This window comes from Cupressus sempervirens, chromosome 7 (assembly GCF_028749045.1).
Source record: "Cupressus sempervirens isolate cs-2001-9-10 chromosome 7, ASM2874904v1, whole genome shotgun sequence".
In the NCBI taxonomy this organism is placed as follows: domain Eukaryota; kingdom Viridiplantae; phylum Streptophyta; class Pinopsida; order Cupressales; family Cupressaceae; genus Cupressus; species Cupressus sempervirens.
The window spans coordinates 676,121,247-676,193,335 of NC_143124.1; the positions used below are offsets into that span (position 1 = coordinate 676,121,247).

Here is a 72,089-nt window from a genome sequence, read left to right on the forward strand (position 1 = left end):
AATTCCCTCACAAAACCAAAAAGACTCCTTATATAGACACAGAGGTTAAGAACTACCTCTTTGTGGTTAATAACTACCTCCAAAATACGTAATTTTGGAGAGGTTAATTAACCTCACTAAAATTAACCTATACAAGGAAAAGTTCCAAAAACAAAACTTTAGCTAGAATTACTAAGAATGTATACATATCCAGTCACTGGTCTTCTAGCTATGAACTCTATCTATCTGGACATGATTGACTTATCCCGAAAAGTCCTATAAGCATTGAGGATGATCATCATTGAATCATAATTAGGAATGAACATGTTCTCCATCCTGAGTTTGGCTATAAAGTATTTATCCTAGATCTCTTCCAACTCTTGTTGATAGGTTGAAATGTTGCAATCTTTCAGAGTAACTATGACCAGACTGAGCTTCATCATAGTTTTGGCATCTGATACTCGATTCTCTATTTCTGAGTGAATTTGGATACTGAAAGAATCAAGAAGAAATTGGTAATCAATAGGTTGAAGATCATTGACTACTGCCCCACCTGTGATAGTAGAGACTAGTTCATCAACTTTCATTTTCAATTGTTCCCATGAAGCTATTAGTTTACTGATATTTATCATCTTCCAATTAATACTTTTACTCTAGATACGTGTCTAATTCTCACTTGGATCAGCAAAATTTTTCTTCAGAACCACGGTCTTTGTATCTAACTTGGCCATTTCTTGTAATTCATCAACTACTTTTTGCCAGGTGACTTTTTGCTCTTTGTTGTTTTCTAACTCTTTAGACATTTCTTGTATTTGTTCGATGGCTTTCTTATATACTTCCTTCACTCCAGTTATGAGTTTTGAAGCATCTCCTATCATTTTATTTATCCAAGCTTTGATCATCATACTATGTGACTTGTGTTTGTTCACTCTTTCAACAACATGATCAAGAATACCATTAGGGCTCGCTAAAGCTGGTGAAGTAACTACTGCCTTTGCATTAGAGGAATCACTAATCGAATTGATGTAAGACACCAACATTTGAACTTGCTCTTTGAGTTGCTCCTTGGATCTTTTCTCTTTCTTCACTCTTTGTAACATTTGGGCAATAGTCACTTCAAAATTCTGAAAATCTCTTTTTGCAGTGGATGGACCAAGACCAACCTTGTCTAGAATGAAATCTAACTCAGATGCTTCATCAAAATTCTTTTCTATGCATAGATTGCCTAAAGTTTTATCAATGGCCAACCTAGACATCACTTTAGGAGGCTTCTGAAGGAAACTAGAGATTACATCAAATGGAGGCGGGATCGTTTGAACAACTTTCTTCTTCTTTTGGAGACTGGTCTGAAGCCATGAATGTGTAGTAGCTGGAAGTGAAACTTGCATGTCGTCTGATGTATTTTCAACAATCATCATTAAATCTTTTGAATTAGATAATTGATTATCTAACTGGATGATGTCTATTAATGATATTTCAGGAGGGGAGAGGCTCAAAGGAGGAGTCATTATGTCATGAGAGGATGTACTGGGACATGTTGTTTAACAATTCGAGGAGTTCTTTGATCTTTCTCATTAGGTTCATTTCCTTCCTGATTCACTCTACTAGATTTTCCTTTTAGTTTTGTCCTTCTTTTGACTGGTAGCTGACTGATTTAGATTTTCATCTTTATCTAGATCACTGGTATCTAATTGTTGCATTTTCTCATTAGAATTTTTCTCCAATGCCATTTGAGATGATTCTCCTTGATTACTTCTTCTCTCTTTACTTTGCTATTCACCAGTCACTTTTCGTGCTCTGATTTTGCTGACCCAATCTCTTGTTCTTTTAAGGACATAGGCAGTTCTTTCTTTCAGGCTTTTTAACTCCTAAACTGACCAATCAATAGGAGGAAGATCTAGTAATTCAATTTTCTCATAGTAGAAGGGATCAACCAAGGAAACCTCATCATCATTTATACTTGTCACATCGATATCCAACTTGAAGTCGGTCACCTGCTTACAGTAAGCCACATCCAATCTCTTTTCTTGACTTTGAAATCATTTTCACAATCTTCCTAAAAATCTTCTAGAGCTGGAAAGTGACCGAGCCTGGAGTTTAGCTTTAACTCATTAACTCCATAGCCTTTACTATCATAAGGGAAACACATAGTATAAGTATGCAAATTAATTGTGGCGATGGATCTCTCTATGTTCCTCACATCTGATGCAATATCACAACTATAATATCCAATGCCGATAGGGAAGGATATTTCATCTATTCTCCTATTTTTGCAAAGTTTATTGATTTGACTAATTTGCATACACATTTCAATCAAGAGCAATTTATCATCAACAAACCTAGGTTGCATTAGGGGATACCCATCATAGGCAACTAATCTGATATAAGTGAACTTCGGGAACTGTATGAAAACACTTCCATATTTTTGTACTTCCATCTCTACTTCTGATGAAATTTTGAGTCCCATGTTTTCCTGAATTCCTCTTACATTCAACATTGTGAATGCATCATTCAGTCTTCTAAAATGATGTAGGCTATTGTCATATTGTATTTGAGGAAGATGGTTGTAAATAATAGCCGTATCATCATAGATACCTTGTTGTTTAAGCCCTGGCCAACTTTTGGTGCTTGCAATAGCGTAGAAAAGGTACAAAGTCATGTAGAAATAATCATTTGCTTGGAGTTCTATGAGTTGCCTATACTGTGAGTCATTGATAATTTTAGCCCAATCAATGTGTTGCTTCCCTTTGTAGACCATGTTAATAAATAGGAACATCCAACCTTCAAACTCATGTTAATCCTAACGTCCTATTATCCTGCTTAATGGAGTTACCATGTTCGCTACATCTTCCTTTAATAATGATCTGTGGATGTACTTGGCTAGTTGAGATTTCCCTTTCCTTGGTTGCAAGAGCCACGATCTGTCAACAATGTTTAAACACTAAGTTTGATTCACCATATAATACTCCTTGGCGGTTCTTAAATTGATGTTGGCATATTACACTCTGATAGGTAATCGGAAGGCAATGGCGATAGAAACAGGATCCAGACGGACGATCACTTTATTATTCGATGAAATGACTTCCCTGGTATTTGGATGATAGGCTTTCATGCATTCCAATACCAGATCAGGGCACTATGCTGAAATGGGATGCCGTCCTGCTCAAGCCAAACCACTTTCCAATATTTTTTTGCCTAAAGGGGTCTTGTCTTTGCTCTCAAGAGACGACCAAAAGTCTTGAAGGCTAATACTTCCCAAAATGGTATCACCAATGTCGAGAAGTGTACTTTTTAAAATGGGAGCATAATCCGACCTTTGATATTTATACTTCATGGTTCGGCTACTGATCCTTCTCTTGATTACTTTAAATGTTTTCAATTCCTTCAAGGTACTTCACAAATTGGAGACTTCTTAGAGTTTTCCTATTAAGGTAATTTGATGAATATCTGTAGCTTTCAACATGCACTAAAGCTTGGATTTACCTTTAAAATATTACTTCTTCCTATATTTATGATTGTATCAATTTGGAGTATGTTCATGCTTTCAGGTTTAATGTATATGAAATTGTCGCTTTATTTTAAAGCATAGATACTTTGCATTCAAGGTATATCACCCAATTCTTCAAAAACTGGTGTGTGCATGTACACAAGCATTTTGGCGAGCAATTTGTGTGCTTTGTCATGTTCTTATATTCCAGGTTGGCAGGCTGTCCAAATAACATTCAATAAAATAGCTAACATGCCTCTTTCTTTACTCTATCCTCCACCATTTTGAACACTTTGGGTTGCAAATTTCATGTTCATCAAACACAATGTTTTATGAATCCCGTAACTGTTAGTGAAAATACGTTTGAGAGAAAACAGGTGGCTCACTTGTCTCCACCAATATCACCTTCGAACTCATCATTTTGTTAAATAGTTTGCAGACTTTGTCAATGGTTGCCACCAATGTGATTACATTGGAAAAGAAAGGCAAGCCACGAATGGGAGTATAGACCTTCCTCTAAATAGCTCACATGCTTTGATATGTATATTGCTTTTAATCATGTGTGGTCACATACAAAGAGACACAGATAATTTGCTGCATCCTTCTCTGTTCTAAATACTCTGGCCTTGACCATGTGGGCTGTCACATTGGTGTTGAAAGCCGTTACTAGCTTCTTCACCTCTTCATGTCAATCCAAGACTCAAGAAGCATGTGCTTGGATGCTCATACCTTGTTCTATATCTCTAATTTGGTGCAGGCAACAAGGATGCCAATGTAACTTTTCATATGTCTCACCTCAACTCCTATACGTGCATGAATTATAAGAAACACTGGTAAAATCTTTAAAAAAAAACCGCAGACTCCTTCACTAATTTAATTTTCTTGGCACATGGCTCCATTCCCCTTTTGCAAATCAGGTTCTTCTTCCTCTTTGAAAGCTGAGCCTTCTTCTCATTTTGTTTTATCAGTCTCTCTGTCCATTCTCAAGCCTCGATTATTATAATCGGTTGTGCATTCTTGATACATTCACATTGAAGTTGTGGGTTAGGGAAAAGAGGGAAGTGTAGATTAATTTATTATAAATTTAAATCAATTCATTGCTGATTAATGCCATTGAATGGAGCACCAGATGAAAAGTTGAATTGATTCATAATGATTCAATTTTCAATTCTCATCCTTTATTAACTTGATCAGGGAGGTTAATTAACCACCTTCAAAATACGTATTTTGAAGCTTAACCAAGTAACCTTTGAGACAAGAAGTTAAGGCTAATGATGGGGGAGAAAATATGTGTTTTGACCCCCAAACCTTAACCTCTTTCTAAAAGGTTATTATAATCGGTTGTGCATTCTTGATACATTCGCATTGAAGTTGCGGGTTGGGGAAAAGAGGGAAGTGTAGATTAATTTATTATAAATTTAAATCAATTCATTGCTGATTAATGCCATTGAATGGAGCACCAGATGAAAAGTTGAATTGATTCATAATGATTCACTTTTCAATTCTCATCCTTTATTAACTTGATCAGGGAGGTTAATTAACCACCTTCAAAATACGTATTTTGAAGCTTAACCAAGTAACCTTTGAGACAAGAAGTTAAGGCTAATGATGGGGGAGAAAATATGTGTTTTGACCCCCAAACCTTAACCTCTTTCTAAAAGGTTATTATAATCGGTTGTGCATTCTTGATACATTCGCATTGAAGTTGCGGGTTGGGGAAAAGAGGGAAGTGTAGATTAATTTATTATAAATTTAAATCAATTCATTGCTGATTAATGCCATTGAATGGAGCACCAGATGAAAAGTTGAATTGATTCATAATGATTCACTTTTCAATTCTAATCCTTTATTAACTTGATCAGGGAGGTTAATTAACCACCTTCAAAATACGTATTTTGAAGCTTAACCAAGTAACCTTTGAGACAAGAAGTTAAGGCTAATGATGGGGGAGAAAATATGTGTTTTGACCCCCAAACCTTAACCTCTTTCTAAAAGGTTAATTTTGCAAACTTATCTTAACCTTTTGATGGAGAGGTTAATGGTTAAGCTTTCAAAGTGAAATATGTGTTTTGACAATTAATATTAACCTTTTTAGAGGTTAATGGTCAATGATGCAATTGAAAATACATATTTTTAGTTCCTTCATTAACCTGCGACAACTTTTGACTCAGAAGCTGAATTTTGAATATTCGAAATGCTAGACGGAGCTAGGAACGAGTCAGAGATATTGAAGAGCAAAGTTTCTCAAAAACTATAAGAAGAAATGACCATTTTAATGCTTAAAACGAGGCATGTTTTGAAAATAACCATAGCATCATACCTCTATAATGCTTGAACTCTTTTAATCTATTAGATTAGCTTTCCTTTCTAATTTCTAATGTAGAGTACAAAATAAGATTCATCCACCTTGCATCCCTTTTCTTATTATGTACCATTAAAGAGACACGTAACTGCACTACAAATTAATTAAGAACGAACATTTTCATTTTTCACACGTAACAACAACAAACCTAATAAAGTAGTTATGCTCCAAATATTAAAAGTCCCGCTTTTCATGTAGCATAGCGAGCAGCTGCTAAATATCTCCAAAATTTGTCCCGACCGAACCCCAATTTCCCGTCAGACTGTGCAGTTGTCATAAACGGGAATGTCCGTTTCCGTCAATTGCCGTGCGGCTAAAGTTGAGCCAAAACTTCTGAAAACTGAAAAAAATGAGATTCCTAAGACGTGAGGGGTACGTTTGAGCCCATTATATCCTTTTCTTCTCGTGTTATTATGTGAAGGCCACCTGTAACATTTTCCTACTGGCACACTTGCAAATTTCTTCAAATTGCAAATCTGAATACTTCTTCTCTACGTAAAATGAGATTTTAACCATTCTTGGACCCTGGATTTGCAGTGAATTTGAATCTGCCTGTAATCAGACAGGAAATTAATAAACCTAGACTGATAAATTTGAAAACTGCTTTGGAAAGCAACGAAAAAATCGAACGGAAATTTAGTTTTGGGCGTTACATATAGGATTTTATCCGTGGAACGGAGTTGAATTTTTTGAGTAATATTGTGTGATTTTAGTAGCGGTCGGTTTGTCGTAGAATATCGGTAAAAGTTATTTGTGTGAATTTGAAAATGGGGAGGAGCAAGTGGAATCTGCAGTGCATCGGTCTATCGGAGGAGTTTGGCGGATAGAGAGGAAAAGCTAAGGTATCATATGCGAGTCAAAATGAGCGAAAAAGGATTGCTGGTAATGGTTGGCCACGACGGTTACAGGGGTTACATTTAGTCTGCATCTCACAAGTTTAGACCGAAATACAGGGTCTCTATAAGATATGGCAGGGTTTCGCTTTTTCCGAGGAATTTTGGCCACGGCACAAGGTGTGTTTAGGGCAAATGGAGGCGCTTCTGGCTTTTGCCATCGTCGATTGTATGATTTTTCCCTGCTACCTGCTTTGCGCCCCAATATTGGGATGATTTTGTTTTCTACGTCGGTGGAATATAAACAACCTGAATGTGAGAGAACAAGCAATGGCGGCGGCGGAGGCGGTATTGCGTTGGATGAGGTGAAGAGAATATTGAGGCTGGCAAATGTGGAAGCACTGAAAAAGAGGTTGGAGTCTGATGGCAAGGACTTTATCACGCAGAGTGAGCTTCTAAATATGTGCCGCAGCATGGGGGTTGCGCAGTCGGATGAAGAAGCTGCAGATTTTGCCAAGGCTCTAGATGCTGCAGGCGTAATTTTGATTTTTCGCAACAAAGTCTATCTCCATCCTGATAAGGTCAGTATTGTTGCATTCACGGCATTGAATTCGTTGCACATAATACCATTCCTTATTTACGCCACAGAATCATCATCTTTGCAAAATAATTGCTCAGCAAAACAGCGTTTGCGCACTAAAAATTCTTAACTTGCATAAATAGAAACTTTGCATGGTAAATTGGTCTTTGCGTTGAAGAGTTTCCTATTTTAATTAGAGGCAAATTTCGTTGCAATGAAGAATATCTATCAAATCTTCTGATGGATTTTGTCTACAAAGAGGATAATTATTCTAAGGGGTGTCTATTCCATTAATTTTTTTGGCTGCTTTGCCTTGCCATTAGATCATGGCCTGCTTACATAGTTAAAATGTTTAGAAAACCACCTGTTCTAGTGCTTTTTAGTTTTGTTTACTGTGAACAATGTTTGAACCTAGTCACACGATTCTTTAATCCTGTTAATCTGCGTTAGTGCTTGGTTGGGTCCTTCCGTGTGCAATCATAAGAAGTCGCAAGGCAATGTGAAGTCAATCCCTTGATGAAGGTGCGTGAATTCCACAGTGGAGGCCTCGGGTTTAAATCCATGGGTGGGTAGAGTTGTACAATGTATAAGGTATTCGGAAAAACAATTCCCTCCTGGGCTCCCCCACCAGGGGTCTCGTACACCATGTTGATTTCTGATTTGACGATACCCTTATCATTCGTCCTCTCTCTCTCTCTCTCTCACACACACACACACACACACACACACACAGACACACAGACACGCATCCTTTTTCTCCCTTTGGACTGTTTTTCTTTTTTAAAATAAAAAACCTATATTAGCAAATGGCTATAAGCCACAACGCTTACATAGAAGCTGAGGTTGTTAATTATAGCCTTCTATACAACTATCCCAAATAGACCAAAGAGCTAGTAAATCCGTAAACAGCTAAAAGTTAGCATTATTAGCGGAGTGAAGTTTGAAAAAAGAAGAGAGATAATCATTGGTTGTCAATGATATTTGAAATTCTTGCCAAGGAGAGTCCTCTTTTGCTTTCAGATGATCCTGACTAGATCTGCTCATGAAGTCAGTGTTGATATCTGAGAACTCACCATTATTTTATCTTGCTTGTAATTATCATTTTCAGAATTGCCATTTCTGATTTTGGAATTGACAGCCATTGCTTGATTTCTCTTTGATTCTGTGGGATTTCATTCATGAAAGCTCCAGTGATCTGGTTAAATTCTCTCTAATCTGTATCTCCGTATGTTGATTTGGTATCATTATGGCTTTGGCAATCTCTGTACCTTGGGAATGTCTCCCCTGCGCTTTCAAACTGAGGACCCAACTGAAACATGTCACAGATGTGGGAATTGGTTGGAAATGTCACCCAACTTTTGCTGATTTGCTGAAAAATGAAATGATGAGCAATTGTTGTGATATCCCTTCCAGAAGTAAATATTAAATTATAACAAAAATAAATATTTGAATCAATAATTATGATTAATAAATATTAACAATTATCTTGATGATATATATATATATATATTTCAAGTGCTTTTGACTGGAGCTTTGAACCTGTGGGGGTCATATTAAGGGGGACCCCATCCCCGATGAGAATGTGGCTGCCGAGGCCTCGACGCCTCCTAGATACACCTATATTTATACTGCCAATGAGAATGTAGCTGCTAAGGCCTCAATGCCTTCTAAATACACCTATTTTTCTACTGCCTAGACCACCTGATTACCTTATCATTTCAAACTCCTTTAATCATATCACTCCTTATGACTCCCGAAATGACTGCCTTTCTGCTTCGTTCATGGCTGAATTCCAAGTCAACGCCGTCAACATCAAACTGGACGACGGTCGGCCGACAAGCAACTTGGGCAGGAGGAAAATCATGGCATTAACGGCCCCATCGTAAATCAGAACTCAAACACCTCGCCAAGATTTGAACACTAGACCTCATACAAATGAGGCTCATGATGATATTGTCATGCTGCAGGGTCATCCCCTATCTTGATGATTATATATTATTACTAAACGTCTAATTAATGTGTTGTTACTTGTTTATAATAAATATTATAGACAAGTAATTATTAATGATTATAACTATATTATTAATAAGATATCTAATAATCTTTATAATTCAATAATACGGTTCACTTACAACCATATGACACCAAACAAGAAGGAAATACCAGCTTACGAGGAGATATCAGACATCAAAAGATGGGAAGCCGGCAAGGGTACGAGGGAGAACATAACCTCAGTGATAAAGGATTCATACACGTCAGACAAGATATAACACTTTCGATTAGAAACACAGAATATACTTCAGATAAGTAGTGACAACTATTTCTGAGGTGGATGTGGCAGTGCCAATTCAAACACAGGCCTATTCATACTCAGCAATAAGATAAAAAACACATCTGCAGATGCAGAATATAATTTATATTTCATTCTTACCAAACTTAGCAGAAAAGGACAACTGAATTTATCCCTACATTCAAAGTCAGCAAAAAGGAGTTGTGATTATAAGAATTGGTGATTTCAACTTATATTATCGATTAACTACTCATTGATGTTAGTAACAGCAGATTGATAATTGATAATATTATTTTTATGATAATATGATCAGGCAGCAATTACTAATGGCAGTGATTATTAAAATCAAAAGGGTGTGACTTTGAGAACAGACACATCTCAATAATTACAACCCTTCATTCATAATAAAGGATATAAGGCGATTCCATCATTCAGCTGGGATCATCGAATAGGAACGAAACATAACAATAGGAGATTATTAAATATATTTCATATAGATCACATGAAAGGATCTATAAGGACATAATTACTTATATTTGGTATTGAATACATATCATCTGCACTCATCAAAAGACAATACATATTATATTATGTGGCTGACAAAGTATCATATGACAGCATACTAATATGCTGTTGAGAATGGGTGAGATTGTTGAAATTGTTGAGTTGGGGTTGTTGTCATAGGTTTTGTCATTGATGACAACATATGTTTAGAAGTTTTAGAGAGGAGTTAGACAGACTTAGATTCTGTGTTATAGGTTATTGATCAGAACAGTATGGGCAATGTACAACATTCCTGAGTATGTGAGCTTGGATATGTAGACTTTATGTATACGGTCACAACTCTTTATGTGATGGTTTGAGTAAGTTACAGATGTTTTAGTAAAGATTGGTTGCAGGCCAAATTATTAGAGTTAAATCTCTCTATTTGTTTTTCTCTCTCTTTCGTAGATCTACTTTTATTTCTAATGGTCAGTCCTTGTCTATGTTACCATAGTCTCTTTCTGTTCAATATGGAAACTTTCTCTTCCTCTCTTAAGGATGTTTCTATTTCTCTCTTTGTTTGTTATAGAAACATTCTTGTGTATATAGATCATTAATGATCTTTGTTTAATAATGTTGCCCCACTTTTCGTCCCCTAACCGTTAGTAAAAGTGATTACTCGTGTTTAATGAGTTCTTAGTTGTGTTTGAATTTAGGTCTAAGTCCCCTTTGGTGGAACGAATTTCCATCGGATTTCTCGTTTTCCCTTTCTCCACATTTCATAGCCAGGTGGTTTTCCATTTTGTCAAAGTGATCTTACGGGTAGGTTAGTGCCTGGTCCAATGGAAATTCATGTTGCTCGTGCAATGATCATTTACAAGTTAAATCCGCTTTTGACCTATCACTTTATCAATAGAAATAGAAGCTTGTGGGAATCCAAATTTGTCTTCTCCTCGGTGGGTTTCTAACCCATGAAGACGATTTCCTCGAAGGGCGCCAAATGATACATATGGATCAAAAACAAAAAAATAGCAAGGTGTTCTATGGCGAATCCATGTTCCCTTTACAATTATTACCTCAAAAAATGTTAAAGATTAGTCACAACTTTCATATCATTTTCGACGAAAAACTCAGAATGAACTTCTCCTTGGTGGGTTTTCAACCCATGAAGTTGGATTTCCACAAACGGCAATTCTGAAGGAAAAGAAACAAGAAGTGGGCCCTACAGAATTTTCGCACCTCACTTAGACTTTTCCAAATCCAAAAAGGACAATAGTCTAAAGGTCAATTGAAAGGGAAGTGTTGGCAGAAAAATACAAATTGTCTTCTCCTCAGCGGGTTTTCAACCCATGAAGACAATTTCCTGGATCTTAAAGAATATCAAGCTAGTAAGCAGATTGGGCCCACAATTTGTGCATAAAACGTCTCAAGATGATAATAGAAGGAATCTAACCATTACGGGAAAGAGTTAATGAGCATAATTCAACCTAGTGGATATTTTCCCATGGAGTACTCTATTGTTAACTTCCCGAAACTTAAGGAAAATGGGAAAGTAAGTATGGGGAAATAGAAAGTTACCATTAGGCCAACAAAAATAGTGAAAAGACCCCGATATATCCGTTAAAACCACACATTTACTGTTTCAACGGATCTATCCTTCAATGCATTTGTGTGGCGCGAATTCTGAAGATCAACGGATGAATTGAGGCTCTCATATATATGGAAACATGAACAGTTGAACAAACTACTGCTCTTTTTCTTGAACTGTTATTCTGTTAATGTGCATAACTTTTTCAAAAAGCTAGTATCTGTTGCATTAGCTATTCTTCTCATTTTCTTAATTCAAAACTCGTTCTCAAAACAATGGCAACTAGATTTGCAGGTTTCGACTGGTTGAACGGAATCAAGTCCCAATTGTAGAACTTCACAGATACATCCCTTTGTTTTTATGACATGAAGGATTTCCAAAGGAGAGTGAAGTCGGAGCCGATCCATCTCATTACTGAGAAGCTCTGAGGATGCGGGTTAGTCAAGGCAGTTGGTTTTCCGGTTGCAGTCCAGGCCCCAAAATTGATCTATGAATGTATTAATCATTACAACCCAGACACAAGGCAAATTGTGCTACCAGATGACACAGTGTTGATCTCCATCGACAGGTAAACTGTGGTGAATTGCTTGCGAGTTCCAGAATGAGGGGAGTTCTCAGATTTGGCATTCGGAGGAGCTATTTCCGAGTTCTCCTCAAAGAAGATGATTTGAAGAAAGGAAATCATGTAGTCATGGTTCCAAAAACCGCGGAGCGGCAAGAGTAAGGTTCCTAAGACCTTGTTTGGGACTAATCTCAAACCAGAGATCATTGATATCTTGGTCCTTCTACATAGACTGAAAGGTGAGGTAGAAGCTTTGAATTTTGTTGAACAATATTTCTTTTTGGTGCAAGTCATCTGCTTTGACACCCAATATATTGATTGGGCTCATGAGGTAAGCGAGATTCTGTCCAATACTTTTCGTGCCGCAAAGTTCTACAACACATTCTATATGTCCTCTTTCCTCATTTACATGTTACTTCTTTACAATTATGACCAGGCCTCCGAAGGGGGAAAATTTTCTTGATGATGTGAAGTCTATGAGTTTTACCCATACTTACAATTGGAAAATAGCTATGCAGAGTATGTGAAAGTTAATGATGCATTCACTATGAGAATTAGCAGGGAGCTTCAGGGATGTCCAGAAAGAAGATTCAGTCCTAAAGCCATGGCAGTCATTAGCTAATTTGGAAGTTGTTTCATCCAATTCTCATCCTTTTCTTATTTATGTCTTGTAGCTTTTGATGGTTTCCCCTTGAAGCTGCTGAGATATCCTAGTGATATGATCGTGCTGATCGAGATCGTGCAGCAAGCTACTCAAGTGAACGTGTTGAGTGGGAGTCTGAGGAAGAAACGATACGAGTTTCCCATAAAGCTGGAAGCCTTCAGTTGTGACACCTGTTTTGATGCTAAGAACATGCTGAAGGTGTTTGAAATGAAGTATAAGTTGGAGATGTATGAAGTCTTGAGGCCCATGTTTGATCCGAATGGGTATGCAAGGGAGGTGTTGCAGATCGGGAGTGTAGTCAAGCACATCACTACCATTGAATACTATTGGGCCGATTGCAAAGATGAGTTCGAGAGCTGTGATCGTGCTTTTGTCAAATTGACAGTTGATCAAGTGAAAATGTATAAAATCAGTATTGATGTATAAGGAATAGAAGATGATGGTCAAAACATGTACAATAATACTTACTTGACCAAGTTAAGAGGCACTCCGATAAGCTCAGAACCTCATGAGGATACAGGAGAAGAGCTAGATGTAACGATGGCTCAGATTATCAAAAGGATCGGAAAATGGGTCAAATGGACCACAACTAGAAGGAATCGAAGTAAAACTACATCCACTCAAGCTTCTACAACAGTTGCAGCGACTTCCGCCTCCCAGGGTGGCACATCAGGAGCAACCTTGGCCATTACCCAAGGGCCTGCTCAACCATCAGATTGAGGTGATCAACCTCCCAACAAAAGTATTCCCTTGGCTAAGACTTGTCAGGATGGCTCCCTCTCAGTGATTGGAACTCCCCCGGAAGCTGAGAAGAAGGCGGAGGAGTCAAAAGATGGTGCAGTCACTCTTGCCCTCTTGCCTCATAGCACCCCAGTCCCATCTGTAAGTGTTGCACTTCTTCTGCTGAGTAGTCCCCAAGGTGAAGTAGTGAATTTAGGAGATGCAGGAAGTAGTGATAGTGAGTCTACTAAATTTGATGAGGCAACGAAGAAGACTTCAGAGGCAGATAAGGGCCCATATCCTTTAAAGCTCGTTTCACAAGCCTTAGAGAATCCTTTCTCTTCGGCCGTGAAAATAATCACCCCGACCAAGAGAAAGATATTTAGCATAGTCTCCTCGGGACTGCCTCCAAGGTGATAGGCATAGATTCATGGCTGGAGGACACTCTAGACAAAAAGAGAAAGAGGAAAGATGAAGGAGCCCCCCAACAAAGATACTTTATCTCTTGCTATTCGCTTTGGATCAACACTGAGCAAGGTCAAGAAGCAGGAGACCTTGTCCATCCTTGGACGAGATCCTAAAATAGGGTATTTGACAATGGAGATTGCGAAGCCTACCAAAGAAGGAAGAATCGAGGATTTGTCTACAGATGATTTGGCCTTACACTCTGTGGATCTCGGGGAGGCGAGACATGATGCTAAGGTTGGCTTGTGGAAGTCAACAAATGAGGTAATAAAGGGACAACTTGAAAGTCTCAAATTATCAAAGGTTAGAATGAAGGCGGAAATCCAAGAATTGAACGGCTTCATCAGGCAGTTGGTCACCCTGTTGGCAAGCATCTCCAGAATGCTTATCACTAGTGATCCTACTGCTACTAATGTCCAAGCACTCATCTCCCAGCTCCAAGAAGATAAGCACTTCCAACAAATCGGTAGAGAGTGGAGCAGGAAACTCAAGTTGGAGGGGCTTGCCATTATAGAGCAGATTGGCAATGCCATACTGAGATTGGAAACTGAGAAAGACAACATTTCAGCTAATAGAGCTACCTTGGCAACAGAAAAGGTTAAAAGTGAAGATTGTGTCTCTTTGCTAAAGATGATTACTCATATGAAGACTAAGGAGGCTGTCGAAGTGAAGATCTTGACTAAAGGAGATGAGCCTTTATTTGAGTGGCTTCAGAGCATGTAGTTCAAGTCTTAAATGATCATGGCGGCAGAGGAAGGGCTTAAGGAAACAAAACCTAAAGTGAAGAAGGATCAGGATAGAGACTATGAACTCTTAAGAGGCCTACATACGGACTCATAGACTAGTGGACAAGGAAAGGGAATAATTGGAGTAGCCATCATGCAAACATACTTATCCAATTACATAGATAGTCTGACGGGGATATCTTTCGGTCACTAGAACAGAATTTCTGAGCTCCAAAAACTTGGTGGATGTGTGCACATGGCCATGGAGGAAATACAAGACCGGTTAAGTGTTGTCAAAGATTTGGCCAGAGAGCATTCTAAATGGCTCTTAAGATATACTAATGTACATGTACATAGGCATGAGGAATTGTTTCCGATTATTGTCGCCGCTAAGGCCTATAGGTCAAAATTAGAAAAGGGAAAGAAGGTGAAGTGATTCATATTCCGCTTCTTTCATATTTTGATGTAATGATTATAATGGACAAACTGGCTCCTTGCCATTTGTCATTTTTTGAGAGATGAACCAATTTAAATTCCTTTGTAACGGTCATCTCAGAATCCTATATGTACTAGAATGAAAGATTAATAAAAGGTCGGCTAATTTTTGGTGTGAAATACTTGATGTTGCAGAGACAATTGAATGGTATTTTGTGTCAATTATTTTTCGTTCCATTCTGCTTTGTGTTAATTGTATGTTTTCTCTTCCATCTAAATTAAAACAAGGAACGAACAAAGCATCATTCCCTTGTTTTGAGGCAGCGAACCGAATATGATAATATTGTCATCATAGGTTCAAGAGAAATCCTTTTGTGTTTTCCTTCAAGTTAATCTTTCTTTCTCTGTAGTTAATTTCTTGTTGAATCAATTTAGTATTAGTTAGTATGCACTATTGAATCGTTAAGCCTTGTGGGTTCAATAGATGTGCGAATTCATAGACTTAATCAATCATAAATACCATTTCTTGCCTAAGTTCTTGTTTAGGCCTAACTTGGTCTACCTCTTCTGTTCTTGGATTAAGAACATACCCCGTTTAAATCTTAGAAATAAACATAATTCATTGCAAATCATACCGCAATAGGGAGTTGTACCTAAGCATTCAGAGGAAGGTTAGTCTTTTCAAAAGCGACTTTCCAACTATTGTAACTAGATATTGTTCACAAACTTGGGCATTTAAGAGTTAAATCAAAAGAACAATCTGTTTACCAACAAATAACACATTCAATATTTTACCATAATATGGTATTAGATCTATCTTTTTCGAAAAATAATTTCATTATTGAAATTTCTTGAGTTATTTTTTGAACTAGGTTTTGAAAATCTTTAATCTCTTCATGAGATTTTAAGACTTATAAGATTCTCAAAAATCTTTGCCTGGGTATGTTCATTTTTTTTCCTTTTTTTTTTTGAAGGAATTCATTTTTTCCTCATACCCGAGTAGGGTTTCTTAGTAGCGTTTTTTTGCTGGGGCGTTGGTTTTGTTCTATAACTCATGTGCTATTTTCGGACGCGATTTTTTTTGTGTTTTTTAGCCCTCTTTGACCGCAATTTTTTGCTCTCTTTAGTCGGGTTTCTGATCTTTTTGTGGCTCCATTTTGCAATCATTTTTCTTGCATTTTTTTTTTCTGCCGGCTGCGTCTTGTGTTTAACTGTGGTTTCTACACCTCAAACCTGTGTTTTCGTGCGACATCTACCTTTCCCCTACCTGCGTTCCTCTAAAAAACAACTATTGTTTAGCTGTTTTTGGGCTTTCATTTGACATTTTTTTTTTGTGAGCTTGTTTTTTTGCAATTTCGTGGGCTTCTTTATGGGCATTTTTGACCTTTTTTTTTGCACATCTTTTGCAAAGGGCAATGTCTAGGGTGTGTTAAACCCTTTGTCTTTGAGTTTCGTCCAAAAATTTTGTTTTCCACCATTTTTATTGTCAAATCTGCCATTTTTTTGGTTTCACAAAATGGCTAGGGTTTCTTTCGAAACTCTGTTTTTCCATGTTGTTTAAATTTATTTTTAGTAGATTCTTGGTGGGTTTTTGCAGACTCAATTGGGTTGGTTGCCTTTTTTCTGGGTGCATCATTTTCCGTGCCTCAATATTTGAGCTAGTGGAATGAGAATTTAATTTCAGATTCTTTTTGGGTTTTCTGAGCTCTTTTTCTTGGTGTCCTTTTCTTTTTTCTGGATCTTTTGTCAATCTACCTCAAAGTTCGTGCCTTTTCAGATATTCATGTTTTTCTAAATAAAAAATGTGTCATAGTATCTCTCACCAATCTTCTCTTAGAAGATAGTCAACGATTCAAAAGAAAGAATGACAACACCTGGAAGTAGAGAATGATGATGATCTTCGAGCATTGTTACCTTGAGGTGCTTTTTTTGGTATTGAGACTCGTCCTATCACAGTTGATGCTACTCAAGAGAAGTTTGATGATAGTAGTTGTGATGCAATTATGCTCATTAAGCAAGCTTTCAGTTACTGATGATTAGTTGTCTCAAGTGTCATCCGACAAGACAGTTGCAGAGATCTAGGAAATACCGAAGGATCTCCACTAGACATTAGACAAAAGCAAAGCTTTCTTTTTGAAGAATCAGCTATTTTCTATTATTATGGATGAACAAATGTCCTTACAGGAACATCTTCTAAAGATTAAGGACATCAGAGATTAATTTGAGGCTATCCTCTGTACAATGGAGGAAGAGGATATGGTGGTAATTACCTTGAAAAGTCTACCACTATCCTATGAGCACTTTGAGACTCAACATTACTGCAACTTTTCTAGATTTGGGCACCAAACTTATGCAGCAAAAATATTGGAAAGAATAGTTTGGTAGCAATGCTTCTTCATCCTCCTCTGAACAAGCATTTTCAGCCCAATCCTTTCACAAGGATAAAAACCCATCTCAAGATAGCTCCAAGAAGACGCAATTTCGGTGCAACTATTGTCACAAATTTGGTCATGTGATCCGAGAATGCAGAACTGGCATTGCTTCTGAACATTAGAAGCAGGGAGGATCTTGGCCACAGGCTAATATTGCAGAACATGCAGAGCTCACTGATCAGTCTGAGTTTGCCTTTTACGCCTTTAGAGTTAAATCTCTCTATTTGTGTTTCTCTCTCGTTCGTAGATTTACCTCTATTTCTAATGGTCACTCCTCTTCAATGTCTCCATATTCTCTCTATTCAACATGAAAACTTTCTCTTTCTCTCTTCGCAATGTTTCTATCTCTCTTTGTTTTTTTATAAAAACATTCTTGTGTATACTTGTATCTATTGATCTATGTTTAATAATACATTCATTATTTTACCATAATAGAAATATGCAAAGATATTTGCAGGATTTTGGATATAGCATGTTGGTGAGCTAGATTTTGGATATAGCATGTTGCTTTTGGGAGCTGATTGGATGGTTTAGCGTGTTGATTTCTTTGGCTATAGTGTTAATTATGGATCATGGTGCATAATTTGATTATTGTATTTGTTGTAGAATCTAATAATTGTGAAAGGTGCCGTGTGAATCTTAGCATGGGTCTATTTATTTATGCATTGGGGAAGTTCTAACAGATTGACCTAACTGCTTGTTTGTAACTTGTACAAAGGAAAGTAATTTCCTTGGTTGTAATGTATGGATGAATACTATATGTGGGAGCCTTGATGCTGGATATCATAGTAGGGTTGAAGGATTGTTAGATGCTTTTGTAAGAAGTATGAGTGGAATCTATTATCATTCCTAAGTGTGCTTCATTGGAACTGTTAAGATAAGTGTGTCATCATCAGCCAATTCAATATGCATATTTTTAAATCCTTGAAGATGGCTTTAACCTTCACATCTCAGACAATGAGTCTTCTTGAAGGTAGATTTAACCTTATTTGTTTGGGCAGCGTGCTCTACCAGTGAGCCTTTTGTTCTTATAAACTCCTAATAGGGTTGGAACTTTTGAACAAAGCTTCAATACTTTAATAGGGATAGATGTACTAAATGAATTGTATAAACTCTTAACAAGGTTAGGTCTCCTAATGGGGACATTTTTGTATTAGTGCATGATCTTGTGTGTATCATCCCCCCCAGGGTTTTTCCTTTACAGAGTTTTCCTCGAGAACAAAATCTCTATGTTATGGTGTTGGCTTTTATCTTGTTATGTCCTATTATACTTTTGGTTGATGATTTGTTTAAGAAGTTTGAAGTTTATAATTATTGCACACAATTGACTCACCCCCCAGTTGTGTGGTGTGGAGTGTTAATTTTTATCATATGTTGTGTCTAATCTTTGAATTAATATTGAATTATATAGATTATATCTAAATTCTATGATGGGCCAAGAACCCATATGTTGTCATATATATATACACACACACACACACATACATATAGTAATAATAATAAATTAGGATTATATACAATAAATATATTTTCATAGGAAATATATATAACTCTGATGGAATCCTTTGTTGGTTTCTAGGCAACTTGGATAATACCTCTTCCATCGCTAAGTGGAAATAGTAATGGATGATAATAATTTGTATAGATCACTTGAATCTAATTAAATGATTGACTCTTCCTATTAGGGGACATGCAGGCTAAATTAAGTACATTCCCAACAAGGGACATTACAATTGATAATGAGTATAAGGCAAAGGAGAGGAATGCACCTTCAATGGAGATTACATGTAGAGTTTCTAAAGAAAAAACAAAATACCTTCAATAGAGATTACACGTAGAGTTTCTAAAACAAAAAACAAAATAGTGAAAATACCAAAGAGAAACATTATAAATATGAACTAACTACAAAAAAGAAAGATCCTAACTAAATGACCATTATATAAACATTGCATAATTACTATTATACAGTCCTTTAATTATAATTCTACTAACTACCCTACAAAAGACTTGACATAATTAGCAGGTCATTTGGTCACACATGATCAGAAGGCTACCTCCTCTTCAGAAGGCTTTGCGACATGAGCCTACTACTGATATCCTCCCTGGTTGAACTTCTGATCTGCCAACTGCTCTCGGCAGAACCATTGTATATGGCCAACAAGTACAAGAACAAATTGATTGTCTTCCGGCCTAATTCTGGGTAACCAAACCATCTCGAGACCGAGATCGACTTTTCTTATAAAACACTTAATTTTTTGTTGATAAAGAAACAAAAATGGCAAAAAAATCTGAAACCACAATTTTGCTAAAATTTGTCAAAAGAAGCTGCTATAAAACAACACTGTGGCTCTGGAAATATCATCAAACCTTTGATGCAATGTAAAGATCACACATGATTTTGTGAAAAATCATCAAAAACCTTTGTTTTGAAGAAATAAAAGGGTAAACAAACCATGGTTTTTGGAAAAAGTAAAAAATCAGCAATTCCACGATAGAGAAGGTCATGATTCTTGGGAGAAAATTGAGCAAAATTGTTATAGATTAGAAAAATGACAACTTTCGGGAAAAAATATTCAAAACCCTTCACTAGTCACAAAAACCATTGTCGTGTGGGACTGCAGCATTGGGAAGCCCATCACATGAGCATAAGGAACCTTCCTTTCGATTCGAAACAATACCCGATTTTGGATGAAAAAATTGCAAAAGAAACCTTGCAGATCTAAAAGTAAATCTGCAGAGATGATATTTTTGTTCTTTAAAAATTGCCAAAAACCATGATTTTTGTTAGAGCAAAAATCTGATAAAAAAACCCTCTTCTAAATAAGCTCTATTTTTGTCGAAAAGAAAACCAATCAAAAAGCCCTTGATACAGATGTAGGTTCAAAGAACCCACACCCTCACCCAACTATTGTGTGGTAAAAAGAAAATGCAGTAGGTCATGGGTGAACACAAACCAGAGATGTTGCATTTGCAGAAACAAATTTCCATTGAATGGTAAAACCCCTAGAATGGAAAAACTTCACATGGTTTTTCAGATAAAATCATTAGAACTCTTCAAGAAAACCTCAAATTTTCATAAAAATCTTAAAAACTCCTTAAAAATCCTTTTGTAATTTGGAAGGACCTTCCATAAAAAATAATTCAGTTTTTTTTGGAAAAAAAATCCTGGTAGATACTCACAAATCTACCCACATTTAATTTTTTCTGTCTAAAAACTTACGCACTCTAATACCATTAAATGATAATCGATTGATATTCAATATTAAACAAAGTAGAGGAATACTCCTTACATAGAGATTACATGCAGAATTTCAAAACATAAAGAGAGACTGAAAAGAAACATTCTAAATAAGAACTATCCATTTTAGAAACTTTACACAATTACTTTACCAAAAAGTCGTCATTATTCATTACATATTCTTTGATTTCCCTTTAAAAGATCTTATCTGTCCTTTTTCATGGATGGTGAACCCTCAGCTGTTTTTTGGGAAGACATTGTACCACTGAAAATGAGCTTTGGCAGTTTCATACAATTGCCACATGATCTCCAAAAGACACAAACATGGGCATTTTGTAGGGTGTGAAAGTACAACATATACCTCTATGACAATGTATTTGCCATGATACAACTAGTCAACCCACTTATTAACAACTTTAGTCTTGGGGGCAAAAGAAAGAAGCCTTAGGAACTTGATGCTTGATCAGGCAACCTTCTCCAATGATATCAAATATTGTTTAGGCTAGGAGTGTCAAACAAGACTTAAAAATGCCAAAGGTAGAATGCTTAGTCATATGCTCAGTTTGCATTTAAATTGGAAATATTTGCCCCATAGGAACTTATCTTGATACAATTTGTTACTCCAATGTTTTGTCCTATTCACTAGAAAAAATGTGCAAACATATATGGCAAAATAGTGAGCACCACTTGAAGGGCGAGGTGGATCAATCTCTCTTAAGCTTATCATTGCCTTATTTAGTTTATCTGTTTTTGATCAATAATTAAAAAACTATTTATATGGGAATTTTGTATGTTTGTGGCTAGCATTATCATACCTATTTGTCTACATTGATTATAGCTAATTCCCATAACCTAACATAGTGCATAACATGTCAACTTGTATTATCTTTCGAGTTTGTTGACATTGAAAGGTTCTAATCTATCATCAGAAACAAGTGCTAGTAAATTTGAATTTTCGTTGACCACTGGCCTATGATTAGCCACCTATTTTACTTTGGAGCATATTCAATGGATAATTCTACAAGGTCAGTTTTTTGGGTTGCATCGGGGTTTTAATTGAAAATGGTTCTAATTAATTCCTTGCTTATAGTAAACAAAACACTACCATGCTTAGTCTTGAGCTCTTTTTATCTGTCTTCATTTAGGGAGCAATTTGGTTCTACTGTCTTGGCTAAGTCAAACCTCCAAGAATTATTCAAAGATCTAAGTTGGAGGAATTTGCTGAAAAAATATTCAAACAAGTTCTACTTGTTACTACGGAGATCATTTTCTCTCCCATATTTCATTGCATCCTTTTAATGATTGTTGCTTATGACCCACTTTCTTGAATTTCATAGGCATATTGAAATATTGGTACATTGAACTCTTGGAAAGTGGACTATTTGATGATTCAAGATATATAATTTGTATGGGCTAGGGTTTCAAATTCTCAAAATTTTTAGAATTCTCACTAAAAAAATCCTTTGTTTATAAAAGTTAAAACAATGTCAAAACCTTAGAAAAATACATTCAAAATTTGACAATCACAATTAGCAAAGAACCAAAAATTTCTAGATAATGGGACAAAAGCTCACTTGAGAATGAACGAATGAAAGATTTTAATAACATCCATGAGGCCAAAGCAACCTATGGAACTACGTAGAATAAGGCACACACCACAACAATAGAGTGTAAGAACTTTAGGCCTTTTGAAACTGCTTCTTTAAGTATTCTCTTCGGCAATGAATGTACTAAGTTTGCTATCCCATCTAGCTATGTTTCCTCAAAAAGAGTACCTAAATTGCCTACTTCTAGAAAATCCCCATAGCCAGAGCAAATGTAATTGTATGCCGTGTGTAACATGAGAAAATGTCGCATGGTCTTCCCCCCAACCATATTGCAAAATAAACGTATTATCTCCCACTCTTCCTTTGGCATCATCCATTTACTCGTTTTACACAAATGATGAGTTCTTGTCCTAAGTTGCTGTATGAGCATTTTATCTCTCCATTTGATATTTGCTCCTATTTATGCTTTCTCCTCATGGTCTCTCATTGGGTTAAATTCTTTGATATAATAGTTATTTTTGTGTCCATTTTGTTTTGACAGTACGAGTCTTGCATTTTTCCTTCACAAACTTTTTTATGCCATCATTGTTATTGGGACATTTATGCATGCTAACATTCCGTTTTTTCATCCATTTGACATTTGCTTCATCAAGTTTTTTCTTCTGTCAAGCCTTTCCATAATGATCAATTTAGGCGAATGATGATTTTCCATACTTTGAGTTTTTTTTAAATAGCACAATATCCGAACCATTGTTGAGGCCTCTAAAGGAAATATGCCATTTTTTGCCAATAGGATCTCATAGGGAACCATTGTTTTAATTTTGAGACTGCTGCTGATTAAATGCTTTTGATTCTTTGTACTTGTCTTCATTTTTGAACTGACATGCTGCCCCAAATCTCACATCCATAAAGGATCACCGAGGTAATTGTTGATGTGAGTTTTGTATCACTACATAACATATTAGTAATTGGATATCCGATACGTAGTATCAAACATATAATTCCTCTCTTGAAAAGTTATTGCTCATGGGATATGAGAATAACTCCAATGTTCCTTACACTTGTGGATACTCACTCAATTTTATCAATGTGATTTGCTTGTAATCACGTAGGTGGCCTTACGCAAATTGTTGAGGATGACTTGGACTTTGGTGGGATGATGGAGATGGTGGTTTAGTGTGGATGCTAGATGGTGTTGATGGGAAAGGTGATAGTGGTGGAGGGTGAATGGTTCTTATGACTGGTATCTATCCAACTCTCTTCTTCTAAATTCTAAGTCCTAAACCTCTTGCTATCCTACTCCTACTACCATGGATGGAAGACTAGCAAATGGACTGGGATCGAATCTAATGAAAGTTAACCAGCGGCTCCACCTTCACAGATGCAATGATTCAAAGGAAAAACAAATTAGTTTGCCACACAAGGCTTCCCAACAATCCGCTAGGATGCTAGTGGTCTAGTATGGATCCCTGTCAAACATCTACTAATGCTACCATGCAACTATCCATCTACTTTACTCTTACTTAGCAACTTGAAATGAAATTTGCTTCAATAACTTGAAAAGAAATTTACTCTAACTATTTGGAAGTAGAAACCATGCAATAATACCAAAGGCTCTTAATCACCATGCAAGTCACAACAATGAGAAAAAAATAGTGAATTTTGACATTATCTTATCCAACAATTTTCTCCAACCATTACAAATGAGAGCAAATGGCCTTATATAGAGGCCAAAATGTACAATCGACAGTAGAGATAAAGAGGCAAAACTGATGATCCAGATTGAATCCTAGAAACCCTAAGTAGGGTTGCCACCCCATCAGCCAATGAGAAGACGCCACCTCGTCAATGGACCAATGAAAAAAGTGTAAAAGTGGCAACCAATGAGAAGACACCAAAATGGCGGCCAATCAGAATTAGACACTTGTCCTATCCTAGAAGAAAGAGAAATTGCCACTGGGGCTTACATCAAATGATCTTCTAATATAATTATACCTTTTTCTTTCATTCTTTTAGCTAAGGCAATGACCTAGCTAGCCTTTCGTTGACTTCTTCCATGGGAGGACAAGGTGTGTGCTTTATCTCGAGCTCTGTCGATTTCATCATGCTATTTGCTGCTTGTAGTGTCTTCGCATGATCCTTCTTATACTCTTTTGCGAATCCAACAAAAACATTTAGGGAGGAAAGGGTGTTCAAATGTTTCTTCTTGACAACAACCTTTCCTAGCTCATCCAATCTCGATCCAAGTCTTGTCTCATTGATATCCTCTTCTCTGATGTCTTCAAAATCAAGTGCCACCCCAATGTCACTCATCATGGTTGAAATGGAAGTGTCGACGGTTGGGCTGTGATGTGCAACCGCCTTCTGTATCTCCTCTTTGCCAAGGGAGATTGTCCTTTCTTTAGTTTGTCCTTTACCTGTATCATGTTTACTGTACCGACATTGGTATCGGTTATTCGCCTCATTTTCAAGAAGAAAGTTGTTTTGGACATCATATCCTCTTTGTCTTTCTTAGTGTTTGTTTTCTTAGGATTCTCTCTTGCAGTAACATCTACCATTTTGTCAACCTATGATAGGATGGTTAAGTGGTGGATAATGAATGCAAGAAGAACCAAGTGAGACAATATCTAGACAAGAACGAAAGAAGGAAATTAGCTTAAGGACCCCATTCAACTCTAAATGATTTGAAGTTACCTTTACTAATAATCGGTTCTTCTTTTGGATTTTATAATCAGACTTCGTATCAAGTTTACTGTACCGACATTGGTATCGGTTATTTGCCTCATTTTCAAGAAGAAAGTTGTTTTGGGCATCATATCCTCGTTGTCTTTCTTACTATTTGTTCCCTTAGGATTCTTGCTTGCACTACCATCCTCCATCTTGTTGCCCTATTACGGGATGGTAAAGTGGTGGATAATGAATGCAAGAAGAACCAAAGGAGACAATATCTAGAGAAGAACAAAAGAAGGAAGTCAGCTTAAGGACCTCTTTTAACTCTAAATGATTAAAAGTCACCTCTACCAATAGCCGGATCTTTCTTTTGGAATTTAGGATCAGACTTTGAGAAATTCAAATCCCTTGCAAAACTTGAGGCTCTAGTTGGAGAAAAAAAATCAGAATTTAATGCTCTTGGAACTGTCCACCATTTGTCAAAAAAATCAGACCTTTGATCACAATAATCTCCTTCAAACAAAATTGCCCAAGCTAGGGCAAAAATCGCAGCTTCCAAGCAAAAATCGTCTAGCAATGGAAAGTTTCAGATCTGCCCTAGGGAAGCCACCATGCACGAGAACTTTGCCCTAGAAAAATCGCCAAGATGAAGGTGCTTGAGTATGATGGATCTTGCTGCCTTTGAACACTGAAAATCGCCAAGAAAAAGTGCAGACCTGCCCTCTAAAAATCGCCAAACATGGGGAAGCAGCTCCAAATTATCTTTAAAAACTTGCCAACATAATGTCCATTTGCCCTTGCAAAATCGCCTAAGGAAGAGGAAAATCTGCCTTGCAAAATCGCTTAAACAAGAAGAAAATCTGCTCTTGCAAAATTGCAAACACCATGAAGAGGATAAAATGAGAAGTGAGGAGAAAAGAGAAAAGGGTTCCCTCTTATACCCAACTTGCCACTCCCTCTTAGCTGGCCGACTGGGACCCTAGGAGCAAGAAAATATTAATTAGACCACCAAAGCTGGCCCCCAATTAAATGCTTAGCACGAAATTAACTTTGCCATGATCGACTGGGACCCTGGGAGCAAGAAAATATTAATTAGACCACCAAAGCTGGCCCCCAATTAAATGCTTAGCACGAAATTAACTTTGCCATGATGAAATTTACTTTTTAAAATTGCCAATCAGACCAAAATTGCAAATAGAAAGTAAATAATGCCTTGGAGATATTAAATATTTCCATTTAATGATGATTTAGCCATAGTTGGAAAACTCGCCAAGCCCCCCAAAAGTTTAATCGGGAAAAACTCGGCGATTTAAAAAAAAAACTCGGGAAAAACTTGGGAACATAAAAAACCGCTGAAATTTAATTAAAAATACATTTATTTTGCAAAATTTAATGAGAAGATGCATCTAATAAGTTAATTAAAGACAATACAAAAGAAAGAAACAAAGTTTAGATATATATAAATGCATAATGCGTACAAAACTCATGCAGAATGCTCATGGTAGGAAGCAAAATAGTAAATTACTAAATAGTTTCAATCTGTCAAACTAGAAGTAAATACTAAAAGTCTAAATACATCAATACAATGTCAATCACATCTTCCTCTTTCCACTTGCACTAGCAGGAAAGCGAGGGGGTCTAATCCTAAAAGAAGTGCCCCGTACTGGGATAGGGTGTGAGCTGCGTGACTCTGAACTCTGTGGCTGTGCCCCCTCGCTCAACGTCCCTACTGACTGGCTCGACGTCCTAGAAGAGGATGCATCTCCTCCTAATGGTAATGCCTGATCCTTGCCTGAATCATCATCATCGTTGTCCTCATCCTCAATGTCATCCATAGTGCACTGAAAATCAGTGTTAGCCTCCCCCTCCATGGCTTGCCTCTCCAAATCAGTGATCTCATCTGGTGTAAACAATGGACTTGGCTCCTGTGCTGTCCAATCAGAATAAGGATCTATCTCATCTAGATCAAGTGGACCAGGTAGTTCTAAGAGCTGTGCCTTTTTTATGCGCAACTTAAGATTATAGTACACATAAACAAGGTCATTAAGTCGTTTTTGAGTCATTCTGTTTCTTTTCTTTGTATGGATGGACTCAAATAAGCTCCAATTTCGCTCACAATGGGATGAGCTACAAGGTTGGGATAGGACTTTGAGAGCAAATTTCTTTAAATTGGGGGTATTGCCACCCCAACTTGCCCACCAAGCATCTGCAAAACAAAATTAAAAAAGTTATAAAGCAATAAAAAAAAAAAACAGAAGCACAACTTATCAATTAGCAAAAGTTTTAAAGTTTGACGCTTTAACTGGTGCTGGAGTAGATCTTGCTTTCTTTGCTAGCATAGAAGAGAACAAAGGACCCCTTGATTCCACATAGATTTGTTGTTCGGTCACAATAAGGTCTCTCTCCTCTTCACTTGATATCATTCTCTCAATGCATTTAGAGAGACCTTCCATGACCTCTCCATTAGGATCTGAGTAGTAATCATCAGCCCTAAAACAAATAGAAAATGATATCAAGTCTTACTACACAACTTTAAAAAGTAAAGTAAAATAAAGACTTATTAAAATCCCAACTTCAAGAACAATCAATAATCATAGTACCTGAATTTGGGATTGAGGAAGTAGCCTGCTGCATGAATAGGTTGGTGGAGCATATTGTTCCACCTCCTATCAATTATTTCCCAAATGGGGTCAAATCTGAGACTGTCCCCGTGATAGTAACTTCTAACAGCCTCTTTCGCCCTATCCATGGCCTCATAAAGACCTCCCATTGGGGATTGCTGCCCATCACATGTGCGCAAGACTAGAACCAGGGGCAGAGACATCTACATTTGAAATTTGAAAAATACAAATTAGTTAATAACATAGTAAGTTATGAATTGATAATGAAACTTGAATAAACTAAAAATATAATGAAGTTACCTCCACAATCTCCTTAGCTTTTGCAAAAAAGCTATCATCAAAGACTATTCGTGCCACAGCCTCTCCTTCGGGCTTCTTTGAGTAAGGTGAAGCAACCCAATCAGCACACACAAACATTTGCTTCAAAGCCAATATGTGGTCAAGAATACTTTGCAACGTCAAGAAGACCATTGCAAACCTTGTCATAGCAGGTCTCATCAAATCTTTGCCTTTAGTGGCTTTTCTCATCAAACTGAGAACCCATGGGTGATTATAGATATATTTTGTGACTCGTCTAGCATCTTTCACAATTGGACTCACCCAATCAAGTTTTCCTATGTCCGCCAAAAGAAGGTCAAGGACATGTGCTGCACAAGGTGACCAAAAAAGTGTGGGATGCCTCTCTTGGAGGATTCTACCTAAAAGATTAGCAAAAAATCAATAATCAGTAACAAACTTTCCATATTTAGTATTTACAAATTACATCAAATCTAAATTGAATAATACCATAGCATTACATTCATGATTCATATTGATTCAAATATAAAAAGTTAAATCTACCTGCTGCCACATATGCTACTGTATTATTTGTGATTATTTGCACCACATTCTCTATTCCCACCTCCATGACAACATTCTCCAACATTAAAGCTAATGTGGCTGCATTTTTCACTTTGTTGGAGGCATCGACAGATTTCCAAAACACCACATCATCTTTGCAAGCAATCAAGAAGTTAATAATGGTTCTACTTCTTCCATCTGTTCACCCATGAGATAAAATGGTGCAGCCATACTTCTTCCACTCTTTCTTTTGGTCTTCTATTAATAATGTTGCTCTACCAACCGCTTTGTCAAGCAACCTACAAAATTTAGGTGTAATATTAAATAAAGTGTAAGTGTTAGTAAAAAATTAGGAAATAAGTTATAACAATGAACTAAAGTGGATCACAATTATTTACAATTACTAAATAGTAAAATACTAACCTTCCATTCATATCCTTGCGATTAGGCGGCTTGTACCCTTTGCCTGATATTGTCATTGCATTCACCATATTGACCCAATAGGGACTATCAACGGCATTCATTGAGATATTGTTGAAAAACCAAAAATCAGTTGCTGCAATATCAGTTTGCTCATGCATCCCCTCAAACCATGCAGTGCCCTCTAATGATGGCTGTGCTCCAGGTGTGTTCCTGGGCACAAAATAACCACCTATCCCTGACGGGGATCCAGATGGTGATGATGAAGAAGTAGGAGATGTAGAAGAAGTGGAACCGATAAAAAAGAAATTTTGTTTGCGGATCCGTGGGCCACGAAGAGATCCTGGTATGTTCTCAAGTGCTTCTTCTTCCTCTTGCATATCAAAAGGAGCTCTTTCAGATTCAGCTATGGCTTCCCTCATAGCTAATTTTGCCCTCTTCCTATTCAATTTTTTCTCTTTAGCAGCTGCAAGTAGGGCATTGATGAATCTTTTTTCTTCATCAGTTACCTTGAGACAAGGATTTGAGTCATGTTTCTTTATGCCTGCAAGGTGATATTTGAGGCGGTTTATGCCTCCAGAAATAATTCTCACAGGGAATGCATATCACCTTCCTAATAACATTTGGACTTGGAGCTTCATAGGCATACCGCCATGCCTTATCTCATGCATTTTTAGGCCGAGTGCCTATATATCCAGATGGGCATGGTGTTTGTGGCCACTCTTCTTGTGGGTTTGTCATTTTTTTAATGGTTCACCGCTGCCCTACACATAAATACATAGAGAAATGAATAAATAAAGTTAGAACTTAGAAGCTAGGGTTTCAAATGATTCAAACTTCAAACTTGAACCATATCCTTAGCAAACAACAAACTTCAACCATATCCTTAGAAGCTAGGGTTTCAAATGATTCAAAATGATTTTAAATGATTTGAAAACATTTACAAAAAGCAACAAAAACAAAAGAACATTTGTTATAAAACTATAAAAATTTTTCAAACTATGATAAGATGAACATACTTGGAAAGAAATTTGTTTTCTAAAATCGGTTAGAATCCTCTACAATCCACTCAAATCCGCCTTGAATCACTTGCAATCAGCCAAGAATGCCTCCAAACCACCTTCTCTTCACTCCTGAAGGCTCTAAACAATGTAAATACAACAAAGAATGAGAAAAAACACACTCATTGCCGCTTTAATCCGTCACAGGCCACGTTCACCAGTAAATCGCGAGTTTTTCATAAAAACTCGCCGAGTTTTTGCCGATTACTCGCCGAATACTCGGCGAGTTTTTACCAGATTGCCAAGTTTTTAAATCGGCGAGTTAACTGGTGAAAAACTCGCCGAGCTAGGAAACTCGACGAGTTTTAAAAACTCGCCGAGTACTCGGCGAGTTTTCCATCTATGGATTTAGCAATTAATATGTCATTAAAATTGGATTTTGGCCAGCCAAAAGCCATTTTTCCATACTAAATTACCAATTTCATTAAGTTTTAAAAAAATTTCAAGGCAAATTTAGTCCATTTGAAACCAATTTTTGCAATTCCATTCAAATCGATTTTGCTAAGCAATTTTAGTTTCAAAAAAAAAAAAAAATTTCTAGAGTTTAAAATCAATTTTGCAATTTGATCTCATCATCACAAAAATCAATTTGCTCACCTAAAAAATTTCAAGATATTCCAAATAACTTAAATCTAACAAAAAATTATTTTTGAAAATTATTCAAATTTACACAATCCAAATTTTCAAAAGAAAACGTCTAAGTAAATCTTACCATTTTATCCTGCCAAGTTTTGCTGTTGAAAATTTTGTCCGGCCTATTGATGAAATTGGTTGTTCTTGGAAAATCAAGTTGAAACCGAGTGAAAAATAAACCTAGCCCTCTATCCTTTGGCCCTGGAGGTGTCCAAGACTAGAAAAAGTTTTCAAGAAATCAAATTAATTTTTTTTTTGGACAACTCAAAAATTTGCCATGGCAATTAACAAAAAGGGGGTCCCCAAAGTTTTGGGGTGATGGTGTGAAAACCTCAGAACAGTAACCAACAAATCAAAGAGCATATTTTTGGTTTTCCAATCCCATAATTCCGCATTCCTGCATCTATTTTGTAAAGAACATAGTGCTTTCCGGCCTCCCTGAATTCTTTTTGCTCTACATGTTTTCCATCTGAGTTTGTTGTGGAAGTCGATTCTAATTTCTAACATAATTGTTCTTATCCACTATCTATAAAGGATTGCCATCGAAAAGGGAAGTGCTTTGCTGCTTCTTGCTTCTTTTCAAAGAGATCATCACTTTGCTTTTGCTAGTCTTCGCTCGCATGCTGACCACATGACAAAAGGTACTAAGCACGTCCCCTTTTCTAGCTAGTGAGTTTGGTAGTGCCATTAGTCCGTTTTGCCATGGTCCCATGGGCAAACTAGGTTTTCTATATGGTTAGAGTAGTTTTTGGCCTATGCGATTTCAATTGTGGGCTAATCGAGATTATTTTAATGGGGTTTTCAGGGACTTGCTATTTTTAGTAAGTTAGTAGACTTATCATTCTTGGCATTCCAAGGAGGGACTATGAGCATCTTGTCAAGAACTTTCCGGTGAGCTAATAGCCATGCATATCTAAGTCCATTTGATCAAAGATTTTAATGTCTGAAGAGTTAACAAATTTATTATAAAGTGGCTTCATAACTTAAGCTAATATTGTTAATGTCACTTTATTATCTAGTGCTCTTTATTTCCTTAAGTCGGGAAAAAGGTCTTTGTTTAAAAAGGAAATAAAGAAACAAAAATGAGAATGCAAAGAGTCACCTGTTTGTTCTTTAAAGGGAAGATGGAGCTCATTTCCAGCATGCTTGGTTTATGACTCAGATTTGAGTTTTTCTCTTGGAGAGTTATTTGGAAAGCTTAAGCTTTCATCTAGTCCGAGGATGGAAACCCTCATGCTGAAAGATAGTGGACGCAACCCCATTGTGTGTGGAGACGTTGGACTAGGTGTCTCACGTGTGCTTGTAGGTTCTTTCCTATATTTCCAATCTGACTATATTTAAGATTGGACTTGATATTTGGTTATTGTATTGCTGATGTATAATGCAATAACATATTTTGAGACATTTTATGAGAATCTACTGATTTATTTTGTTGATTTACATTGCATCTTTCATCTATTTATGTTCTGAAAATTATTTTCAGATAAAATTGGGCAAATATCCATTGGGGATATTACAAGCACCTTCAAGTGTTTCCTCAAACCATCGTTTGTTTTAGCAATTAAAATGAGATCATCCACATATAAAAGTTGCATTATCACATATTTAGCTAGTTGAGCCCCACCATCATGATTATTGTTTAAACATTCTTTTAACTTATCAAAATGTAACCCAAACAAGGTTGGTAAGAGGGGGCATCCTTGTTTGATATCTATATCGCTGCCAAATATCTCTGATATCCCATTCATAGTTCTGATTTTAGTCATGACCTGCTCATATAGTCTATGCGCTGCAGCTCTAAGTTCAATAGGAATTTTCAGTTCTTCCATTCTCATGTAGTTGCTCTTAGGCTGAGTTGACATTTCTCATAGAATTTGTTTTTAAAAATGCAAAGCTAGGGTAGGATCAAATGAATTAGCGGAGGGTAGATGACATTCACATGCTATAATAATGACAATAATGGTGTGTTTTAGTTTGCATTAACTTATTTGAAATCAATTTTCAAACAAGAGCAATTATTAGTTTGGAAAGAGCAAATTAATCTGTATGAAACAACTCTCAAATAGGACTATTAATTGGTTTGGAAAGAAAAAAGAAGACCATTGATATCACACTCAGACTAGTAGGACATAACCCCTCTTGACAATTATCATATTAAATGGTGAATGTCTTGCAAAAATTGGACATTTCATTAGTTGGTGGTAGCAACTTGTCCGTTTAGTTGAAAACATGCGTGTGTTTGATAGTTACTGTGCTTGAAATTTTGGTGATCAATCCACTTCAAGCAAGTGGCCACGTGTCCATATATCAGTGACAGAACTATTCCTTACACTTTTTTGAAGCTATCCCACATTGGCTAGTGGGAACTTTGCTGAGGAAAGCACATGTTGACTTGAAGACATACACAATGCAAGGAGAACTAGACACATCATAATGGTTATTTGGAGGTATTATAGATATGATTAGTATGTGGCTTGATGCGTGGGCATGACATGGAGCTTAGTGTATACAAGTGGCATGTGAAGTATATGACACATGGGGGCATATGCTAAAAGAATGTGGATTGGGTATATATGAGTGGAAATCCTAAATGTTGTTATAGGCGGCGTCCATATTAGGTTCATTACATATCAGCAAGAGAGCATTTAGTGAACTCACTAATACATAAGGTCAATGCAAATTGCAATGCTTCCATGTGTTACTCATTGTGTTTTTACTTTTTAGAGATGTGGAGTCACCATATTGGTAATTAAGGATTGTGTTTGCATATGCAATATGGATGGGGAATAGACAAATAAAGTGTGCATCAATAAAAAACACTATCATTCCTAGAAACAACATAATATACATTGGATTGTGGAAAACTACTATCTTTAAATAAGACAATGACTAGACACCATACTTAAGAAGACAACACGTAAAACAATATCGTATGATGCATCATTAGCCAATACACCATACTTAGGTGCTTGTCCATGTGAAAGAACATTGTAATAGAATTGGTTAATAATGATGGGAAGTATTACAAGGTAATTGGTAAATACTTGCTTATTAATAACAGAGACCGAAAGGTCAATTTATACAAAAGGAAGAGACGATGTTTCCTTAGGAAACGATCGTAAAGAATAGAAACATTCTATTCCAGAGAAAGCAAAAAACGAAAGCAAACTAAAGCTAAAGATATTTACAAGATAACCATTAACTAATAATAGACGTCTTATCTATTATTGTAATACCCTCCCTTAATGGTTAATCTATCTAACACACCAAGTTGTCCTTTGAATTTGACAAACTTATCAGGACCAAGAGGCTTGGTGAGAATGTCTGCAGTCTGATCTGAGGTAGGAACATACTGCAGATCTATAGTCCCGTCTTCAACCAGCTGTCGTATGTAATGACAATGAACATCCACATGCTTGGTTCGTTCATGGAAGACTGGATTCCGTGCTAACTTGATAACGCCTTCGTTATCAACAAACAGAGTAGTCGGTCCTGCTGGTGACATCTGCATATCCCCAAGCATCCGACGAAGCCAGACAGCTTCACATCCTGCCTTAACAGTCCCTCTATATTCAGCCTCTGTAGAAGAGAGAGAAACTGCCTGCTGCTTCTTGCTGGTCCATGTGACTGCACCGGATCCCAAACTGAACACATATCCAGATGTTGAATTTTTATCGTCAATAGAGCCTGCCCAATCTGAATCCGTGAACCCACTGAGTTTAGGATTAGAACTCCGAGAATACAGAAGTCCATAATCAGAAGTGCCTTTCACATAACGAAGCACACGCTTTGCTGCCATCCAATGATCAGCCTTAGGAGCTGTCATAAAGTGTGAAATATAGCTGACTGCGAAGCTGATATCAGGCCTAGTAGCAGATAGGTAGATGAGGCTGCCTACTAGTTGCCTATACGTAGTATCATCAACGAAAGGAGAATCAGACTTGGCTGATAACTTGAGACCTTTCTCCATAGGTGTAGATGCAGGTTTGCAATCCTGCATTCGGAATTTGTCTAACAAGGCTCTAGCATATTTGGACTGAGAGATGAATATACCAGAACACTGTTGCCAAACTTCAACACCTAAGCAATAATGCATGAGCCCAAGGTCAGTCATATCAAAAGACTGGCATAAGTGTTGTTTGATTCCCTGAATCAAAGATGCTGAACTGCCAGTGATGATCAGATCATCCACATAGATAATCAGAAGGATGATGTCACTGTCAGTAGTCTTGATGTACAGATTTGAGTCTGAAGAACTCCTCTTGAACTCTTGATCACTGAGGTACGTATCAATCTTGATGTACCATGCCCGAGGGGCCTGCTTCAAACCATAAAGAGCTTTTACCAATCTGAGAACCTGATGGTCTTTACCAGCAACCTTGAAACCAGGAGGCTGCGTCATGTAGACCTCTTCATGGAGATCACCATTCAGGAAAGCACTCTTTACGTCCATCTGATGGACCTTCCAGCCAAATTGTGCTGCCATAGCTAGGACTAATCTGATGGTGCTCATCTTTGCAGTAGGAGCAAAGGTCTCCTCATAATCAATGCCCTGACGCTGAGAAAAGCCCTTTGCCACTAAACGCGCTTTGTACTTATCCAAAGTACCATCTGATTTGTATTTGATTTTGTAGACCCATTTGCAGCTAATGGGTTTCTTCCCTGGGGGAATATCAGAAAGGACCCAAGTGTTGTTCTTCAGCAGGCTCTGGTGTTCAGATTGCATGGCCTGTTCCCACTCTGGAATTCCTTTAGCCTCAGAATATGTTTGAGGTTCAAACACACTGTGAATGTTGGCCATAAGAGCAAAGTTAACAGAATCTATAGTTTTGCTCTTTTTTCGAGTAGTTCTCCCATCAATGAGCTCATCATCATGAAGATCAGCAAGTGTCTTAGCCCACCACTTAGGCCGGAGAGGAGAATGACCAACAGTAGTACTAGGAGATGCTTGATCAGCAGGATCCTGATCAGAAGAATTTGGATCAAACTCAGGTGAAGCATCTTCAAAACGAGGTGATCTTGCAAGAGAAACCGGAGGTGGCTGTACAGGTATCACTGGCAGGACTGGAGCTGTAGGCGCTACTGGAGCCCTTCCATCAAGTGGACCTAATGGAAGCCGAACTCCCAAATCATGAACCTGCATAGGCTGGTCTGCTGGATCAGGAACAAGAGAAACAGGCATGAATGGTCCTCGCTGCTCATCAAAGACTACATCGCGGCTGTATATGAGACGAGATGTCTCAACATCAATAAGGCGGTAGGCTTTGTGAAGACTGCTATATCCAGCAAGCATCAATTTCTGACTCTTGGCATCCAACTTGGTGCGTGAAGCATCAGGGATCCAAACAAAAGCAAGAGAGCCAAAAACCTTCAGGTGACTGATTCTGGGCTTGCGACCTGACCAGGCCTCTTCCGGAGTTTTACCTTTGACCGCCACTGTGGGTGACCGGTTCAACAGATAAACTGCAGTGTTAACTGCTCCTGCCCAAAAACACTTTGGAACATGTCTGTGTTCGAGCATGGAACGAGCCATCTCGGTGATTGTCCTGTTTCAACGTTCAACTACACTGTTCTGTTGTGGCGTGTGGGGTGTGGTGAACTGGCGTTGGATGCCATGTGTATCCAAGAAGCTGGAGAAAACATTAGAACAAAATTCCCCCCCATTGTCTGATCTAAGAGTAATAATAGATTTCCCAGACTCTTTTTCAACTAAGGGTTTAAACTTCTGAAATACAATAAATGCATCAGATTTCTTTTTAAGGAAATACACCCACATTTTTCTACTGAAATCATCTACAAACAACAGAAAATACTTGTACCCAAGAACAGAAGGAGTGGCCATAGGGCCGCAAATATCAGCATGAACAAGCTGAAGTACTTGAGAAGCTCGCCAAGAATCGCCACTGGGGAAAGGTGTGCGATGTTGCTTCCCAGCCCGACATGCGTCACAAACTCCAAGGTGTTGGGTTTGAATCTCTGGCAAACCAAGAACAAGCTCATACCGAGCAAGTTGTGAGAGATAATGCACATTTAAGTGCCCATATCGCTGATGCCAAAGTGAGCTGATGGAAGATCGCCGAGCAGCCATAGCTAAGTCCTTAGAATCACCAGAATCAGTAAGTCTGAAAAGACCATGATCCTCAAGACCAACTGCAATAGTAGACTTAGTCGCTCGATCAGTGATGGTGCACTGATGTGAACTGAAGGTGACTGCCAAGTGTGGAGAATGTCGCAGCAACTGACTGACCGAGAGTAGATTTAGTTCCATCCCTGGAACGTAGTACACATCAAGGAATATGAGCTTCCTCCCAACAGACTGAATTTGAATGTTGCCTTTACCAACAACCGTGTACTCTTCTCCACCACCAAAGATAACAGAATCTGAATAAGGCTGGTAGTCAGTAAACCAGTCTCTGCGGTGAGTGAAATGTCGAGAGGCACCTGAATCAATGTACCAGGTAGATGACTGTACATGATCTGCAGGTCTTTTAGCCATGAAGGCATAAAAGGCAGATTCCACCTGCTCAGTGTGCTCTGCATTATTCGCTTTGGGTTGCGACCCTGATTGCTTAGACTGGGCAGCTAAGCGTTTCCGACATGCAACCTTCATGTGACCATACTTGTGGCAATAGTTGCATTGAATGTTCTTCTTTTTTGGTACCATTGGATGCTGGAGCAGAAGACTTCTGCTGAGATGGTTGCTGAAACTTGCCCTTATCCTTCTGAAAGGATTTCGCAGCAAAGGCTTGCTCAGTGGAGGTAGAACTGGAGCTGCTACCGAACTGTTGTTTCCACCGATCTTGCTGAAGTAGCAGGGTGCAGAGATCAGTGAACTTTAGATCAACACCAGTAGATGTGATGTTGAGAGTCTCGATAAAATGCTCATAGGAATTTGGTAAACTCCGAAGAGTGATTACCACAATATCCTCTTCCTCCATCTTGCGACCGATGGCAAGTAACTGATCACGGATTTCTTGAATCCGATTCAGGTGTGCCTGGAGCGAGGTGCGCTCATCCATGACAATAGAAAACAGAGTGTTTTTCAGAAAGAAGGCTCTGCTCTTGTCGGAAGTCTCATGAAGACCTTTTAGATGTGTCTAGATTTCGGCCGCTGTCTTGCCGGATGGAATTTGAGAAAGCTGGTCATCAGCTACGAAGAGTTTGAGAAGCATTACTACCTCTCGATTGTTCAGATCCCATGTATCTTGATCAGGACCCGGAGAAGTCGGACGCTGCTTAACACCCAGAACAAGTTGATCGGTGTTTCGATATTCGAAGATTGCGATGATGCGCTGCTTCCAGGTTCCATAATTGCGACCATTGAATTTGAAATTATGCTCGAGCAGAATATTTGTCAGAGATGCCATGGCACGTTTTTCAATGAAAAATTGTGAAAATCTGTGAAGGCACGTTCTTCGAGGCAAAAATACGGAAGACCCAGAAAAATCAGAGAATGACCCAAAAGAGAGCTCGAAAAACCCAAAAGGAATCTGCTATCGTTTTCTGAATCCACTGGCTCGAAAATCGAGGCACAAAAATCGAGGCACCCAGAAAAAACGGACGACAACCCAGTTGAGCTCTCGAAAAACCCACCAAGAATCTCCAAACAAAAATTTTTTTCGACCCCAAAAATTAGGGTTTCGAAAAAAAAAGGCCCTAGCTGAAAAAAGCTTGAAAAAACTTCAGATTTCTTGATGAAAAATGGTCGAATCTGCTTCCCACAGCACGATGACAGACTGAGACGGCTAAGAGCATGAAGATTTGATATAGAAACATGCAGATTTTCACCCCAAAAACGCGAGTCTCCAAAAAATGGCCACGATTTCCATGCGATTTGCAGACCCGTAATTCGGGAATTTCTCCAAGCAGAAAAACCCTAGGTGGGTTTTGGAGAAATTAGCTGAAATAATTTTGGAAAAATTTAAACAAATAATTTCAAGAAGAAATTATAAATTTTTCCGAAAAAATTTAAGTATTTAGCTCTGATACCATATTACAAGGTAATTGGTAAATACTTGCTTATTAATAACAGAGACCGAAAGGTCAATTTATACAAAAGGAAGAGACGATGTTTCCTTAGGAAACGATCGTAAAGAATAGAAACATTCTATTCCAGAGAAAGCAAAAAACGAAAGCAAACTAAAGCTAAAGATATTTACAAGATAACCATTAACTAATAATAGACGTCTTATCTATTATTGTAATAGGAAGGACATAAAATGGTATTTTAGAAGGGCACAACTTAGAGAGACAAGTCATTGAGAGAAAAAAGTCTAGACATTAAGCAAGACAAAAGGAGATGACAAAGCAAAAATGAAGACCTAGGGCACAATGATGCAAAGGGAGAATGAAATTTACAAGTCATGAATGCCAAAAATACATAAGAAGAACCAAAAGCATCTTTTTTGAGAAGCACCAAATAAGGTCAAAGAAGCAAGATTAAAGTGGTAGTGAGGTATTGCTATCTAGAATTTCATTCAATTGTTGCAAAATGATCTAAGTGGCTAAGATAAGTTTTGTTGGAAGAGTGACTTCCTATGCTTCTGCAAGAAAATGTCTCTAGTTATGGTATTATATGGATGAATCCATTATCCATCGCATCATCATTAAAATTTTCATGAGTTCATGCTATGGAAGATCAAACTAAAATCAACAAGTATTTTTTGGTCTCATTGAAATTCAGCCCTAACTTGAAGCCACATGAAGTAGCAAGTCGACATAGTGAAAGGAATTTTGAAGTAGGCGATTAGATTTTGTTGTTGTTGCAACCATATAAGTAAATGCCCTTAAAGCAGCCAAAAAAGAAAAAAGAAAAAAGAAAAAAGGCTATAGGTGTTATTAGAGTTACCTCTAGTAACAAATAAATGTTCAGGTTCTTAATTTTGTGGAAGATTGGACCTTTTTAAGGTTGCAACCATATCAAGCAAATGTTCTTGGAACAATCAAAGAAGAACAAAAAGCTCTAAATGAATTATTCTGGTCCTCACTTAATTGGCAATGTGGCAAACAAACTAGAGATACCTCCAATGATGAAAACACATCTAGTTTTTCCCGTCTCTTGTTTGAAGAAGGTTATTTGACAAGTACAATAGATTATAGGATGCATAGTGCTACTTGAGCTTGATATAGAGGGAAGATTCATCTTGTATCTTGAATTAATTCTGCAAACACATACATGGAAATGTTTGCTTATTGAAGATACTGTGTGGGAAGATGAAGCATTCATGCATAGCATCAATAGTTTGAGGACTCATAGTGTTACTTGAGCTTGATGAAGAGGGAAAATTCATCTCGAGTCCTGAATCAAATCTCCAAGCATCAATAGTTTGAGGTCTCGTAGTGTTACTTGAGCTTGATGAAGAGGGAAGATTCATCTTAAATCCTGGATTAATTCTCCAATCGCTTACAAAGAAATTGTGGCATAAGACATTCATCAAATGGAAAAATCTGCTTATTGAAGATGTTATGTGGGAAGATGAACGCTTTGATGTAGAGCATCAATAGTTTGAGGATATGTGATAACCATGGCTTACACAATCTCATTAAGAGTCATCTACTAGTCCCTAGAATATTTATTATAAGCTCGTCAAGATAGGGATGATGCATATAAATAAGTAGTAAGTAATTGTTTAGCATCATATTCCAAGTCTTGTTCTTATAAGACTTACGAAAGCTTGGCTTCTCAAAATAGCTTATTCTATCATGTATTTGTATCAATTTTCTATTATATTCTTCTCTTGTGCAAAGTAGTGAAACTTGTTTTACTTAAAATTTAAATGTGTTTATGCTTTCTCTTATGGGTGTTATTGATTAGAGTTACTTTAAAGGATGTTTCTACTTCTAAATGTGTTTCTTTCTCCTTTCCAAGGAAGTCTCGGTGCTTCACCTTGAGCATCACCTAGATCCAATGAGTGCTAAGTGTTCCATCCATTCTCATGAGGGATGGGTTCATGTGAACCACTACTCATGAAACATGGGTCAATGAGTTTGACTCCAAAAACTACATAGTTGAATCCTGATAGCAATATCATAATAATGATATTCCATGTAGACTGATCTTGCTTTTGCAATTTGAATACATTTGAAGATTAAGTATTTGGGAAATCCTTTTCAAACCTTAAATAGGCTATCATCAAGTATGATTATGTGTTATAGACTATGCTGATCAATAGCATGATTGTCAAGGGGGTATTATTTATGAAACTATGTAATGTCCCTTCCTTGCAGTAATCTAAATTCTATATGGTAATGTTGGGCACGCTTCTCAAATAATTATTTGTAGTAATAAAAGTGAAATTAAAATGAAGTTTAGTTTTAATAAAGTCAAAATACTTGAGAATAGTTATGTCTATTAAATACATAATGCATATAAGGAAGATCGATCACAAGGAGACATCATTTTGGTGAAAATGTTTTATATTATTATTTGCCCCTGCGGAATATGCATCAAGTTTCTAATAGTTCGAGGGATGATCTCGTGATGCATTGGCAAATGCGAAGCCCTGTTTAGTGGGCAAACCTTGTTCGAGTGGTTCGAGTCTCAACTTTTTGCTCGTGTTGGATGGTATGCAGCCAATAGATTCATCACTCACATGGTTAGACATACCCTAACCCATTGGCCCTGTCAGTATGGTGATGACCGAAGAAAGACACATCGTAGATATTTTGTGCTATTAAAGGATATGAGGATTGCACATGGAGAAGGAGAGCACGAGGGGTAGTCAATTTGGGCATTGTCATTTCTCACTGCCTACAGATCGACATTTGAGAGCATAACACGTATTACGAGGAAGACAAGGCATAAAATGACAAGGTGTACGTTGTCGATGGACGGTGATACCAAAGCTTTCTCAAATAAAAAGTTTATCCCTTTGTTTGGAGGCCAAGGATAGTTGGTTGGTGCCTTGAGGCAAAGATAAATGAGATATGTAGAGGATTCCTTGGCACTCTTTACAGGGATGGGGCCCTCCTATGTAGCCTTACTGGTTCATAGTTCTAGTCAAAATTGCTAACTGAAAAAAAGGATTCTAATAGCTTGTGGAAGAAATCCCTCGAGGCCCAAAGTTATTAACGAAACCCCTTAATTCATGTAGTTGAGTTAGTGGAGGAAAGCTTGTAATTTAGGTAGGTTTTGGAGGTATTTTCATTAGTATATTATTGAAGATAAATCACTGCAGATCGAAGGAAGATTATATAAGAATAAGACGACAAGTTCTATATTTTCAAAAATACATTCTAAGCTTTAAATATAAATTATTTAATACATTATTAAGCTGCAATTGCTAAGTTAAATTCATTCTTATAACAAATTTTGCAACTATTACTAAGTGAGGGTTTGTTATCTTAAATAAATTATAGTTAATATAGAAAAGGCACATTACATAGTAATAGAGTAATGGTCTTTCTAGCCTCTTTAGTTTATGTAAAAGAAATGATCGGAAGCAGCATTGCAAGAGGCTAACAAACAAATTAGAGGCCAAGGAAAGAGTAAGATGCTAATTGTGAAGAACAAGGTATTGGGTGGCAATTTTGTAAGTCAATGTGATCGCAACTTGCAAAATTGTGGTTTTTATGCAATTGACAATTTTTAAGGATCAATTGCAAAATATTAGTTCCAACCACAACATGTGAGACAAAGTCTCTCCTACTTCTCAAGGAAGGCTCCCTCGCTTATTGCTACTGAAAAACAAAACACTTAAACTACTTATTTACACTAAGCTTAATCAGGGCGGGACATTCATCTTATTATCTTATTTCATGGTAGATGTTACTATTGTTGGGAGGTTGGTGCTTCCATCCCCTCTAGGTGAAGGTATTGTTCAACATAGATTGATGGATTTGTGACGTGCTTAACTGCCTCTCGTAGATCCTTGTCTTTGGCTGTTGTGACGTTCATTGACAGCTTGAGCTTTTGGTGTAATGACACCGGTGATTCCAACAAGTGGTATCAGAGCGTTGGGTTACGGGTTCAAATCCCTCGGATCATGCTGCGGGGGAGATTGTTGGGAGGTTGGCGCTTCTGTCCCCTTTATGTGAATGTGCTGTTCAGCGTAGATCGATGGATTTGTGACATGTGCTTAACTGCCTCCCATAGATCCTTGTCTTTGGCTGTTGTGACGTTCATTGATAGTTCGAGCTTTTGGTGTAATGACAATGGTGATTCCAACAACTATTGCAGTACAATGTTAAAGAAATAGTGTATTTCACTTACAGAGCATCTGTAGAGCAATAATTTTGATAAGAAGATTAGACATAAGAGTAACCTTTAGCATGCTAGCATCTTATGTAATCAAGAAACTCATGAAAGCTCAAAGTTTTTCCATGGCTCCTTATGATATTTTGAAATCAAGGACGAAGTGTATGTGCAACTCTAAGTCTCCAACATGTGTTTCCCCTTGTATACACAAATTGTGAAAATAAAAGCAACATAAAGTCTGCGAATTACCTCCTTATATGTGTGTAATACAATAGCTTTTGGTTTGATAAGCAATTCAAAGTTTGCAAGATCAATTTTGCGAACAAACTATAACTTCAAAGTTTCAAACATAATATGCAGCTCAAAGTCAGCAAGATTGATTTCAAATCCGTCTTGCACAAAGCATAAAACTCAAGTCAATTCAAGAAAATGTCATCACATCACAATTTGGATTGGCACAAAGTCTCAAAACAACCTACTTTTATTGAAAGCAATCTAATCTACATACAAGCTCAAAGTCTTAGAATGCATGTACAAATTGACAAAGTTTTCTTGCAATGTAAGAGGTGAATTAATTGTTTCATATAGTGCAAAATATTAATATAGTTAGCTAGTCTATCGATTGCTACAAAGAGATTATTTAATTTTTTTGGTGAATTTATAGTCACAGGTGGTCCATGGCCCACATGCCAAGTGTACATTGTACAATGTACTTGTAGTCTGCCAATTCATTAAGATTCAATTAATAGTGTGTCCTTTTCTATTGCCAACTTGGTCGTCATCACTTTTCATGTTATCATTTTTATGGTGAAAGGAATTGATCTAAGACCATCGATGTAAGATAAGTCAATGGCCTCAACTCTACTTCGGGCCTAATTTTAAACGTTATAACATAAAGTCTAATTCTTCCCAAAATTAGGACACATGTCCCAAAGCCCAAAATATAAGATATTTGGCTCAGCGAGGGTAGTTGGAGACACGTGTCGGTCAAATAGTAGGCGCTGCTCAATCCAAGGGAAAATATTATTTTATTATAAGGGTGAAATAACATTGTCCAATAAGAAAACATTAGGGAAAGGCTAGTGAAAATTTTAAAATAACTGTGTCCTAAATGTAGATTACATTTGCAATTGGACCAGGATTTGGGACCAATTATGTGTAAACAAATGAGCGATTAGCTTGGTATTGGACCCAGATTATTTAATATCTCGGCGATGTGGTTTACCCCATATGTAGTTTTTATTCACCAAATGACGATTTCCCAAAGAGACGGAATCACTAATTGGCAAAGATTCGCCACTAAAAAAATCGTTGGCAACAAAAATTGATTAAATTTTTTTGCCAGATAAATGCTTTCATGAGTCAATAAGAGATTCTTGGCAAATGTCCATGATGGAGGATGAAAAGCAAGGGAATAGCAACAAGAAAAACTCATTCAAATTTGTAAATGCTTGAGATTGCAATGGAGATGTAATGCAATCCAAAATCGACACCGATGGGAGGAAAAATGTGGTTTTTGGCAATGAATACAAGCTGCAGAATAATGACTCTGCCTTTGAATAGGCTTCTAAACCTATATGACAAGTTTGAGTTATGTATTTGTATCAAAAACTCACACTTGTGCCCTAGGACATGCTTTCAAACTCATGCAACAAGCTTAGGAAGGGCTGTTTTCGCATTTGAATGCCTAAGATGTGCTTTGGAGTTAATGTTGCAGGCTATGTATGAACCGTTTTCTCTCAATAATGCCCTACACGGGCTTTGTAAACTCAGATGCAAGCCTCAAATGCCCTAGATGAGCTTTAGAATTCCAAATGCAAGCTTAAAATCCATAGACAAGCTTTGGAAACTTGGATGCAAGTGTTGATTGCCCTGTACAGGTACTTTAGACATTTCAAGTTAAAATGATGCACATTAACATATTCACAGGCTTTTAAAAGCTTGTTACACATACAAGAGAAAAACAAAGTATCAAATACCCTACAACAATCCAGATCTATAGTACTAAAGGAGCAAAGAGGTTTTTTAGAACAAAAACATTCATCAAAAGCAAGGAAACTTCATAGGAATCAATCAAATTTAACAAAGTGCATAAGAAAACTGAAGGCAAGGGCCCAAACCAACAAGATGGTTCTTTGAACATTGCAAATCCTTTTGCTATTATGTGTGATCATAGATATAATATTAATATAGACATACAAGAATGAAAAAAGAAAATGTGTTATCGAAACCAAGTTCTTGACTCCTAATTTCCTAGTAGAAGACACCCAATTGTGTACAGTTGATACCACAAACTTTTCATAAAGGAATTAATAGGAATATTCAAAGATTACAAAAAATATGAATATCTTTTGAGTTTTGCATTGGACTGCAAATAATCAAATGGTAAATACTTGTGGTCTTGTTGACTAGCAGTGACCATTTCTTGCACTGACTCCTATTTCCTGTTAAAGTTATGCCCAAAATTAAAGATAAACAACAATATACAAAATGAAGAACAATAAGATACAACAATTATCCTAGGAAAACCCTCCAACTTGAGGGAAAAAATCCAACCACACAAAATATATCTCTTTTATTGAATAATAGAGGTCCAATACAATGCTTTCGGCTGAGCACACACTCATCACAGAATACAACTATATATATCTTGAATTGAGAGTCTTTTCATATCATAAGCGAAAATCTCTTCATCTTCCAAATGCAAGTCACTTCATTTTTCCCAACGCATGTCTCTTTATATAATAAGCTGTCAGATATTTAGGGTGAGATACCCAACACACCTTGGATGCTTCATTGTGCTCACTTGGTTATAATAATGATACAATGAATATCACAGAAATATCACCATATATCTTTTCTCTAGCCACTGATGCATTACAAAGGCATTATCTCAATTTCAACAAAAGCCAAAATGAAGACCTTGAATAAATCATATGGTAATATTAGAGGTAAAGATATCTAATGCAGATATAATCTATATAATCTTCAACACCCCCTCTAAGCAAGAGATAGATCTCTAGTATGGCAGACAAACATAGTTGCAGCAAAAAAATGTCAATAACAAATCCTCATCACGTATTTTCTCAATAAAACATTGTTATCTGAACATAACACTAGTCATCATAGCTACTTCTAGAGGGTGAACCATAAAAGCATAAGATTAAAGTCTTGAAGTTGCACACATGACTTCCATGCTTCGCAGAGGGTGGAGCAAGGGCTTTCACCTTAGACTTCTCCTAGAGAAGATTACGTTTCCACCATGCCTACTCACAGAGGGCAGGTCCACCATATCTACTCGCAGAGGGTGGAATGAGGGCATTCACCTCAAACTTCTCCTAGAGAAGAATGCACTTGCATTATGACTACTTGTAGAGGGTGGATCCATACCTACTTGTATAGGGTAGAACAAGAGATTTCACCTCAAACTTTTCTTGCAGAGAACTCAATAACAAGGGAGTTCACTTCAAACTTCTCTCTCACAAAGAACTCATCAACATGTATAAGAATGATTGAATTCTCTCTCAACAAAGACCCTTTCATTAGGGGCAGCATTCTCATTGCTTTGATTATCATAATAAGAGTGCTGATTTCAAGTTGACCAAGTAGGGAGCTTTAGCAGTCACATTGCCACACAAGCTTGCGAAGAATTAAGCATTCTTGCTCTGTCACGCAAGCTCCCTCTCAAATCTGATTTCTGCAGCTGAACAGTCTCCTTGATTGTCATTTCTTTGTCTAAAGATGATATGAATAGGTTTTTATTTTTAATGAAGTTGGGTAACCAATTAAGCCCCATGATAGAAAGCAGTGTCCTCATGTTAATTTCTATAGTCTTAATGACTTTGCATGTAATATCTCATCATCTTGTTGCTTCTTGATCCATCCTGCAACCAAGAGAGATTAATAGTAATTCATTGAATGAAGAGAAATATAGAGATCAATGCTAAAAACTTATACTATTCCCAATGATATAACAAAAATTCATGATCAACATTCAAAGATATAAGCATAGAATACTCATCGCTTTGTAGTCTAATCTTTCTTGAGAAGGGTCTCGACACACACAAATATGGATCAATACACAATAATCTTTTATAATAATATTGAGCAATAAACACAGATCAGCATTCATATGATGATCATAGCAACTTGCTAAACTGAATGCGTCCATGAAATACAAAGCAAGTTGGAGAAGAATTTCTTTCAATCTGAATTCCCATCTTTTCCATCGTTGTGGTTTAAGACAGACACATACCTCTGATTTCCCTTTTCACACTCTTTGACACTTGAATTAAATTATCATACTATGATCATATAACAAACACAGAGATGTTTTGTGACAATATGCTGATACACACACAATACAATATAGAAAGGATCTCAAAGCACTACTCACACACACAACACAAAAATACTTATCTGCAACCATTATTATAATACTGTTAAAATCTTTCAGAAAATACTTATTGGAGATGAACCAAGAGCTCATAAGATAACATAGAATATCATTCTCATTAATACATGTACCACTGAAGACGCTGCATACTTGCTACAGTTTAATGCTTCCCACTTAACTTAGATAACTATTATGACTCAGAAATATGGATGAATACGATTGCACACAGGATGACACCACAGACCAAACTGTCTCAGCATTATCTGCTAAACAAGCCTGCAAACAATAGAATAATATCGGCACCATTAAAGTCTTTGTTGTTAGCATTAAACTTAAGTAGAAATGAAGAGGGAATGAATGACCAACCAACAACCGTTTCTTTTGAGCATTTTTGGCTCATGGAAGAAATAACCCGACACAAGTAAGGAATAACACAACAATATAAACGACAAGAACACTGCCAGCAAGGATGATGCCAAGTAATCATGACGACTTGAGCTTAAAGAAGTCTGAGTCCATGTCACCAAAAAAACCAAGTATGCAAGAGAGAGAAAGTGCGAATGGAGATCACATAAGAAATGACTCTCAGCTTACGAAAACATAATATAGCTGCAGGAGAAGATAAACCACTGCTACAAAACAGAGATGCTACTGCAGCCTGATAATTGACAAGATGTGAAGGAAGGAGCCTCCTCATTGCATGAACAAAGAGAGAAGATAAACACATAAGAAATGACTCAGCTTACGAAAACATAATACAACTGCAGGAGAAGATAAACCACTGCAACAAAATAGAGACGCTACTGCAGTCTGACAATTGGCAAGATAGAAAGGAAGGAGCCTCCTCATCACATGAACAAAGAGAGAAGATACACAGAGAGAGATGAAGGAGAAGAGCCAAAACTAAGATAATCCTCAAGTGAGTATAAGGCGCATGATGAGGAGGTACAAATTAAACCATCAAAGATGCTCAGATAAAAAACAGGAACCAAAAAGAATCACCAATGAATGTGAACCAGGCATCCTCAGAGATAAATGATTTCTAACGCTGCTGAATAATTCAACACATACAGATTGCCTACAAAATACTTACGCAATCTGCAACAGATACACAAACTAGTGAACAAGAGAAACTCCCTTGTTTGCTATTATCTAACCTGCTCTGATACCATGTTAAATTTATGCCCAAAAATAAACAATTATAGACAAAATAAAATACAATAAGACACAACAATTTATTCCGGGAAAACCCTCCAACTCGAAACCCAACCACACCAAAAAAAAACCTTTGTTATTAAATAATAGAGGTCAGATTACATGCTTTTAATTGAACACACACTCATCACACAAAGCAATCATACATATCTTGAATTGAGAGACTCTTCATATCATCACTAAAAGTCTCTTCATCTTCCAATTGCAAGTCTCTTCATATAATAAAATGTCAAATATTTACGGTGAGACACCTAGCACACCTTGGATGCATGTTGTGCTCACTTGGTTATAAGAAAGATAAAAATGAATATGATGGAAATATAAATCATAAATCCTTCTCTAGCTGCTGACAGAATACAAAGGTATTATCTCAATTTCAACATAAGCCAAAATGAAGGCATATTGAATAAAATTTAAATCACATGGCAATGTCAAAGCTAAAGATCTCTGTCACAGCTATAATCTTCAACACTTTCCCTTTTGTGGCATGTATATTTTGTAGCTTCCTAGTGCAGCTTCCTAGTGCGCTTAACCTTTAAGTTAACTTTCTTTTTTTTAATTTGTGTCAAGGATGACACATATTGCATGGGAGATGGTGGGATTTTTTGGGAGACTGAGTGAAAGTCTCTTGGGACTAGAGACTTCTTAGGCAAGGTCTTAGGCATATAAGATGCATCTAGGTCTCCGAGATGCATCTCCTAGCAACACAACCAAGAACAAATTCCACCCCAAGAGTGCATAAATGGAGCAACATGACAAATCCTTTTAAAAAGATACCCCTCAATTGATAGCATTGCCTCCAAAATATATGCAAGAGTCAAGAATCTAAGAACGAGCTTTGGAGGAAGAAGTTATGCTTTTCTTGTGGAGAGCCATGGGAGCCAGGGTATATAGGTGCTTGGGGAAGGGGCAAATACACTGTAGAGAGGCTCATCTTGAGGTGAACTCAATGACCAAAATATTAAGTCTAAAGCTATAATTATTTAAATAGACTACAGAAGCAATGAAGAAGAGATGATCGTAGAAGGCACTCTTGGTACTTTTTACATTACCAGAGCACCATGCGTTGAGAGTTAAAGGAGTTTTATAGCCACAAGGTTGACAACTTTGATTGATAGTGCGACTATTGATGATTTTGTAGATGTAGATTTGGTTTTTGGGAAAGGTTTGGCTATGAAATAGTTTGATGTATTTATTGTTGTGCTTGCCAATGACCATATTATTCTTTGTAGGAGGCCCAATTTTTTTTGGAGAGGTATTTGTTAAGTTTTCTAAAACCAGAATAGCAACAAGTAAATATAAGGTAAATCAAAACAAGTAAACTCCCGAGACATAGAGATTTAACGTGGGAACACCCTCCTACTCAGGAGAGAGACCCGACCACACCTGGAAAATAGTTCCTTTATTTAGATCTCAACTCAATCCAATAATCTCTTGTTTGAGATTGATGACTTCAACCGTGGATCAATTAAATGAATAAAATCACAATAATCCCCTAGAGATATCTAACACAAAAGATAATCACATAAGCCTTTTAAAGCTACATTGTTAAACAATTTTATACTCTCCTTCTAGGAGGTACCTTGTAAGAGGATTTACAGTATGCTTGTAACTGAAGCATGCCGGGTCAAGAGCTTACAACTGATTACAATGGTAAGAAAGAAATCAAAAGATTGATGTAAATAAGGGGAATCAAAAGATTGATCTAAATAAGGGGCACATCTTGCCTTGTAGATCTCCAGTGTATACCTTGAAGATGGCTTGATCTTCACTCGTAGTGTTGGCTTCCTTTGTGATATCTGCTGTATCACCTTTTTTCTTCTCTACTCTGCCCTATTTGCAGTGACCAGTCTGCAGTAGCTCGTCTATTCTACTATCTTCTCAATTCTGCTCAGTTCTTCTGATCTGCACTCAACAATCCTTCGCCACATATGTCTTCAATAATGAGGTTTCCAAGCTATACATGTTAACAATCTTGTGGATGCAAAAACTTTTAAACATCCGCCCAAAGTTGATGCATTCAAATTTTGAATTGCATGTCTTGACTTGTTAATGGAAAACCTTTGACACCTACTCGTAGGGTCTAGACTGGTAGCTCTGCCAGTCCTACATACAGCCTCTGTCCTTTCTTCTTTCCGCCGCTCCAACTTAACTTCAGTCACATCACAGTGCAGTGTGTGTCCCACTGTTGTGTTACATTGATGGTGACTTGCCATGCTGACTATGACTTAACACATTGCCTTTGTTTGTGCGCTGCCTTGTCCTCAGCTTCTCAGTTAATCTGACTGGTGTAGATGTCTACCGGTGGTCATGAGACAGTAAGCACATTACTTCTCTTTTCATCGGTTACCAATTAATGACAACTCCTCGGTGTGCTGTGCTAAGTGTTAGCATCATCAGTTTCCTTTCTTCATGCCATTGAGACTTGTAAGTCCAAAAGGAAGAGATGGTGCTTTAAGGCATTTTGAATGGAGCCCAAAGCTTGACTGAAATGTAAAGAATTGAGATGCATGTTCGGATCATAGTTCACAGACTTGAACTTGGAGAGTACACAAGGCCGAAATTTTCAACTGGTGAATGCTTGGACAAAAACATGGCAAAAACTCTACAACTTAGAAAGTAGTAAACTATAAATCTTGAAGAAACATTTTGTTGTTGTAAAATTCAATTATAGAATGTATTAAATTAAAAATTGACATTTTGAAAGAGAAAATATGCGAGGTTTAATATTAAAGACCACTGAAATACACATTTTAGCGAGCATTTTAACTGCGAAGATCCATAAGACTGTGGGTCATTGAGAATGCTGTTGCCCATCTCAGTACTACTGTCACCTATTCTTAAGTCTCCCCACCCGTTGGAGACAACCAAAGAAAGGAAATTGAAGAATCATTTTCCACCCTTTTCTGGGAATGATGCAAGAAGGTTTCTGGCGAACGTTTTTTTTCCCCATTTTTCCTACCAAAGAAAAGAAAAAAGACAGCTATGGCAAAATACTTGTTTTGACTGTATTATCTTCAAGCTGTTTAATACCTGTCGATACAAAGAGGACTTTTTGGTTTGATAAGTTGAGTGAGGTGATATGAAAAGAGCATTGAGTGTGCACATACTCAATGTCAGCGTTGAAATTTGGGGTAATATATGACTGCTGTAAACACCTATCTGCACTGATACAGTTTTTGAAAAATTATTTATCAGAGGGAGGGTCATGGGGTCTCATGATCAACAAATGTAATGATAAACTTCATACCAAAGATTTGGAAGAGGCTTTTGCTCATGATGTCGAAGCTTACACATATGATGATAAGGTCATTAAAGAAGAAAGGATGATGTAGTAACCAGGATTAGTGACTTTTACTATTGAAGATTGTTCTAGTGCACAGGAACCTTGTTTACGTTGTCTTGGTTTGAAGTGGATAAAGGTTTCTGGAGTTGTGATTGTTGTAATATGGTAATGTTGGGTAGTGGCAGTCCTAAAATAAATAAAACCTACTAAAAACACAGTGCTCAAGTTAAAGGATGCCTGCTATTTGCTTAATAATTAGTAATATTTAAATTGAAATTAAAATAAGTTTAGATTTAATAAGAGTCATTGTGGTGATGATATTTTATATTATTATTTTCCCTTGTGGGATATGAATCATGCTTCTAACAGCCTAAAGTCGAAATCCCTCAAGTCCTGAAATCAAAGACAAAACCCCTCTAGGTGCAAAATCAAAGACGAAACCCCTTCAGCCACAAATTAAAGGCGGAACCCCTTAATCCCTATAACTGAGTTAGTGGAGGAAAATCCTAGCTTATGCAGATTCTGGAGATATTTTCATTAGTATTCTGTTGAAGATAATTGGTTCTATTGTACTCTTTGCAGTTTGATTGTTGTTTTGGTGCATCGTGCAGTGCATTATCCCTTTCTGCTTATTTTATGATTTTACTATTTAGATCTGAACAAGATCTGTTTATTTTTATCTATAAATAATGAATTTCTAATTCATGTTTTTGTGTTAGCTGTTTTAAATCAAATATTTTAATTTATTTAGTCATTGTTTTTGTTTGACCTGTTTTTTTAATATTAAAAGTCCAGTTATGAGTTGATTCTGACTGTATTAACCTTTGTTGTCCAAGTCATGTTATTTTATGTATGAGATTCACAACCCTGAATTTGAAATATTACTGTAAATAGTTTGTAATTATCTATTCTGAAATACAAAATATGATGTTAGTCTTAGGAGGAAATGAGGGCATATGGAGATGAAAAGGATATTTGCTTACCTTTCAAAAAGCCTTCAGAATTCTATTGTCAGATATTCAAGGCAATAAAAGACTTGCTAATAAGAATTTAGAAACAATATTTTCTCTGTTATTTATTGAGCAACAAAAGGGTTCCAAGCAAAGTATGTACTTCAAACATACTGGAATTATTTGTATTGAATGTTTTCCAGGTCCTCGACCTGACACATTTTGTTGGCAGAACTTGTTACCGTGTCATTTCGAATTATGCTGTCTACTGTATCAGAATTTTTTAAAGGAGTCTTTTTGCAGGTTGCAGAGCTTGTGATGAATGCAGTTCCTCTTGCATTGGCACCAGAAGATGATCACAGAAGACAGGAATTGGAAAGGCTCTGGAAAGAAAAGGAAGAAATTGATAGGATTGCACACAGGCATGTTCGCATTGTTTTGTGGACAGGTTTATGTTGTCTATCCATGCAGACCGCATTGTTCTTTCGTCTGACATTTTGGGAGCTTTCCTGGGATGTCATGGAACCCATAGCTTTTTTTGTCACAACTGGTGGATTACTTCTAGGCTATATGTATTTTCTCATGACATCAAGAGATCCAAGTTATCAAGATGTGATGACGAGGCTTTTTCTTTCCAAGCAGAGGAAGCTTTACAAGAAGAGAAAGTTTGACGTGGGTAGGTTTTTGGAATTGCAGAAACACTGTAATTGTCCTTTGGATCACAAACATAGTAAGAGAGCAGTTTTTGGTAACTAATTTTATTTTACGAGGACTTGTGCATCCTTGCCTGGGAAGCTGTGCTTGCTTCAGCTATTCAGTGGGTATTTCATTGTCACAAAGGAGCTAAGCAAGACTAACATAACATAGTACACATTGCGGGCACCGATTGCTTCAATGATATTGACCTTTCCTTTACGTATTGTCTCTTCAAGACTTTCAATTGAATTTTCTAATATTGGGAGTCAAGGGATTCCAAATTTGGAAGATCTGAAATCAGAAATTCAGTTTAGGCAATAAGGCTCATTTACCTCCTATTGTAATGCAAAAGCTTCTTCAAATTGTATCTCGACAACAATTTCAACCATTTATAGAATGATTTGAAAACTTTTTTCTCGCAAAGCTTTGTTTCGTTCTTACCAACTGTTTTGCAATAGGCGGCTATGAGGAGAACTGATGTAGAACATTTTAATTAGTGTGACGAAAGATTCTGGTTAGGTCTGGCACTGGCCTGCAATTGTCAAATGGTGAAACCAAGATTCTCCTCGATCCGGAAGAGCTGTAATATTTCGGATAAATGTGTCAACTTTTCATCCTGACGCACTTTGTAACAAAATTATTAAGTCATATACCTGAAGTCTTCTTGGCAAGGACTTCAACATTGAATTTTCTGCAAGGAGTTCCGTAATCGGGTTTGTGCAATAGTTTTATTGATATGTTTTTAAATCTAGAAAAGTCAACTAAGATACATCTCTATATTGAAAATTAAGAAGGTAAGATTAGCATGACGCAAAATAACAATTAATGAAATAAAACCTCCGTTTTGACAGGTTTGTCCTCACGATATGTCTGCGATTGATTGATTATGCAAATGGGTAAAAGGAAATGGAAATACTTATCACATCAGTTACTCTTAAATGTCACTTTATAGTCTTGTGTATGCTTCAGACACGGGGACATCAGTATGACGCTCTCTCTAGGAAGTGTTTCTATGTCCCTCGATGGGGCCATTTGTAGAATGCGTTTGCGAACTTTGATGCTCTCAAGAGTCTTCTCATTTCCCTAAAACTTTGAGTCATCCCCCATATTTTTTTCTGAAAAACAAGGAGTTTTCAATTTGTATGTCACAAATCCTGTCTGTGGGCCACACCCAAACACAGGACTCGATATCTCCAAAACACAATAATAAAATTATGGAATGACATGCATCATGAAGATTTGTGTGGTTTTGAACGTCTCAATTTACATTGCTTCCGAATGACACTGGAGAGAGTTCCCAATAGTTGCTTCCGAATGACATTAGGAGAGTTCCCAATAGCTACTTAGGCTAACTTTGTGCACCTAGAACTCCTAAACTCTCAAGTTGAATTTTGACAAAATTTTTGGTGTAGTTTCATATGTGAATTAGGAGCTTAAAGCTAAGGTTTCATCTTTTGGATATTCACAGATCTCTTTGTAGAGATTGTTGAACACGATGGTAAAAAATGACATCTTCAAAGTGCTGCCTAGTACCTGATATGTTTTACCCAATAATAGTTCACATGAAAATGCTAGTACTTGTGGTTAAACGTCTTGGTAGTTTTTATGAAATGTCCCAATAGTGGTGCACAAATGGTCTAATGACCAACCAACCAAGTTACAAAATGATTGACTATTAGTACACATGTGACAAAATTCTTGGAATTCATTTAATATTAGTAATTGGATCTAAACATGACAAAAAAGTCACAGTTATTGGATCCTTGAGACTTTTCCCTAGAGGCTCAACGTCGTTTTGAAGGTCTCAGCTTACATTGCTATCTTGGTAAGCAACTTTTCAATTTTTTCAGTAACAAGATACCCTCAATAAGCCCTAAGTTGTTCTTAGTAAGACTATTCAATATGTGATGCCTTAAACCTCACATCACTTAATACACACTAGAGGATTTGTACAACACTTGATGCACTTTGGAGAAATCAAAATGTTGCAAATTTTGTGAGGCCCTCAACTTGTAGGGCTTTTAATAATCGTTTTCTTGACAATGAACGCATAGAATTCACACACAAAAAAAGTAAGGCTTTTCGTATGAAGGGTTTGTAGAACATATACAAGCACAACTTTTCACCCATTTTCATAAATTTTCAACATTAGAATTCAAAGCAATGAATTCATTTTATTTAGTTGTAGACCTAAGCACTATCATTGTAAGACCCCCACCTCGATAAGGACTTTAAGATCATTCTTCTTAGTGCTAAGATCATTCTTCTAGTGCTGTCACAATATGTTTTAGGTTATTGAAGATTAATTAATTAGTTGAGTGTATTGTAATTCATGATGACAATATTCATAGTTAGTTGTAGATGACAATATTCATAGTTAGTTGTAGACCTAAGCACTATCATTGTAAGACCCCCACCTCGATAAGGACTTTAAGATCATTCTTCTTAGTGCTAAGATCATTCTTCTTAGTGCTGTCACAATATGTTTTAGGTTATTGAAGATTAATTAATTAGTTGAGTGTATTGTAATTCATGATGACAATATTCATAGTATCTTTAGCAATCATGAAGTGGCTTATATATCTTCTTTCAATAGATGGTTCCGTCACGAGTTATTTAAATTTGGTTATTTGAATTACATCCCATGCATTAATATGGATTTGACCCATCATTGTAGGTCCTTTGTAACGATTTGAACCGACTCTCTGTATTATGTGAAAATGTGTGTGCGCGCACGCGCACACACATATCTTTGAGGTACTTGAGTAAAGAATACAATAGGCACATGGTTACTGATAGAAGTCTAAGGAAATTTAAGCGTCTCTACCTAATGACATGATGAGGCATAAGTAATAGTCACACATTATGTTGAAAGAATTGATAGCATTAGATCTTTTATTTTTGATGAATAGACCTTCTCTATTAATTAAATATTAAAGATACATATCCACAAAAAAAGATCTTCTTTACGCTATGATGATTACTGTGTTGACATAATCATGCATATATCTTGATTAGCTAATGTATGCAATTGACTTTATGGACAAACACCTTATCTTATTTCATTTTATCTCATGATGATAATTATACATTTTTAGTAATTGAGTTATGGTTAATTGAATTGAATATATATTATGTTGTGATGAATGTGTTCTACATGAGGTGATTTTGAAAATGGTGATTAAGCTTGGGTTATGTAATTACAATCCTAACGTGAATGATGCATATTCATACTCTAAAATATTGGGAAATAGTGAGTTGCTTTATGTAGATGACGTATTTTATTTATATTGTATATGTGCATGATTTCGTGAGTTAGTGATGTTTGAATTGAAATGTGCAGAAAAATTTCCATGAAAATAATTTGGAGAGCTAGGACAAATTCTATGGACAACAATTAGGTCTACAATACCTCGTTGCCACGTGATTGTTCACAAATAGGGTTACCTGAAAGTTGCTTGAATATGAATCAGTAAATTTATAATTATGTAATTCCATGGACATGCCAAGTGTAAGGTGTGATGTGGCAAATGACATGTACAATAGAGGATGAGTGTGTTGCAACCTAAGCCTAGGGTAGTGCCATGTAGGGTCCCTATGTGAAACCCATGGATAAAGCATTTTGAATGAGGCCAAAATTTGTAAAATCCATATGCAAACTTTAGGTGAGTTTTAGTAGGATTCAGGTGACTCCTAGGGTTGGGTTAAGACCCTTTTTGAAGGTACACATGGTAGAACTAGGGGCTAGGGGCACTTTTAACTAATAAAACCTTCACTTTGGACCTAGGATACCAACCAAAAGTTGGTTTTCCCAAGATGGACAAATTTGAAGGATATTTCAAGTAGAATGGGGAGGTTGGGAAGACAAAAAACATTTTCTTGTAGTTTGTGTAAGTGAGAGGAGAAACCAAGGGAATTTATAGTAGATTGGTAGGTAGGGAAGAGACCAAGGCCACCCACACCCTTCCTAAGAGAGTTGGGAGATGTGGAAGGAAGTATAGCATTTTAAGAAGGTGGGGAAACATTTTCGTTGCTCGCCCACTCTTCATCTTAAAGACAAGTTGTGGAGTTTCTAGAATTTTGGGGAGGATGGAGGAGAGAAGGCAAAACTAGTAATTGGAGATGAGGATCAGAGGGAGAAAGATAAGTTACCATTCTTTTCATTTTGAGTAGAGTTCTTGTAATGTGCTAAAATGTAGCTTTAGGGGAAATATTATAGAATGGTTTATTGTCAAGGGAGAACTCATAAGATAGCTCCACGATCTTTGGAAACAATGAGTTTATCTTGCTCGAGGGTATGGTTAGGATCCTTGATATCTCATGATGTTGTTATGGTTGGGAGGAAAAGAGTAAGGTTGCTAGTGTTTCAGTTGATTTTATTTGTGTATTCTTAATTGAGATATTCAAAGAATAGTAATGTTTGAACATGGGAAATTAAAAAAAAGAATGTAAAATTTGCATGCTTTGGTTCTTTTTGACTTAAGTGGTATTAGATGTAGTTCATAAGTGAGGGAAGATTGTAGCCTAGCATGCAAAGCCCTTTTGTTGTTCTATTGTATAAAGATGAATAAGTTTACATTTCCATGTGTTTTATAAAAGAAGAGCAAGAATTTCTATTGTAATATACATTTGCATTTACAAATAAGAAGATAAAAAAGAGTTCCATTCTGAATTTTTCTTTTGAACATTGTGAACTCCAAGGCTTCGAGATAATATCATAGTTTCTCTAGATACTTTGAAAGGTAAATTCAGTAAGCCTTCTGCTAAGTTGGGATCTACTGATCCATCTTCTCCCTTGGAAGAATTGCAATCTCTTCCTGAGGTTAACACCATTGACTTCGGCTTTGAGACTAATCCTCTTGCTAATAAGACTTTCCCTTTGAATGCCCAACAACTGGCGCTAAGATCTATTAATACAAAAGTTGCCAAGATGAAGAAATCAGAATTGCATCATGCAAATAAATCCTTCTCCATACGAAAATAGAGTTATAATTATAGATTTAGACTTGTAAAACATAAAATTATAATTTATTATAGGCTAGAAAACTTATGGCATGGCAATCATTGACTTGCTCTTAATAAAAATGCCATATCTCACTCAAAAGTATGTGAAATTTCTTCAAACAAATTGCGTTTTGTCCTAGAAACATAGCCCCAACTTTTCTAATTGGTTTCATCACAATATTTTACATGGCCACACTAGCTCATTTTTTAGATTCAAAATGCTAGTAAAAAAAATTGAAATATAGAAAATGAAATTTTTATTCATGAAATTACTCCACTAGTGCTAGAAGAGTATCTTCATTGATTTCCTATTGATTTCTTATCCATTATCACACCAAGAAGCAATTGCAATTTTATTTTTTTGTGCAAAATAATGTCCTCAAATGAGGACTTCCAAATCCAAACATGAAAATGAATCCTACCTAGACTAAATGGTAACTAGACCTTAGAAGACCTCGACAAACCAAAATAACTGGGTTGAGAAACTAATTTTGACCTTTTAAAGCTAAAGTTGTGATAGTTAATTCAAATTGAATTCTAGTGGGAAACCATTACACTTAAATTCCTAGACTTATCCACTTATTCTATAACTCATTAAAATGGACCTCAGAGATCCCTTATGGTCTACATCAATCCAAAACAAGACCTTGAACATTAAAATGAACACAAAATGCATCAACAAGGGATGCTCTTGCATCACCTTGTGTGTACCCAAAAGACTAATTGTTAAGTCATATAGAAAGAGGAAAAAAAGTAGAAGTTTGATGTATAATATAGGCTCTACAAGTATGTAAAGTTAGCTATAATGGATATTAGCATGCACCACATGTTGTATGATATTTATTCCTATTTGTGAATGAAAAATACCCTAATTTGATTGAGGTGCTATTATCTATCTCATTTGTGATTTCATTTCCTAAATTTTTCAATAAGTGTCTTCAAATTTTAATTTGCATCTTTATTTGTTTTAGGACTGCCATAGATAAGAAAAAAAATGGTGGGAATATTAATTTTTTGTTTTGAGTTGGAGCAAGGAGATTAAAACTTTTCTAGTTTTACTTTGAATAGATTAATTCTTAAGCTCAATGGATGAAAATGTTATCACATCTAATAAGTATGTTGTCTACATAATATGTTTATCGAATAGTTTGGGGTATGACTAGTAATAATTGTTATAACAACTGATTACAATAAATGAGACAATTAATGTTAGAAGTAATCATTTTCCATCTCTATATTTCTCCAAGTGGCAACAAATTTATTTCCCTTAAGCCCCCCACTTAATCGTTTTGAAAATTAGTAACTAGGTTCATCTTGTAGTAGGTTTTTATATATTCCATTGTATTTAAGAAGTAACAATCATCTTTATGGTAAAAGTTTGCTTGTTGCTCTTGTCCGCTGCCCCTGTACGCTTCTCTTTGCCTGGTTCAGATGGCTATTGGGGTCGTTTCTCTGTCTATCCCTAGCAGTTGGTCCTAGGATAGGGTTCTTGCCTTGGCTGCAAGTAGTTGTGTTGCTTCCTTTGCAGATGTGGCCGCTTTTGAAGCCAAGGTCCATGGTTTAGGGGTTCCAATGGTGGATCGTCCAATTTTCTCATCAAGTGTGACTCCTATCATGGTCTGCAATCCAATCCAGTTGGAGTTGGAGGATGATGTTGTAGAAGAAATTGCTCAAAAGATCGAGGACTTCTCTGAGAAGGAAGCTATTTTCAGATTTAGAGGCTTTCGGGCTTCCCTTCCGGCTCTTCATGCTTGGATTTCTAAGCACTAGGACTCGTTGATTCTGAATCTATCTAGATTTACCTTGTGGCTAGGGAGTTTTTCATAGTACAATTTGATTCTGTTGAAGATAGGATGGCTATTTTGTGTAGTTGCTTCAACTGGGAGGACCGTCACCCTTTGTTGTCCAAACCTTGGCATGAGGGTTTCGACCCTTCTTCTGAATATTTTTCTCATATGCTTCTTTGGGTCAGGCTCTCGAATCTCCCCCTTCACCTATGGTTGGATTCGGTTCTTGAAGCTGTGGGAGATGCCATTGGAGTATTTCAAATGGTGGATTCTAAATCTTCGGATATTTTTCATACTACTTACACTCGTATTTTTGTGGTGGTTGATATTTCAAAGGGCCTCCCTGAGAAGATCAAACTTGAGGTCTCTTTGGTTCTTGGATTCAAACTCTAGACTATGAAGGTATTCCATTTCGCTGTAGGGTCTGCTATGGAATTGGACATGTGGCTGTGCACTGCCTTGTGGAGAAGGAGGCTTCTTTGGTGGAGGAAGGTTGGACAAAGGTTAAAGGAAAAAAATACAAATGATCCCAACAATCCTCTGATCAACATCTTTGATCTCAATCTTTTGGGACTAAAGGGTCCTAAATGGTTTTTATGAAGTTGTAATTTGGTGGTAGAAGTGAATTGTGTTATCGATGAGGTCACCCTGGTCACTTTTTTGGTCGGTGACTTGTTTCTCCTCTGGTCTGTTGTATTTTTTGTTTGGGTTCCGTTGATTTTTTTTTGAGGTCTAAAGGTTTCAGGCACCCTTCAAAACCTATTTTACTTAATAAAAAAAATCATCTTTATGATTAACAATACTTTACAATATGCTCTCATCATCCTCATCATGTTCCTAATACACCAATCTCTAAATTCGTGTTATTCGACATTTGAAATTGTGTTAATTCTATGATATTTAAAATTGTAATGTTAGAATCACTTGCTTAGGGAAATGATTATACTAGTGTTAGAAGGAAATCTTGATTCTATCCATGTTGTTGTCATTAATGGTTGCATTTGTGACAACATATTCACTTTTAGCCTCAGTGTCTCAGTTGTTGTATACTAATAAGTTTGATGCATCGATTTTCTATCATTTGATGTGCACTGGTGGTCTACGTATTAGTAGAGGTTTTCACTGAAGGTTTTAGTAAATGATCTATTTGCATGCAAAATCTAGTAGTTTATGTATTTTGGATTGATTCTATTTGGAGTGTGTTCATTTGCTTTTAGTCCCAACAAATATGTTGTACTGTGCTCATCATGACCATTGGAACCGAATGACATGTGAAAGCCATATTGTATTGTTTGAGGTGGTCCACATCTCATTTCTTACCACACAAGCATGTCTTGCTGTGACCTATTTCAAATTGATTGATTGACATGCTTGACATCATCGAGCTGTATAAGAAGTGTGAGGACTTCAACTGATCATATGGTTTATGTGTTGATGGTATGAAAAAAGACTGTGAATTTATTTACAAGAGATCTCATCTCGTGAGTGTTTTGATCTTAGCATTGGTTTTGTAAGGAAACTTACAACAAAATATATAATGATTCCCAGATAACTCATAATAGATTTGAAATAAATAAGAACTTAAAAGCTACATGCAAGAGAATAGACAACATATCCACAAAAATGTGACACATGATATACCCTAGGAAAGCTTGTTTGAGGGTAAAAACCCAGCCTCCAAAAGCATCTATCACCAAGTATTATTTAGCGAAAACACCATTGCAATACAACCATAGAAGCCTTCAAAGTCATAGCCACAACAAAGAAATTCATGTGAACAAGCATGGATCCACACATCCCATGCCATGCTTCCAACCTTCAAAAATGCTATGTTGGCTAGCCTGTCAAGCCTTGTGTTGCTCGACTTTCCTTTTTTCCTTTTGCCTCTTTTGTCTTGTCTCTATGACTACCCTTGTGGCTGCTTGTAGCAAGTCCCATAAACCAACAAGTGGTATTACATAAACCATGTGCTACCTTACCCCCATTGACCCACATTTAGTATTGGACATTTCTTATTTTTCCCAATATTAAATAATCACATCAAATATTAGCACAATGTTACAATACAACTCATTAAGTATATTCCCATGGGAATCTCTACATGTTGCACGCCCATCTAGGTGATCCTATGTGCAACATTACATAAAATAAAATAATACAATATATATAATATTATGCAATGTGCACAACGCACATAATCTGAGCAGATTCACTCTCTTTTTATTTTTTTTTGACAATGAGCTTATTTTCCATAGTTTGATAGACAACAAGTCAAATGACAATGACCCTAACAGTAGTGAGCATATTTGGTAGAAAACCTTTGCAACAATCTCCTTAATTGGTGTTATTCTAACGAGTGTTTCATTTCCTGAGAATTTTCTTCTTTGTGGTTTTTCTTTGTTTGAGTTTTCATGTAAATCTTGGTGTTCTTTGTGCTGATGTTCATGTGATTATCATTTTCACATTTTTAAAGGATGTTTAATATGCTTAATTAATAGATCATATGTTTTTTTTTTGTTCATGTTAATAAGTTTACCAATATAGAAAAACTTAAATAATTTGCGTGGGAATAACTACCTGGTTAAAAATTGGTATTAGAGCTTGGTTCCTTGGTGAAGAGCTTAATTGCACGAGGTAGATCAAATGGAACACAAATTGAGAATACCTATATTTGATGCATTGAACTACAATTTCTTCTTCTTCTTCTTCTTCTTCTTCTAAAGTAGTTTATAAAATAGATCACATTAAAGTATCAGGAAAGACTTGCAATAATAGTATTACTAGAAAAATCGTAGTTGACCAGTCATATCACCATGACTAGTCAACTAGCAGAGTTAAGAGTAAATAATTACATGGCTTCAAAATGTTTACATTTGTTCCCATAAAAAGGACTATCAGTATATAGATAAACCAAAACTATTTAGTCCCGAGGACAAATGGTGTTGTTGCTGCATTCAACAAGTGGTGGATCAGTGTCAACAACAAAAAACTCTTTGTCCCAACTTGGCCTAACTTTGCCATTGATTTCTTTAATTTTAGCATTCTCCCTCTCAATATTAATATTTTTCTCCTTGACAAATTGTTTCACACTATCTTATTCTGAACATGTTAGAGTAAGGATCAAAGTAGTGATCCAAGTTTATATCCTCTTTACAAAGTATCATGGTGCTTTCATGAAACATAATCAGGAATCTGTCCTTGGCAATATCAATGACAACATAAACATGTGACATGATATCAAAATGGGTGAGTTTATAGTTAAATTTAGTAGGATTCCACTTACTATTTTGGAAACTATCCATTGCTTTTCCTCCAAAGATACCATAAGGTTTTGGTGGACATAACATGCCAAAATTTAGCAAGATTAGACACAAAATCATCAAAATTCCCAACAAGGAAGTCAATCCAGGAAGGACCTTTCAAGTTATCCTAGTTAACAGTATGACCTATAAAAATAGACCGAATAGAGCATGCGAGCTTGCAATTAAAAAATAAGTGTTCAAATGTTTCATTACAACCACAAAGATCACAGAAGATTGCGTTTAACCCCACAGAGGAAAGAACACCACCAAAAACCAACTTTTTTAACATAAGAAACCAACGAAGGAAATATTTTTTAGGTTCAACAGGTGAGTGCCAAATCAAGTAAAAAATAAAGTGGCATTTAGGAATCTACCATGTGGAACACCAACAATTAGCGATGCATTTAAAGATGTTATCGTCCAATTTAAACATACTATAAATCTTCTTAGTAGAAACATTCATGAGAGTAGTACCACTAGACCATTTAACCCATGAAAGGAATTGATTGTTATTGAGATTTTTCTAGGAAAAAAGGTCCCAACTACTTCAACAAAGAGTAGTTTGTTTTCTAAGAATTTGATATGTTATACCTATCTCTAAGTTCCTCCTAGGTCTCTTACTAGTTTTCAACCAAAATGTCCCTAATGTATGCAATTCTTTTTTTATTCCAAATTATAGTAGAATAACTTTGGATAACAGCCAAAGGTTTTTTATTGGGATTAATTCCCCAACAAATGGATCTATCAATATAAGAGAATGTAGGAAGACCATAAACAACACCTTTAGAGTACAATATCCCTCTCACTTGACACCATGCACTTCATAGTGAACAAAAAAATTTAGAGCCTAAAACTTTTACCTCAAAATCACCAAAATAATGTCAATAAATGTAGCACTATGCCACACCTTAGTTTTTTAATCATATATTTAAAAAAATTATTTATCACCAATACCTTCCAAGGTTCATCACCTTGGATGACATTAAAGATGCACTTCATACTAAGAAAAAAATCATGGGCTCTGAGATCCCTAAGATCCAAACCTCCTATGTTCCTAGGCATTCAACTCGAATCCACTTTTACACAATGTCTTTTTCTACCACCCATCCCATCTGACCACAATAAGTCTATAAAGATTTTTTCCAATTGATTGGTTTGATATTTGACACACAACTAAGAAGAAGAGTAATAGATTGCATGGGAGGACAATTTTTTTGAACCTCTTGGAACCTGTTAGCAAGGTCTAATATGTGCATTTTTTATTTCACATGTTTCTTCTCAATTTTTGAATAAAGTCACTCCCAAATATCCTTAATTGATGGATCAATTCCAAAAGGAATCCCAAGATACCTTGTGATGGTATTAGGTCCACTGCTCTGCCAACCCCTATCAATAATCTAGGAAGTAGGTTCATGAGTCCAACCTATTAGTAAATAGTTTTGTCCTTCCAAAATTAAATACAAAGAATGACTCAAAATGCCCAAATAGAAGAACAACTACCACTAATAGTTGGAAATACTATCATGAGATTGATAGCTTTCCTCTGAATTGAGAGGTACAACTCCCTCTTAGAAAGATATTCAAAGAATTTAAATAACTAGTTATGTCTTTTACCAGAAGACACAAAGGCTTTCTAGAATTTACCCATCGCTATGGGAGAAATGTGATTATAAGATTTATAAATTGAACAATGAGGAAAGAAAAATGAACAAACAACCACATGACCATCTATCCATTCTTTCATATCACAAGAGAAATGCAAAGAAGCATTTTTCTATTCTACTGACTATGAATGCTAATGCAAAACTACACCTAAAACATGAAAGAAATGACTATATAACCGTTTTCAATCCAAGAAAATCGTATTCAGACTTTAGAATCTGATTTATGAAACTCTCTTTTATTTCAGATGCATAACAAAATAATAACAGTATCATTTTATCTTTGTCATTATAGTCAAGTTGTAGAAAAATAAAAATAACACTTCTATTCCTCCTCCCTATTACAATCACTGCACATAAAAATATATTCTCCCTTTCATGTAGCTGTATAAGTGCTGGTGAAGAGAAGAACCTCCACTACATCTGAAACCTGCAATAAATAATATCTTTGGATTGTGTTTCGGTTCCTATAACTGTTTCTTGAAAATTAGTTTAATCATTCTCGTGAATAATCTTCTTCTCATCACTTTAGAATATTCAATAGTTGAGCCATTTTAAAGTTTCATAAATTATAACTACCAAATTTAAAATGAATCCCATGTGCATTCTTGGACAGGTGGCATATGTTGGTAACAAATTGCTGTCATGATCTTGTAATTGTCATTGGTAATTTATATACTACTGCACTTAAATATTCATAACTTTTTATCCATGATGAATTTTATAAAACGTCTTGGAGATAATTTATATAACTAGATTTCCTCAAGCATATCCAAAATTCAGCTCAATCCAATAGTCGGATTGAAAGTTGTGGCCCCCACAACATGACTATTTTTTTGACTGTAGCACATTTGTATTTGTTGGTATGTTGAAAGACCAACATACAGTCCATTATAAATTTTGACCTTGGCCAAATTTTAAAGATCACTCTGGTGAAGATTTAAAAAACTTGATTTTGGACAACATATCCAAAATTCAATAAGATCCAACAATGGAGTTGAGAGTTGCACCCTCTATATTGTGACTATTTTTTTTTATGCTGATAGAAATTTGTGGTTACAGGCTGTATTAAAACTATAACAACATATTCAACAATACCTGCACATGAATCACATGTTGGAGTTTCCTTGATGTACATTCCACTACCACCTTCTGACCTTAGATCTTGGACTTTTGAGCAACTTATTTTGAATTGAACACTGCACTTTGCACTGATGATCTTTAGGATTTTGAACTTAAACTTGAAGTTGAATTGACCTGAAGGTTCAATTTCAACTTCAACTTGCCCATATACAAAGAAGAATACTGATAACTATGAGAATTACTGGCTTGCTTTTAACGTTTCATGCTAGTGATAGAACTTGAAGTTGAAGTTGAACTAGCTAGAACATTCAACTTCGACACTCGAAAGTGCATTATGAAACCACTAAACTTGAACTATTGAATCGAGACTAAATTTTGACATTGAATTGGACATGGATTCTGAAATTTTCTTGTCCATTTCAATCTTTGAGCTTCAAACCATTTGAACCATTTGAACTTCAAACTTGAACTTTGACCTATAGACTTGAACATGAATTTGAACTAGCCCAATTTTGAACTTCGAACTTGAAGTTGAACTTGAACTGACCTGAAGGTTCAACTTCAACTTCAACCTAGGCACTCCCAAGACTTAAACAATTGACTTTAAGGGTGAAGAAAAATACAACTGTAACACAACCAATAAGAGTGGATTTATGAGGTGCAACTTTGGCCCCATAGGCCATGTAAAAAATGCTATCTATTCATTGCATTATCAAAATTGTTATCATTCAGTTCGAGAAAGAGATATATATCATAGTAAACTTAGCATTTAATAGCTTCATTGTTTAGAAGGGTTATTCCCTTCATAGGGGGTCTAAGTTCATTGACTTTGAGTATATAAAATAGGGAATTTGTAGCTATAAAAAATAAGGTGGGTGCAATTGACAGATCTTCCTAATGGAAAGGTCTTTGACATAACACCATTAACCATCACTATAGTAGATGAATACTTGAACAAAATGGAGATCCAATTGCATAAAGAAGGGGGAAAGCCAAAAGCTTTCAACATATTGATCAGAAAATTCTAATCAATATGGTCATATGCTTTCTCAAAGTCTAATAGGATCATAGAAACATCTTGATTCTCATCTCCTACCCAACTCATGGGTTCCCAACTAGTAATCATAATTTCTAGGATGTACCTACCCTTGATGAAATCAGTTCGAGTAATTGAAATAATGTTCCCATGAGTATTGACAATTCTCCTTTCCAAAACTTTGGGTATAATCTTATATGATAAGTTCAAAAATCTAATTGGTCTCTAATTTTTAACTTGTGTCTTCTCACCTCCCTTTGAAGAAGTTTAATCACCCCTTTGTTGATAACCCCACCTAAAGACCTTTTTTCAAAAGCATCTTCATACAAATTTAGAAGCTCAATACTAATATGTTTACAAATTCTTTGTAAAACTCTACTATAACGAATCTGACCCATGAGATTTCCCATTAGCCATAGATATGATAGCCTCCTTGATTTCATTAATATTGATACACTAGATTAGTATAGTAGACTCTTCCTTGTTGATTTTCTATGGGATTAACTTAATCCAATCATCCATAGCTTTCTACCTATTGATGTCTATTCCTAATATCACCGTTATTCTTGCTAACATGACTACTAGCTTGGATTTCATCAATTAGTTCCCCTTTTTGTTTAGCTTTAATGAGATTAATTTTTTTTAGATCATCTACCATCCTTATGGAGCCAATTCATTTTATCTTTGATTTTATGCCCTTGAATATCATAGCTTTGTAGTTCTCATCACTTTCTTTGTAAGTAATTCTCATCACTATCTTTATCCACATAGTTCTTCTTTCCAATTATATGAAAGATACTTCTTGATGTATCAGTAAGGTTATTGCATAGTTCTCTAGGAAATTTACCATGATTGCACATTTTGACAAGATTGGTAGACATCCTAATGGTATTAAGAGTATCTTGGTCATGGAGTAGGGAACCATTAATTTTGAATAAATTCCCACTTCTTTTCATGGGATGGTGGCGACATGGGGTCCCCAATTTAATACTGCATGAAATAGGAGAATGATCAAATAAATTGATTGGGTGAACTTGGATAGGAGAATGTTTGACAGATTGCACAAAAGAAGTAAGAATTTTCTGCATAGATTATGGCCAATTAACAATACACATTATTTTTCCTAAATTTATTATTCAACCAAGTAATCCAAAATCTTTAACTCTCGCTTCAAACCAACAATATGATTAGTCAAATTAATATATCTCTTAAACTTAGCCCATAAGCATTGTTAATTTCCTTTCTAATTTAGATTTTTACCTCCATATTTATCATCTCTATGTTGAACCATGTTAAAGTCACCCATAGTAGTTTGGCAAGGATGTGGAAGATTGGAAGCAAGCCAATCCTTGAAATTTACCCTCCATAATCATTAGGAGAAAAGATATTCATATCTCAATGAGTACCTCCTATATTTTAAGGATAATCTATTGAGCTCTATGACATGGGGAGGAACCTTCAAAAACAATCTTTTACACCCAATTTGGACCAACTAGAATAACATCACCCCCTCTGCCATTGTCATGACTAGAAAAAATCACTTAGCATTACCCCAAATGACTTTTAGGATATTAAAGGCATGATATTCAACCACTATAATCTCCTAGAGATAAATAATATTTTTTAAAAAGTTTATTACACAATTTTCTAACAATGTATTTCCTATAAGACATTTCAATTTCTCTAACATTCCATCTATGCAGATTCATCATCATTAAGATTGAGAGGATTTTTTGGTTCTTGCACAATCTATTAAAACACTTAGGCATATCTGATTGCCCATCTTTCTCAACTTCCCGAAAAAATCTTGGGCTATTGGGTAAAAGCACATACATGTGTCATTTTTTATAAAGAAAAAGGATCTCAAAACTTAAACTATTCATCTTTACCAACATAAAAGTGGCAGTTGTGTTTAGAATTTGAAGATCATGTAACTTGATGAAATGTGTAAAATTGGATGAAATTTATGTCTATATATATTTTTAAAGAAATTGAGAAAGAATTTTTGTGTTTTTTAAATTTTAAAAGTCCATTTTTCAATTTAAAAAAAATGTTGAAAATAAGAGTTTCGTTCTCGCCAAACAAATATATGCAAATGATCATATTTTTCTCTAATTTTGTAATATGTTGTAGTTGACATGTATATCTAGTGGAAAAATAATAATTTTTTGTTTTCAATGTATAGTTTTTAAGTTATAACCGTTCAAAGTCAAACTTATTAGAAATTGACAAAATTTTCCCGCCAAACTTTTCTATCAAATCTACATATTTTTGAAAAAAGTTACATATTCTTGAAGATGACTATCTCCTCTAGAGGTAAATATCAAATTTTAATTTTTTGAAAATGATTTACTATTTTTTTCTTTTCTGAAGTGACATATACTTGAATCTTAAAATACCTACTCGTAATATTTTAAAAGTATAACATATTATAACTACTCAAAACACTATAAAATTTATATGACTATAATATTGACTCTGACATATACAAAGGGTATTTTCAAAATTTGAAAAACTTCATATTTTATGGAGAAATTGGTCTTAAAAGTGAGAAGTTTTAAAAAACTATTTTTTTTTGCTTGTGTGGCTGCCACATAGGATGCCACATAGACAGTTTTAGCCGAAAGGGTTTCAGCCAAAACCTTTTTGATTGAAAGCCAAGGTGACTTTTTATACCCACTCACATGACCTCATATAAGAGAAACACTTTTCTTCATTAATTTTCAAATAATAGTTTCAACCAAAAGTGTTATGACTGAAATTGTTTTGGCTATAACCATTTTGCCACCTTCGCGCCACGCCAACGCTACTTGGTGCCACATGGGTTCGGTCATAACTCTTTCAATTATAACACTTTCAATTGTAACTATTTTTTCATAAACCCTATTGGATATCCTCAAGGGTGACACTGCTCTATGCTTTTACCCTATTATGTATTTCAACCATATTCCCCTTTTCTTAGAATTTTTTCTTAGGACCTCTTTAAAAACCTCATTGTCAGAAGGCATGAAATCCCCTAAAATATTTCATGGGGTCATTTGTTTATCCCTAACCGAATCGACTATGGATTTCATATTGTCACATGACACAATATTGTGTTCTAAAGGTACATGTTTATGTTTCCTAGTCATTCTTCTCTTTCATTAATAGTTTCTAATGCAATATGTTGTGCATTTTTCTTAATGGGGACATTACTCTCATGATTGACAACAAGACTACTTGGAGTTTGCTAGATGTATCCAAGATTGAGAAATATGGCTCCCGCCCGTGATGCTTTTGAAATTTTTCCTCCCATCCGTGATGCTTTGACTCCTGCTCACTATTCCTACGATGGTGTGAGGGAGTCTTGTGGTGTGGTGGTTGCCTCTGCTGTTGCTAGGCTCCCTATAGCAAATGCAACTTCCTCTATCAGGGTTCTTGGGCCCCCTCCTGCTGTGGTTGCTACTAGTTCTGATGTTGCTATTCCTACTATGGTCACCTCTCCTACCATTTCTCATATGGTTGGAGGTCGATCTGCCATCTTTTATGCAGATTTGGTCACTTTTGAGGCAGGTATTGCTCCAGTTCTGAGGAAGGGGTCTTGTCCAACTATGGCTAGCTGTGAAGCTGTGCCTATTCCTATATGTAAGCCACTTTTTCTTAAGCTTGAATTTGGCATTGTTGATGAGATTGATACATATGTGGATGATTTCTCTGCTACTACTGCTATCTTTCATTTTAGGGGTTTTTGGCCCTCTCTCTTGGATTTGCATGCTTCGATCTCCAAATTTTGGGAATCAATCATTTCAGATTTAGTTCAGATCTATCCTGTGGCAAGGGGTTCTTTTTATTGTGAAATTTTCTAATGTTGATGATAGGGATTCTATCTTATTCCATGGTTTCTCTTGGGAGGAATGATTCCCCCTAATGGAAAAACCTTGGTATCTGACATTTAACCTGACTACGAAGTCCTTTGCTAAGATTCCTCTTTGGGTTAGATTGTCGAATCTTTCCCTTCACCTATGGCAAGATTTAGTCTTGGCAGCTCTGTGGGATGACCTTAGGGATTTATTAATGGTTGATTCAATTTCCTCCAATATCTTTAGACAATGTATGCTCACATCCTTGTGGAGATGGATATCTCTAAAGGGCTCCCTGCTATGATTAAGCTGGCTTCTTCAAGTGGTTCCTAGATTTAGTTTCTTGATTATGAAGGTATACCCTTTAGATGTAGGAAGTGTCATAATACTAGACATCTTGTTGCTCGATGCTCCTTTGATAAGGTTAGATTGAAGAATTCACCTTCTTGGTAGTTGGGGGTTTCAGATGATCATTATATAGTTCAAAAAGTTGCTTCGGTTGTGGATGGGTTGGATAGTTCTTTGCATACTGATCTCACTTTGGATAAGGATTCTGTGGATGTCTCTGATGCTGTGCATGCTATCCCTTCCATGATTTTGACTCAAAGTGTTGTTGATGTTCCATCTCTTGCTGACTTTGTAGTTTTGGACCCTTTGCCTACTTTGAGTCAGAATTGTGTTGCTGTCCCTTCTATTGTTGACTCTTTCTAGAACACTACTGTTGGCTCTTCGGATAGGGGGTTTTTGGGGTTAGTGGGGATTGGCAGAAAGTTGCGGGGAAGGTGGAGGATGGTTAGACTTTAGTTAAAGGGAAAAAGGGTAAGTCCTCCAAACCTTCATTTGATATGGCCTTACGGTCTCAAAAGAAGAGACCAAAATGTAAATCTTGATGGTCTATGTTTGACTTGGATTGGTTTCCCTCTTGTTGGGAACATTAGTGTGTCCCTTTAGTTTTTTAGGTGGTTCTCCATAGTTGTTTTAATATTCTCATTGTTATATCTTT

At 36.4% G+C, this 72,089-nt stretch overlaps 2 protein-coding genes across 2 annotated transcripts; one reads left to right on the forward strand and one right to left on the reverse strand.

Annotated features, from left to right (window-relative positions):
• The first annotated feature begins 6,039 nt into the window (after positions 1-6,039).
• LOC149548467 (calcium uniporter protein 1, mitochondrial-like) lies at positions 6,040-54,071 on the forward strand. The gene is made up of 2 exons (XM_089792529.1): positions 6,040-7,242; positions 52,982-54,071. Exons 1-2 carry the CDS (start codon positions 6,796-6,798, stop codon positions 53,432-53,434), a joined length of 900 nt encoding a protein of 299 aa, XP_089648655.1. The 5' UTR covers positions 6,040-6,795; the 3' UTR covers positions 53,435-54,071.
• LOC149548468 (uncharacterized) lies at positions 27,645-28,224 on the reverse strand. Its single transcript, XM_089793667.1, has 2 exons — positions 27,982-28,224; positions 27,645-27,884 (listed from the first exon to the last, which is right to left on the reverse strand). Exons 1-2 carry the CDS (start codon positions 28,207-28,209, stop codon positions 27,645-27,647), a joined length of 468 nt encoding a protein of 155 aa, XP_089649793.1. The 5' UTR covers positions 28,210-28,224.
• Positions 54,072-72,089: the final 18,018 nt, after the last annotated feature.

Excerpts from the sequence above, each read along its gene's own strand:
- LOC149548467 (XM_089792529.1), top strand. The coding sequence starts at position 6,796 with ATGGCAGGGTTTCGCTTTTTCCGAGGAATTTTGGCCACGGCACAAGGT. Across the intron at positions 7,243-52,981 it reads TCTATCTCCATCCTGATAAG|GTTGCAGAGCTTGTGATGAA; the intron begins GTCAGTATTGTT and ends GTCTTTTTGCAG.
- LOC149548468 (XM_089793667.1), bottom strand. The coding sequence starts at position 28,209 with ATGAGAAAAGCCACTAAAGGCAAAGATTTGATGAGACCTGCTATGACA. Across the intron at positions 27,885-27,981 it reads AAGCTAAGGAGATTGTGGAG|ATGTCTCTGCCCCTGGTTCT; the intron begins GTAACTTCATTA and ends TTTCAAATGTAG.